Source organism: Canis aureus, chromosome 12 (assembly GCF_053574225.1).
Source record: "Canis aureus isolate CA01 chromosome 12, VMU_Caureus_v.1.0, whole genome shotgun sequence".
In the NCBI taxonomy this organism is placed as follows: domain Eukaryota; kingdom Metazoa; phylum Chordata; class Mammalia; order Carnivora; family Canidae; genus Canis; species Canis aureus.
In genome coordinates, this window is record NC_135622.1 from 19872175 (window position 1) to 19944263 (window position 72089).

Below are 72089 nucleotides of genomic sequence, written 5' to 3' on the forward strand. Positions count from 1 at the left end.
TAGGGAGTATGGTCAAACCATGACAATGGGATACCTCAGTTAGGTGGTGGTACGAAAACAATTAGAGATCATTCTCAATGGCTATGGAGCTTGGGGTTCTGTAGCGTGGCAGTGAGGGGTCAATGGTTGTGGTTTACATGAAGTTTCATAATGAAATTGCTCTAACTACATGGTCTTGCTTGTAGTTTTCGTTGCCATACTTCTCTGGTTCTTTCTTATTGCCCAGATCCAGGGCTCCAGCCTCCCAGTGAATCTTTGATCTAATGAAAAATCTTTATATTTTGTTTGTTTTGATCTTACAGCTTCACTGAGGTATATTTGTGGTGTAGTAAACTGTACATATTTAAAGTATAATTGGTGTTTTGACATACATATAGACCCATTAAGTCATCAAAATAATGTAATAACAAACATACCTATCACCACTAAAGATGTCCTTCCCCAATCTCATATCTTACTCTCCACTTCTCCAGTCTCTCCAATGCAAGGCACCCACTGATCTGTTTTCTAACACTGCAGATAAGTTTAATTTGCATTTCTAGAATTTTATATTCATGGAAAGATACATTATATACTTTTCTCTCAGGTTTCTTATATTCAGTATAAACATTTTGAGATTCATTTATATTACTGCATGTATCCATACTTCATTTAATTTCATTAAGTGATATTCTATTGTGTAGATATGACACAACTTGTCTCTTCTGTTGTTGAACTTTTTAGTGGTTTTCAGTTTTTCCCATTGTAAATAAAACTGCTGTGAATGTTAGTGTACAAGTTTATGTAGAGACAAACCCTTTTCACTTATCTTGAGTAAATATCTAGACATGGGATAGCTACATTGCACACAAGGTATGTATTTAATTTTTCAAAAACTGCCACACATTTTCTAAAGTGATTGTATCATTTACATCAACACCAGTAGTACATAAGATTCCTAGTTGTTTTGCATTCTCTATATGATCAGTCTTTCTGGTTTTAGTTATTTAGATAGGTGCATAGTGACATCTTATTGTGATTTTAATCTATCTTTTTCTCGTAGTGAAGTTGATAAATTTTTTATGTGCTACTTTACCAATCTTATAGTGCAGCTAAGATTGGGGTGATGGTTACAAAAAGAAACACGTGATAAAATTGCATACAACTACATACATGCACACACACTTAAGTGTATATATAAATGGTGAAATTTGAGTAAGTTCTCTGGATTGTACCGTCAGTTTCCTGGTAACAATATTACTGTTATGCAAGATTTAACATTGAGGGAGGCAGGTGCAAACATTCTTTGCACATTCTTATGAATCTGTAATTATTTCAAACTAAAAAAAATTTTTTTGCTTAACCCTTTCTTAAATATTTTATCTCCCCAAGCTCCTTTATACTTAATTCCTCACCCTCTCATCTAATTTTGGGGTGTTGCCTATACTCCCCATGTGCTACTTCATATCTACATTTTACTCCTTATGTATTGCAAATTCACTACTCTTGAACTGTGCTGTGTTCTGGACTCTCATGATACCACTAAGGTAATCAATGAACCACCATTTGTCTAATTATGTTTCTACCTCTCAAACTAGACTTACTCTGTGGTACTGCTAATCACTTTTTCATTCCAGAAGATCTCTAACTTCCTTGACTTTCTTAACACCACACTTTTCTGGATCTCTTCAAATCAGTAAGTCTTCAATTCCTACCTAAACACTTATCTTTTGCCTAATCCTTAAATGTATATGTGTCCATTGAGATGCCAAAATATAGATACAAAATATTAAGTGCAACATAAGTTTATTTGCCTTTCATATCAGATTTTGCACCCAAGGCTTTTCACCTTGTTGCTGAGGCATCTCTAATTGAATTGTACTTGTCTGCTTGACTGTAGCAGAGACAGAACCCTCTTTGTATTTCAGCCAGTGGGAGGGAAAAGAGCGGCATCCTGAGCCAATCACTTTATCTATAAGGTAGAAATGACCCAGCAGTTGCACACATCACCTCCTCTCCTATTTGAGGGACAAAACTCAGTCAACCAGCCATGTAGCTACAAGAGATGCTGGAAACGGTGGTCTCTGGTATGATGAGCATGAGAAAGCTAAAATCTCATTTCTTTGGAACAGTGGAAGAATGGATTAGGAGAGACCTCTAGCAATTTTTTATTGGCAGTATTCCTCAGGGTTTGTCCATAGTTAGCTTATTCTTTTATTTTTACATTTTCAAAAGATAATTTCATCTGTTTTCCTGATTTTCACTCACTTTATTTTAGTCCCAATCTCCTTCTCATCACTTTACCTACATTTTGAAATCAACTATCTCCTTGCCTGCCTGACTTCTGTAGGTGCCTTAATCCATTTTTCTATCCCATCTAGAATGGTGATTTTCAAAGGTAGCCAATTTGCAATTCTGGAGACATTTGACAGTCTCAAGAGAGATTTTTCATTGCTACAATTTAAGGGCAGGGGTCATCCTACTGACATCTAGTTGGTCAAATTCCAGGATGTTGCTAAACGTACTGCCATTGCAAAGTATAGCCCTCTACAATAAAGATTTATGTGCCTCAAAATGTCAACAGTGCTATTGTTGAGAAGCCTTAACCTAGAATATTGCTAAATCACCTAGTAGAAGTCAATACATTTTGAAAGAAAGAATGAATTAATAATTCAGTAGAACATGTAGAAAAAATTCAGTGATCTTCATGACATAAACAGTAAACATGAGGATGTCACATGCTCTCACTCATAACCAACTCCTCAATAATGCTTACAATTTATTGAGCTTTGTATATCTCATCCCATTTAAAATGAACAACAAGTCTGTGGGATCTTATAATGTTGCACAGATGAGCAAAACAAGACTTAAAGAGCTTAACTAATTTGCCTAATATCAAAAAGCTGATCTTATATTCATGATTTCCATGGCTATTAAAGCACCCCTTGACCTCCAGGATTCATCATCATTCCTCTACACACTCAGTCCTTTAACCTTGAATGGTTGAACAGTTAGGAGATGCATTGGACCTTTTATTCCTTTCTACTCGTGGCCACTGCAGGCAAGGACAAGCTCCTGCCTCAGAATTTATATTCCTTCCCTTGATATATCTGTAATAACATTTTAACCTAAAATTTTCAGAAGAGGGAAAACTAAGAATACCCTTACTTGTAGCTCTGACCGTAATAATGTTTTGAGCTAGCCAGAAAATTCCTGAAGATCCAGGTCACCGCACCACAGCTCAGTCTCGTTAGGAAACCCCAACTACTTGCTCTGCTTGCTTCTAGGATTCTCCATTCATCAAGCCAGTGAAAGGGAAGCATCATTAAAGTACTTTTTTGGTACATAAAGACTTGCCATCTATCTTATTCAAATTCATACTCTGCTCCTCAGGAACTATTAAAAAAGTTTTTCCACTTGAAGAAAGATGGGAAGATATTTTCTATGAGATATCTTTAAAGAACAATATGGCATAAATACACAAAAACAATATGGCATAAATAGACATAATAGTCTGACCTGGGATATGCACATCCTGAGCAAAGGAAAGAAATAGAACTGCTTTTTTTTCTTAAGATTTTATTTATTTATTCATGAGACACACACACACACACACACACACACACACACACACAGAGGCAGAGACACAGGCAGAGCAGGCTCCATGCAGGGAGCCGGATGCGGGACTGGATCCCAGGTCTCCAGGATCACACCCTGTGTTGAAAGCAGGCACTAAACCACTGAGCCACCCAGGGATCCCCTAGAACTACCTTTCTAAAGTTCTCTTCTTCTGCCTTCCAAATGCCATCACTTATTCACTGAAGAGGCTGAATGGAAGAAAAGGAAAGATTCTATAGGAAGACATGCTGAAGTATTAGAAAAGAACACATAGACAGTACATGACAAAGGGATTTTTGTTCATTAGCAATTTTAACTATGTCAAGTGACAATTACCAGAGAAAGGCAGTACAGATTATAGGGGAGAAATGCCATTACATTAAAATCGACAAATATTAAATCATTTTATATTCTTTTTTTTCTTTTAAAATGAGTGAATTTTATTTTTAATTTTTAGGCATACAACATGACACACACACACATATATATGTATATACACACACATACATATATATATCACAAAATGATCAAGTTAATACTGTTTTTACTCTTATCTTGTCAACATGTTGTCTTTAACATTCTCAACTGGGTGGCTCGGCAGTTGAGCATCTGCCTTTGGCTCAGGCATGATCCTGCAGGCCCGGGGTCGAGTACCACACAGGGCCCTGCATGGAGCCTGTTTATCCCTGTCTCTCTCTGTGTCTGTCATGAATAAATAAATAAAATCTTAAAAAAAAAAAAAAAAGAAAAATACCTTAGAATGCTAATGTTGGAAGGCACCTGTGACTGTTTCTATACTTTTACAACTGTCCCTTAGAGTTCTGCCCTGAAGGGAAGTAGCATGTAAGGGAGCAGTTACAGATAAATATGGCTAATGTTAGGTGTTTTTTGGTAATGATAAGATGAAGAAATCAGTTGAAATTAATGACTTCTGATTTCTATTTTTTATTTGATTAATAGTCAGAATACAGGGGATCCTTGGGTGGCTCGGTGGTTTGGCGCCTGCCTTTGGCCCAGGACGTGGTCTTGAGTCCCGGGATCGAGTCCTGCGATGGGCTCCCGGCATGGAGCCTGCTTCTCCCTCCTCCTGTGTCTCTGCCTCTCTCTCTCTCTCTCTGTCTGTCATAAAGAAAGAAAGAAAGAAAGAAAGAAAGAAAGAAAGAAAGAGAATCAGAAAACATATTTTCAAAGCTTTAGTTAATATGAGTAGTGTCCACTGAGATGTCCTCCAATGATCCCTGCTTCCTGGTATTGACACCTTTTGTGTAACCTCATCTTCTCATGTGGGATGGCCCCTGCTTTTTACCAGCAGAATATGCCAAAAATGGTGGGATAAAGGTCCAATCAAGTAACAAATAACTGTGACTTCTGTCTTACTTGCATTCTTTCTGTCTTGCACGTTCAGTTAACCACTCTGATGAAGAAAGCTGCCATATTTTGAACTGCCTACATGGAGAGAAACTTGGAACCTTCATGGTGATAAACTAAGGGAAGCACACAGCTTGCAACTAGCAAGGAACTAGTCCAGAGGCCCATGAGGAAATGAATCCTTCCAATAATCATGTGAGTTCGAAATCTAATCTTTCTCCTGTCAAGTCATCCATGGAGTCTGCAACCCTGAATGACATCTTGATGTTGGCTTGTGAAAAACTCAAACACTTATTATTAATAGTTTCTATAGGCCAGAAATCTGGGCCTGATTTACAGAAAGGATGAAATAATAAATATTTGCTTTTAGGTCACTGTATTTGGGGTAATTATGTTGCAATAGCTAACACAGTTTCCTAGTATGATAAAAGGGCAAACGTGCCTATAGCTTTAAGGTATGTGGTTATTTCTAGAAGAAGTACCAAATTGAGTATATTATTTTTTTAGAAGATTTTATTTATTTATTCATGAAAGACACAGAGAGAGAAAGAGAGACAGGCAGAGACACAGGCAGAGGGAGAAGCAGGCTGCATGCAGGGAGCCCGATGTGGGACTCGATCCCAGGACTCCAGGATCACGCCCTAGGCCGAAGGCAGGCGCTAAACCGCTGAGCCACCCAGGGATTCCCCAAATTAAGTATATTCTTTATGCAAATTAAAGCAGCTAGTCATTGTTGAACTCGAATTCAAATATTTTAAACAGGAACTGAGGGGATCCCTGGGTGGCTCAGCGGTTTGGCGCCTGCCTTTGGCCCAGAGCACAATCCTGGAGTCCTGGGATCCAGTCCCGCATCGGGCTCCCGGCATGGAGCCTGCTTCTCCCTCTGCCTGTGTCTCTGCCTCTCTCTTTCTCTCTATGTCTATCATGAATAAATAAATAAATCTTTAAAATAATTAATTAATTAATTAATTGATTAATAAATAAATAAATAAAATAAACAGGAAGTGAGTTTTCTGTTTGTCCATGCAAACTGAGTATATGTCATAGTGGCTGTACATTTCTGGGTGTTTAAAACATTTTTTTTAGTGGAAATGTATATCTGTTTTGGGTGGTTGGTTTGATTATCCTAAGCCCATTTATTAGTCTTCTCCAAATGTAAAGGTGTGGGGGTGGGAGGGATTTTGTTCAACAAGTTTGTCCAAGAATGTCATGAGCTGATCTTCATTTTAAGTTAGAAGTGAAAAGACTAGCTTGATCTTAGCTAAGCACAGTCCAAATCTAGGAATGGATGTCTCATATCTGGGTAAGTTAATGAATAACGCTGGGATATGTCACAATTTTGTACATTATTCTACTGTAAATCTCCTTAAGGTAGGGATAGAACAGCTATTGTCAACTGTCTCAGGTTAAGGCTGGACCTAATAAAGGAAATAAGTAGTCAGGAACAGACCTTAGCCTTAAGGGAGATTTTCTTCTCCTTCCAAGGTGTCTTACCTTAAATTTAAGCAAGAAGGGTATGCTTCAGGCCTTGCTGTTCTAAATATGGTCTTCAGCATGATCTTGGAGCTCAGGAGAAATGTAGAACTTTAGGCCCCGCCTCCAACCAGTTGAATTATAATGTGCATTTAAACATGGTTCCCAGGTGACTTAAATGCACATTAAAATTTTGGAAGCAGGGAATCCCTGGGTGGCTCAGTGGTTTAACACCTGCCTTCAGCCCAGGGCGTGATCCTGGGGTCCCAGAATCCAGTCCTGCATCAGGCTCCTTGCATGGAGCCTGCTTCTCCCTCTGCCTGTGTCTCTGCTTCTCTCTCTCTCTCTCTCTCTCTCTCTCACTCTCTCTCTTTCATGAATAAATGGATAAAATCTTTAAAAAAAATTTTTGGAAGCATTGTTCTAAAGTACATTTGGGTGAAATAAACTGGTTTCTAGCTCAGAGCATCAGATTCCAGACCAGGCAAGGAAGCATCCTCTGGGGATGATGATTTGGGCTTGTGGGATACAACCTTCAGTTGTCAATTTTACTCATCTGCTAACACAGTCTTTTAAACATAGCCTGGTCCCAGCTACTACTGAGGGCATTGAAAACAAGTTCTCTGCCTATGATTGCCATAAAGCCACATAGTAGTTTATAGTAACAACCTGAGAGAGTGGGGTCCAGAAATTTGCTAGAGGTGGCCCAAGGTAGAATAAACAGAAAATGTAAGTGATCCAGATGAAAATGGTCGGCTGAGGAGGCAAGCAATGCCAGTAGAGTTCTGTGAAACATGCACGTGTCCCCTGAGAATTCCAAGTGACACAGAGAAGGAACATTAGAAAAACTTGGGTTCCACGGAGTCAAGCAGGATGAGAGCTTCAGTATCAGTGAAGTAGGCAGTGTTACCTCATTTGGTAGTCACATTTTGGTGAGATCCTGACAGTCTGGGAACACAGACAAGGAACCCCTATTTCAGAAACTTTTCAATTCAGCCTCAGGTTCCAGTATTGCTAGTTGCACCCTTGATGTGCTGTTCTCTGTCTCTGTGTGGATTCAGCCTCCAGATTTTTCTAAGTCTTTGCTACCCACTCCCTTGTGAGCATCTGGCCTCCACTGCCTTTCTAATTGGAATGTAACAGGACATGTCCCTGATTCTGGATATGCATTTGATTCTTTTGGTTCCAGAGCCTTCTCTGGCTCATTTCCCTACTCCATTTCCATAACAGAGCTCACAGTAGATCTGCATTCTACCCTTACTTTGTGTCTCCTCACAATGCCCGTTTGTAGGATAGTGAGAGGCAGGGTGGTAGAGGGAGGATGGTTAGGGCATGTACAGGAAGGTCTGGGTATGACATATGGTGCTGAGTTTCTGATCATAAGCAAAACTCACTCAGAAGACATAAGATTTCACTAAAGAACATAATAGCTTACCATTAAAACAACAAGAAGTGACAAAGCATATGCTTGTGACTTACAAAAACTGCTAATTAAACAAAATATGCACATGCTGGCAGCTTACTAAATGTGGTATGTCACCACTTAGATTCCTGGCACCCTCAACACCCCTCTACCCCCATCTGCCAACATAATCTGAGTTCTGCAGACCATATATTCCATCTGTTTTTCCATTTCTGTAGTGCCAGATCCCGCTTGAGAAAAACTCAGGAATGCTCACCAAGAAAGACAAGTGGGAGATCTCTTCAGGAGATCCTAGCCACTTGCTGGATCTTGGTATGAAGTGAGAACAGCCGGTATCCAAATCTTGCGAGCTTCAAGCTGACAGCTCTCAACACCATTGGGCTCCAAATAAGCTTCCTCTGACAGGAAAGAAGCAATAATTGGAAATGTTCCAAATATGATGCAGGCTATTTATTCACTCCCAGAATTAAAAGCATTCACATCCAACTGCTAAGTTTCTAAGATGTATGTAAACCTACAGATTCTCTCAGGTAGAAAACTGGTTCCCTACTGAACAAAAGCCATTGGGTTCTTTGCTTCTTCATATTTCTCTAAAGTTTCTAGTGTCTTCATGACATTCTTCTCTTTCCTCTACCTCACTCTGCTCCCCGCCCCAATCAAAACCTTCAGTTTAAACTTCCTCTTGTGATAAAAATCAAAAGATACCATTTCTGGCAAAAAGAATACAGGCATGAGGGAATAAGCCTCATGGAAGGAAGGAGATGGTGAGTGGGTCAGGGTTAGGGAAAGCATCCTAAAGAAAATTCCAGTAAATCCAGAGGATTCAAAGCACTGAGATCCAAAGGTAGCACTGTAACCCATATTTTAGGAAAATAGCAGTATCCAAAGATAAAGTTTTAATCTGAGTGACCCTCTAGCATATCCTTCCCTTCAGACCTTTCAGAAACTATTTTTTTATTGACTCTTAAGGGAAAAGAATCTAGGATCTTAAACTCTCTTCCAGAAGATCCCATAATCCCACATTAACATTGGTCCTCCTCTAAATTCTGCTTTTTAGGACCAGAGTATGTTAAATCATAGGAAGGACAAAGCCTTATAATATTGTAATATTAGTATATTGTCTCTTCCCTCACCCTCCACATCTTCCTTCCTCCCCCTGTGTCACTACAGTTATTAAATTAATATTCTTAAAGGAAGCCACTCAAGCAATTATTCTCTCTCTCTCTCTCTCTCTCTCTCTCTCTCTCACACACACACACACACACACACACACACATACACAAATATTCTGAAGCCTTCTATTCTATAGACAGAGAACAACTGGCATAATTTTTAAAGTTCTGCCCCAGTAGTCATCCTTATACAAATGATGTGCTTAACCTCAGAACTGATTGTCTCACAGATTGTTTTAGGCTTTGGACACACAAGACTTACCTTATATGAAAAAGGATTCATTTGGATATTCAGAATGGACATTGCTCTTATCCAAGTAATAACCAACATTTATTAATGGTGTCCAAGAACAAGGTATTTTATATAGTTTCTACATATATTAACTTATTTAATCATCAAACCAACCCTATGAAGCAAGTACTGTTACTTTCCCAATATTGAATATAATATGCAGGAAGGTAATCCACTAGAGCATCTGGAGTGATCACAGCCTTGCCAGCATCTTGATTTTTCCTGGTGATATTAGTATCAGATTTCTGGACTCCAGAACTGTAAGAAAATAAATTTCTGTTGTTTTAGGCCACCAATTTCTGGAAATTTTCACAGCTGACATAAGACACTAATACAATATACAACAAGTGAAGAGGCAGAAGAAATTTTCCTCAGTCCAAAGTTCTAGCTGGACTAAGCATTAAACTGACAAAACACTGATTAACAAAAGAAAGAAGTTTTTATGATGTGTGAACAGAGGCCCAATAATGAAAATGAGACCTAAAGAAATGAAAAAGACAGGCAGTTTTTATACTCTAAATTTAGACAACGAGACAATAAATCTGGAGGAATTGACAGGACAAAGAAAGCTTAAATTTAGGACCTTCAGTAAGTAAGAATTCTAAACAGAATTTGGGCTGGGATAGTAAATTAGTAAAAAGTAACAAGGATTGTTTATGCAGGCTTCTTGGTTTAGAATTTCCCATCTCTGGTGATGAGAATGTCTCTTTACCTCTTTCTGCAGAGAGGGTACCTTTCACAGGAAAGATTTATTTCCTGCTTTCAGGGGACAGAAGAGGTTCTGAATATCCTTCTTTCATGAGTTTTCTCCTAAGTAACTTTTATTTAAAATATTAAATATGCCAAGATGGCACATTTGGGGGAGGCCTGCCCTTGGCACCTACACTGGCTGAATAGAATCATAGAAGACCCTCAGTATATGCCAGTTCTCTCCAAGATGTTGGACAGAATATAGAAGATTAAGAAAACCTGAGGATTTCAGTTATAAAATTCACCATCTCCTTAGTTAGCTACATCAGGCTTTTCTCTGCTTGAACTGCAGATATTTTGTATCCAAAATGCTTGAGGCATGGACACATGGAATTTCTGTACCAATGAACTTATCCATTCTTCTACAAAGATCATTTCACAGATACCATTCTGAAAGGTAACACATCTTTAGAAAGTAGCTATGAGAAAAAAGATGGCTTTCAAGCTGATGAGTGAATTTTCAAGGGGATCTTTAGAAAACCTTTACCGCTAACAGCATTTTCCAGTATAAGCCATGCCCAGCTGGCTGGCATAGTTTGAAAAAAAAGTGGCTGAATCTTCATAAGGTGAGTCTATTGGAGATTAGTTTCTCATGATTTAGTGCATTGCTAACGACACAGTGCATAGCTCCCTAGACCCAGATGATGCTAATATTTCAAAGATTCAAAGATGTCTTCCTCCTTAATTCATCCTACTTATTCCAAAAACAGATTGGTAGATTTCCTTCTACTCCCTGTAACTGTGGGGTCCTTTGTTAGTGCTAAGCATGGGTAGAAGTGGGAAAGGAGTTGGGTGAATCCAAATGTCTAAGCATAATTTCAGGTGGCTTTAGGTGGTTTCTGCATTCCTTTTCTAGGTCAGAAACCTCTCAAGACCTATTTCAGGAGGCAAGAGTTAGGAGTTCCATACATTTAAAGATGGCCACTAAGTATTTGAGCATAAGTAGCTAGCATGATACAGATGTTCTCAAAGTATCAAGCAGGTGAGGACTCTAGGGAGCTGATGCCTAAGGAAAAGCAGTAGAGCTGGATATGAGGCTGGGCTTCTAGGTTCATCAGAGCTGTGGGTGTGAATCACTGCCTCTGAGATGGTGCAGTGAAATGGAATACTTACAGGAATCACCAAGGAATATACATTTGAAATCTAGGCAACCTAAGCCAATACAGAATGAAAGTTTAGGGGGAAAAACTACTAATTATCCATAGAAGAAATGATGAGTATATTGATATAAATGGATAAATAAAATATAATGGAATACTAAGTAAAAGTTAGTCAAATAAGCTAAATCTTGACTTAACATTAAATGAAAAAAAGTTGCAAGAAGTTAAAAATACTTGATAAAATTTATGTATGCTTTTGAAGGACATGGATTTATAGTATATATTATTTATTGATTAGTTCACATGTAGTTTTAAAAAATTAAAAAGTAGAAGAGTATCCAGAAAAATGTATCATGGTATTTACCTGGAGAATTCAAAATAAGGGTTTTTTTCTTCTTATAAAAATTAAAGATTTTAAACAAAGGAGATATTTTTGTTCTGATTGATAGGTTCATAAGTGTTTGTTTAATTAATCTCCGTTTACTAAAAATAGTTATACTTTTTAAAGAGTGTATAAAAAAGAAAAAATAACTTTTTTTTCCTATTATGAATGGAGTTAGTGTAATTTCTTCAGAGTTTTGGAAGAATGCAGGTAAGAAGAGTCCAGTGTGCTTGGTCCCATGATAGGTTTCCCTTGCTAAAAATGAATGATCAATTAATTAAAAAAAAATAAAACATAGTACTTTGTGGCATATTTCTTTTCATTGTGAGAGTTTTGATTACTTCAAGAAAACTTCAAACAAGCAGTGAATTTCCAGGTATAAAAGACCTAATTCTTTAAAATGCATGATAAAATATATCATAGCTGGCATGACATAAAGAGGGAACAGCTGCAAGATAAAAAAAAAAAAAAGATTTAAAACAAATAACAATTCACAAAGATCTCTCATGAAAATCTTTATTGCCCTCAATAGCTGTTTACTTATTGAGATAGTTATCCTTATTGCTTACATATATGGCTGGCCAAATTCCTCATGCAAAGCAATAAAAATTGAGGACTTTTCGTATGTCCTGAGAAATGCCTTTTTCAGGAAACCTTATTTCCCAGACCTTTAGTATTATCAAAAGCCTCAAAGTTCTGCCCTCTGACCTCACTTCACCAAGTTTACAGGAATTCATTGTAGGCCTTCCGCATCAGATATCCTTTGGCAGGGGATCCCTGGATGGCTCAGCGGTTTGGTGCCTGCCTTCAGCCCAGGGTGTGGTCCTGGAGTCCCGGGATAGAGTCCCACATCGGGGTCCCTGCATAGAGTCTGCTTCTTTCTCTGCCTATGTCTCTGCCTCTCTCTCTCTGTGTGTCTCTCATGAATAAATAAATAAAATCTTTTTTTTTTTAAAGATATCATTTGGCAATCTCTGATAGCTGGAGAGCTATCTAGTATTAATGTGTCCCCAAGTAGAGTGATATCTTAATAAGCCTCCAATAAGGCTTGGAAAGTGTCAAGGCTGTGACTAATATGTGGTGCTGCTGGCCTCTTCCAGTACCTATATACTACTTTTTACCCTTGTCCCAGGTATTTTTAGAGGCATCATTTCCCTCTTGCTTTAATTCTTGACAGTCATATGAATAAGAGCCTGTCTAGCAAATATGAGAGTGGGGGGAAAAGGGGCTAAGGAAGTATGGGCTAGAGTGAGGTCTTTCTGTGGGCTGCTGTGTTCTGTAGGTATAAGGAAACCTACTTATAATTTAGTCTTTTCTACCTTAAAGGAAAACTCTAATTGATATAGCACATAATTTGTGGGACTTTTTGAGGGAGGCATTTTTATTTTTCTTCTGCCTAGAACTCTAACTTTTAAAAAATAGTTTATTTAACATATGCTTTTATTGCATGTTCTATGTGCCAGGTACAATCCTAAATTCTTTACAAATAGCAACCTACTTAATTCCCATAACAATCTGCTAATATAGGTGCTATTATTGAATGTACTTAAAAGATGAAGGAACTGAAGATCAGAGGAGAGAAGTCATTTAAGATCAAATAGCTACTAAGTATTGGGTACTTAGGATTTATTTGAACTCAGAAAGTTTTACTTCCAGGTCACTTTTTTTTTATACTAACAAAGCTTGCTGATTTCCCTCACTTTAGTGTCTTTATAATCAACATATCCAGCTCTTTGAGGCTTGACTGATTTCAGTAAATAACCACTCTTCATTGATCACGGCCATAGCCATAGAGACCCCACAAGAAGACCTCAGAAAGTGAATAAATGTAAAAAACAAATGCCTAATACTTTTTTTAAGTTGAAGTGTAACTGATACACTGTGTTACATCAGCTTCAGGTATACAATTTAGTAATTCCACAGTCCGAATGTTATACTCTGCTCACCACAAGTATAGCTACATCTGTCACTATATAATGCTATTACGGTGTCACTGAATATATTCCTTATGCTATATCTTTCATCCCCATGACTTATTCATTCCATAACTGGAAGCCTGTATACCCCACTCCCCTTCATCCATTTGTTTCTGCCCCCCTACCGCCCTCTCCTCTGGCAACCATTGGTTTGTTCTCTGTATTTATGGGTTTGTTTCTGATTTTTGTTTGCTTATTCATTTGTTTTTTTTAGATTCCACATATAAGTGAAATTGGATGGTCCTGTCTTTCTTTTTCTGACATATTTCACTTAGCATATTATCCTCTAGCTTAATCTATGTCATCACAAATGGGAAGATCTCATAAAGGTGGCTTAGAAGGGATGTAAAATATTACATTGCATATATATATATATATATATATATATATATATATATATATTTACATCTTCTTTATCCACCCATCTAAGGATGGAAAGTATCCAGTACTTTAACCAACAATGTGTCTTTCATATACAAAAGCATCACCACCTTATGTGTATGTGTGTGTATTTGTGTCTATGTGTGTATGTTTGGGAGGGGCATATTGTTCTTCCCCATCTCAGCATAAGTATGAGCAAGTTCCACTCATGGTCACAAACACATGGGATCAGATAAATTGAAATCAGGATGGAGGCTTAGAAAGACAGAGAATAAGTCAGAACCCCTACCTCTCCTTTTCTCATGTCTCAGCTTGGGTCCAAGGAAATAAAGGACACAAAAGCATTAGGGAAAGAACTAGCTGTTACAGAAAAACATCCATGATCTTTCCCTCCTCTAAAGCTCAGATCCCTGAATAGTCAGAAGTGCATACTCTATCAAGCTAAAGGTATCTTATTTATTAAGTTTGCGTATGGGGTCTCCAGAAAATTTATAAATTCCTCAAATCCAGAAGCAGCAGCTATTTTCCTCTAGATTCCTCTTCTATATAACTTCGAATTTGAATTATGAAGGGATGGCAAGGGTAGAAGCTCAGAGCCCTACAGAGGGATGATATAAGGAAATTGTTGCACCAGGAAGAGCCTCTTTCTGGTACACCCTGGGAATTGTCACAGATGAGGTGCGGTTGCCCTTCCCACAGGTAGGTTGGCAAACTATGCAAGTCAAAGGTGGCTTTGCCCTTCTCCAGAAGTCACCAGATGCTCAGTTCTCATGACCCCGAGCAGTCCAGGAAGGAGCAGAGACCTTCAAGGAATAGTGATGGCTAGGGTTGGCGGGTGGCATGAGGAAGCAGGCAGAGATTTTGTGAGCCTGTAATAGGACAATCTGTGAGACACATGGACAAGGAAGGCAGAGAGAAAAGATGAGCAGTGTCTCTGTTTGGAACAATGGAGAAAGCAGTTTGAAATTCATGTAACTGACTTGTTCAACATCATACTGTGGAAGAAAAAGCAGTTAAAATTCAACTCTTCTTTCTTCCAGTCTGTTTTTTTTCCCCCTCATCTTTTTAAGATCCTGCTGTTCTTTCGTCAAGGTCCCTGCACACTCCCCGCAGAGTCCTGCTGGATCCTTGTTTCCTTGGCCTTCCCTTGCCATCTGTTTCCTGATCTGTCCTCTGCCTGCACCACTCTAGCATATCTGTATTTACCAAATGGCTCCCTTACTTTTACCATCTCACAGGTAGCCTGGAAGCCCATGCTGCTCATCATCTCCTGAGCACACTTTCAGATCAATCAAGATCACGCACTATCTTGTGCAATAAGACCTCCCAGAACATTCTGAATATCTCCCTGATGGGATCCTGCTGGACTGACCTCAGATTCTGACATCTAGTGGAATTTTCTATTGGTTCTTTCGACATGGGTGTTTTCCTTATTTTCCCAGTTAGAGAATGCAACGGGGTTAGATAGAGAATTCTCTTTCATAATATTTTTCCTTAAGCAAGGCCTGATTTAGGCTCAGGGGATACCAAAAAATAAGTTAAGATCTCTTCATTATGATCTAGGAGGCACAAGGTCCTTGATTCTCAGAGAAGGTGATTATGACTTAAAAGATGGATTCCAGCCTACCCCTACATATTTCATCCCATGGAAACTCTGTGTGTTAATTCACTTTCCTTAGCCCCATTTCCTTACTGGCTGCCAGCTGAGGACCTACTCTAAGTCTAAGCTCCATTTCTTAGCACAAGGCCACCTCCATCTTCTAAGCCAGCAATGACACAATGAATCTTTTTGATGCTTTGAATTTCTTGACTTGCCCTGATGCTGCCAATCAGAGAAATCTGCTTTTAAATGGCTCCTGTAATTAGAAAGGACCCACCTCAATAATCTCCCAGAATTCTCCTTTTTTAATTGATTTACAGTCAACTGATTAGTGACCCTAATTGCCACTTCAAGACTTTTTTTGCCACGTAAGGTAATATGACTCAGGAGTTGAGACTGTATTTACAAGCTCTGCTCACACTGAAGGGGGGATATTATAATAAGATCAAGGGTCGATGGGGGGTCATTAGAATTCTGCCAGAGTTTTCTGCCATTCTTGCTTTCTTGAGATGGACCTCACTCAAACTTGTAATGGGAATAATTCCCCTATTTCTCTTATGAAAGCACCTGAAGGACATGAGACCTGAGAAATTTCCTCTCTGACTTTGCATATACTTAACCCCCTGTGGCCTTTCTTCCAGCCAGCTCCTACTTGTGCAGAACATCAACTCGTAATTGCTTCTCTCCATTCCTTTAGAGAAAATTTAAATTACTCAAGCTATGGCTACTAATCCTCAAGAACAATTCCTTTATTAGTTTTTAAACAATATTCTATTCATTCATTCATGACAGACATACAGAGAGAGGCAGAGATTTAGGCAGAGGGAGAGGCAGGCTCCCTACAGGGAGCCAGATGCAGGACTCAATCCCAGGACCCCAGGATCATGCCCTAGGTAAAGGCAGCCACTCAACCGCTGAGCCACCCAGGTGTTCCCCTTTATTCTTGATAGTAGCTGAACTTCAATTCACCTTCCATAGTAAAGTTCCATTAAACATTCTACCCCCTTAGGATACCCTGAAGGGAGCCTGCTTCTCCCTCTCCCTCTGCCTGTGTCTGCCTCTCTGTGTCTCTCATGAATAAATAAATAAAATCTTACAAAAAATTCCACCCTCTTGCCCCAAGTGAGAATGTTCCTTAGAGTCTTATCAGGCCAGGCATTCTTTAACAAAAGTGTTTAGTTTGATTTTCTTCCCGTATTTGGTTCATTGTCTTGGAGAGCCATTTCCAGAAACCCCTTCAGGTGTCCCTACCCTTGAGTCTCACAGAAGGGACAGCTGAGGAAGGCCCCTTCTGAGCAGCACTGTACTCTTTACATTGAATGAAACATGATCTTTATCTTTATTCTATTTCTTCTTTGCCCTTAGTATAATCCTCTTTTTTTTTTAAAAAAAAAAAGATTGTATTTATTTAGTTATGAGAGACACAGAAAGAGAGGCAGAGACATAGCAGAGGGAGAAGCAGGCTCCCTGCGGGAAGCTGGATGTGGGACTCCATCCCAGGACCCCAGAATCATGACCAGAGCCACCCAGGTGCCACCACTTAGTATAAACCTCTTGATTTGATTTGTTTCACTACTCAGTGTTGTCAGGACAAAGCGGATTACAGGACTGAGATGTTTTTTCTTTGTTTCTTATACATTTTTATCATTTGAATATAAATAGCTATATTCATATAATGAACATCAGAGTCATAGTCTGCCTTTTAATATGATAAGGATTGTGGTGCCAAGAGCACTAAACATTTGAAATTCTGGTAGGATTTTATGAAAGACAAATTAGAATGTCAGTGGCCATTCAGGGGAATTTGTGGTATGAATAAGACAAATCTATTTGTGTGGTACTTTATAATCAAAAGGTTCAAACATTCCAAACGTTTTATCATTAGTATCTTGAAAACTGTTGTACAAATAGCTTTAGAAACAGAAAAACTCTAAAAGGAGGAAAATTATAAAATTCCTTCCATTAAGTAGTCCTGAGAATAGGCTAATAAAAACATAGACAATCTAACTCCCAAACTCCAATGGTGCTCTAGCTGACTTTCTTCCTACTTGTTTTCTTACAAAATTCCCCAGTCTATGACCCATTTGAAGTCCATCATATTTGATATTAGCAGATATTTCAGAAGATTTGACTAAGATTCAGTCTTCCTCTGCAGAGTGGTTATTGAAAAGCTCAGCTGTCCCTAAGGGAAGAATGACAGGACAATCCTTAGTACTATGCAGGACTAGACACTGTGACAGGATGAGGTTGGTAGTACTTTACATCTATGAAGGGAGGGAAAGAGAAATATTCATGGTAGGTTGTGGAGGGAAGATGGGAGGGCAGGACAGCCAGAGGAGAAGGCCAGGATAGAAAGGCTGATGGGTGTAATTAAAAAAACAAAAACAAAACAAAACAAAACAAAAAAACAAGGGACCTGCATTTTTCTGAAATCAAAATGCAAGGAAACAGTGATCGAAATTAAGTGAAACTCAGGGGGGTCCCTGGGTGGCTCTGCGGTTTGGCACCTGCCTTTGGCCCAGGGTGCGATCCTGGGGTCCTGCGTCAGGCTCCCGGCATGGGGCCTGCTTCTCCCTCTGCCTGTGTCTCTGCCTCTCTCTCTCTCTCTATCATGAATCAATCAATGAATCAATCAATCTTTAAAAAAAAGAAATTAAGTGAAACTCAAGACCCTTCAGTTAATTTTCTTCCAATATATATAAAAGTTACTTAATTTCATGTCAAGAACTATGAAGTCTCTGAAATATCGCCCTGCTTGCAAGGTAAGTTGGACAATATCAATTTCACTGATAATAGCAGAAGGCAAAAGACTTGATGACTTGAGCAGCATGAGCCCTACATACTCACCGTACTTTACCTTACCTCCAAGTCCCAAGTCCCATGGGTGGGGGGACATAGATGGGCTGATGCAGATGCCTTCATATGCATTGGGTTATATTATAAGGGAAAATTTTTTGAAAGGTCATATTCATTTATTAATGAGAGACACAGAGAAAGAGGCAGAGACATAGACAGAGGAAGAAGCAGGCTCCTCACAGGAAGCCTGATGTGGGATTCAATCCCTGGACCCAGGATCACTTCCTGAGCCAAAGGTAGATGCTCAAGCTCTGAGCAACTCAGGTGCCCCTAGTTTCAGGTATACAGTATAGTGATTATATATTTATATATATTCCATATATCACCTGGTGCTCATCATGATAAATGTACTACTCTTCATCCCCCTCACCTATTTCACCCATTCCCCCACCTGCCTTCCCTCTGGTAACTACCCGCTCATTATTTGAATCTGTTTTTTTGTTTGTCTCCTTTTTCTTTGTTCATTAGTTTTGTTTCTTAAATTCCACATGAGCGAAATCATATGGTATTTGCCTCTCTGATTGACTTACTTCCCTTAGCATTTTACTCTAGGTCTATACATATTGTTGCATTAAATGGCAAGATGCCATTCTCTTTTTATGGTTGAGTAACATTACATTATAGATATAGATATCTATCTATATCTATATCTATCTATATCTATATCTATCTATATCTATATATCTCCCACCTCTTCTTTATATATTCATCTATCAGTGAACACTGGGTTGCATCCATATTTTGGCTATTGTAAATAATGCTGCATTAAAATTAGCGGTGCATATATCTTTCTGAATTAGTGTTTTTGTATTCTTTAGGTAAATACCCAATAGTGTAATTAGTGGATCATGTGGTAATTCCATTTTTAATTTTTTGAGGAACCTCCATACTGTCTACCATAGTATCTGCACCAGTTTGCATTTCCACAAATAGTGTGCAGGTGTTCATTTTTCTTGACATCATCATCAACACTTGTGGTTTCTTGTGTTTTTGATTTAGCCATTCTGACAGATGTGTGGTATCCATTTTCTATTTTCAAAGGTATTTCTTTATTTATTTATTTATTTATTCATTCATTCATTCATTCATTCATTCATTCATTTGGAGAGAGAGAGAGGGAGTATTACAGAGAGGGGAACAACAGAGGGAGAGGGAGAGAGGAAACCTTAAGCAGATAGATACCCAGTACAAAGCCTAATGCAGTGCCCAATGCATGGCTTGATCTTATGACTCTGAGATCATGACCTGAGCTGAAATCAAGAGTCAGCTGCTTAACCAACTGAGTCACGCAGGCACTCCTTTTCTGTTTTTAAAGATTTTTCACTACACAGACATCCTTGACAAGACAGTTCAGAACTAAGTATGGGTGAAAAAAAAGACACAAGTCACAGATGTTGCTGGTGCAGAGAGGCATTGTATGTCATCTCATATAAATAACAAAAAAAGTTTTAAACAAATACATTTCTTGTCCACCAATCAGGAAGTCAAGTTTCAAAGACTTTTCTATTTAACATAATAGTTTGCTACTCATATATGGGTGTTTGTTCTTTAGAGAATTGGTTTGGAGGTTAGGGTAGACATTTACTGTATTATTATTATTTTTTAAATTTAAAATACTAAAATGTAATCTCGAAGGTAGAATTTTTACACTGAAGTCAGGTTTGCAGAAAATATTTACAGTTGGACTCAATTGGAAGAATTGTCATCTTTTAAAAAATCATCCTCATTTGCCTATCAGATTCTACATAGGCAAATAGTGGTCACTTTATGGGTGTGGGGGAAAAGACAATGAGGATACGAGATAGGCTGGTAGTAGGAGGAATAGTGTGTCTATTCTTCCCTGCTTCTCTGTCTCTCATGAATCTCTCCCCAGGTATCTCCATTATTCCCAGGCCTGACCTCTTGCATCTGCTTCTGGACCACTTTATTTCTTCCATTTTGTAGTCTTTCCTGGAAGACTTTTTCCTCTTCCCTCTGCCTCTCAGTGACCTGAGAACTATGCATCTGTGAGTCCTCAGAGAACAATAACATTCCACCTTTGCCTAAAGGGAAATCCATCCTGACTGTGGAGAGGATACCTTGGGCACTTCCAGCCTCTCCATTGGAAGAGCCTCTCCCCATGCTGGGAATCTCTCTGAGCCCTTATCACCTATGTCTCTTTGTAGTGTCTTGGGTTTGCTCTGCTCATTTGCTAGGCTTTGATTTTGGTTCTGCTTCTCTCTCAGATCCTGTTATGACAAATCTTTCCCCTCTACTCCAGTAAAACCATTCAAACTGGACAGTGAAGGGGAGACTGTAAAAGGAGAATGTACAAAGGGGGAATATGAAAAGGTTCTTTATTACCTCCACCTCCTCCTACTACTACATGTACATTTTTATAATTTAACAAACATGAAACACTTCAGCGTAGTTTATAGTGGTTAATATCAATTGAATAGTACAACATTTTCTAAAACTTACTTGGTTTGTTGAATGTTATATTATTTTTAATTTTATGTTAGAGAAGATAGACTAAATACTTCATGACTATTTGCAATGATGTTATATATATAAATAATAAAATTATATAAAATTATATAGTTATATATAATATATAATATAATTAATATATAATATAAAATATAATAATCTGTAATATAATTAATACATAATCTATAATTATATATAATTATATAAAATTATATAAAATTATATATATATAATTATACATATAATTATATATATATAATTTTAAGAGTCAGAAAGTACTTGTTTCTGGGAAAATAGTTGGCAGCAAAGAACTGGTTATGAATTTCCTGCAAGGCTAAGGAATCACTAGGTAGCCACTTGGTTTATAGAGCCAGAATATGGATACCAAGTGGCTTTGTTGGAGTTCCAGATAAATATTATAATATTTAACACATCCTTAGGAGAGTAGCGATGTCCAGTCTAAACCCAGTTTGAGAGAAAAGTTTTCAAAATATTTAATAAGTTCCAATATCACAGATTTTTCCAAGTGTCCTCTTAATTATCTATTTTTACATTGCTCTGAGGAGAGGGCAGTATTTTGATCATATCTTTACCAAATGACTAATTACTTCTCTAAAATATATAGTATCACCAGCCTAGATTTGAAAAATCATGTTATCTAAACTTTAAGTGCCAGTGGGTCAAAGGGAGGCTAAAATTAGACATGACATATTTACATAATTATTTGGGCAAAGGGAAAATACAAAGATATATTCACAATGTAAGCTGACAAGAGAACTAAAAGTACAACCAAAGATATGATAAAAATTGGAAGAGTGATATTTTGTGACAAGATAGAAATGCCCAGAGAAATAACTGCTGTCCCTGAATGAACTGAACTCAGAACCTACCTTACTTTTAGATATTTCAGTTAGGTGATGCAATACATATACTTATTTTTTGAGCCATATTATGCTGGGATCTTTCTTACCTGCAACTACAAATGTCCTGTCTTATACTATGGTATCCTCCAACTGAAAGAACAGAATGTGGTCCTTACAACTCCTTTCTGAAGGAGGAACTCAAATTAAATAGGAATTGGCACAAGCACTGTCATTGTGAATTTTTCTGATTTTTATTACTTCAACCAGGGCAAAAACTCAAGACCCATGGTGTTACACATCATTTAAACTGATGGAAAAGTGTTTCCACCAAAAATGCTTTAATCAAGGCAGTCTATCTTAGAAAGAGCAAAAGAAATTTAACAAATATTCATTTTTAAAAAGTGATAAAGTGCATTCATCTCAACTATTTATTCAAAAAGTGATAACCTCACCTAGCAATGTTGTAGTATTCTTTGCTTATATGGAAAATTTTGTCAGTGGTCTCATATGAGATTCTTTTCATAGAAAAGAATTCTTTTTCAGATTAGGAAACTAGCCAAATACACTTTTTTTCTATAATAGAAACATGTGATTAGGGAGAGGTGGTGATAAGATGGAAGGCAGATCAGTGGTCTTGATATATAGATAGTTCCATGAAAAGTCTGGGTCTTGTCTGTAGTCAGTTAAAGGGAATTTATTCAAAAGAGCATCATTCTTTTTTCACTGAAAAAAAATAGTAACAAAAATCCTATCAGATGTTAAAGCCATCCCAAATCCAGTCCTGACTAGATAAGGATGTTTTAGGGCAAAAGAAAGAGGACCTAGTTGAGTCTGTTCTCACAAGTGCCTGCTAGGGACAGGGGAATGCATAGTTCGGTGGAGCAATGCCCTCTGACCATGGCAAGGAAAGTAACAGAATTCGAATGATATTAGGAAATTGTACAGTAATTTGACATATCACTTATATGCCTGTCAAAGATAATAAAAAATAGGTCCATATATTATTTGTTTTATCCATCTAATTATTTTGATTTATTTATTCATAGTCTGTTTTACAAATATAGATGAAACCTATTAATTGTCCTTCAGTCTGATACTTTAGGAAGTACTGTTCTAAACATCGTCTGAAACTTTAAACTGGTAGTGTTATACCATCAGACCTAGGGGAATATGCAGCAGAATGTGTGGGGGAGCAATGTGCACACCCCAAACCTACACGAGCTGTATTGAAATACCTCCCATTACAAACAGGCTAGTAACAATGCATATTTAGGAACTTTTCCAGAAACCAGGATGAAATTGGGCAAAAGGAAGACCCCCAAGGACTTCCTACTCAACCACTTCTTCCAACTAAAGTTTTCTCTATGAGACAGAAGTGCACAAGACAGACAATTGAGACAAAACATTTATTTTTAATTTTCTCACTTGAACTCAAGTTATGGAAGACACAGCGGTATTTTAGATAAGGCTGAGAAGTAGGGAAGGTCATAATGATGTGGTCAGTTTGGAGGTATGGGAGGATATTTATTTGAAGACTCTAGGGTGAGTATTCATGTTTGGTCCCATGTCCATGATGAGCTGCATGTAAAACTCAGGTTCCTGAGGTCTCCCCAGACCTAGTCCTTGAACTTGCAGATATAGGGTAGCTTCGTAGCACAGTTATAATCTTTCCATTTCAGGTATCCTAGAGAAACAGAGGAGCTCAGGTAAGTGTGGCTGGTAGAGCTCATGAACCCAAGAGAGAGGCATCCTAGTTTCTGGCCTAGGATTCAAAGCCTCCTTCTCACCCTCACCAGTGTCCTACTCCAGAGAAACGAGACTCAAAAAAGGAGAGATGAGAGGGGATGGTGGAGACAAATCAACACTACATTTTCTAGCTCAGGGGGATTCTTTGAGGGTCATGCTGAGAAATGGGGAAATAGAGGATGAAAAAGCCTGGGCAGAAAGTAGCTTCTCTGTTACTTACCTGTGCTTCTTGACAGGCTCCCACAATAGCCAGGGTTTGCGATGGTGGAGGGGTTTTTCTCCCAGGCAGAGTAATTCAGAATATCAGCACTACTCCACTCCCAACCATCTGCATTGGGCTCATAGCCCTGTAGAGGATGGAGGGTGGTGAGGTTGAATTCTCACCACCCTCCATCCATTAGAACTCTCCATTAGAGTTCTTGCATGAACCCTTCCCCAACATCACCAAATTTGCTCCGCTCATCCAGATGCTGCCCTGGAGCCAGAGCTCTCCTCTGGAAAGGAAACTCTTCCTAATTCCTTGCTTTGATTGGCAGATTCCAAAATCAGTAATCACAAAGACCAACAGAACCATTCAGAGTAACACATTCCTGACTGAACAGCAATCAGTGGTACATTTGTGATTACCCTCTGAACCTCAAAGACAATGTCTGATTTACAGAGCAAAAATGGATCCTATGTTCATTTAGGATTCCCTCAGCACAGTAAGTGCCGACTCTGTGAAGCTCAGAGAACTGAATTACAAGGCCTCACATGGAAATTGTGCAAAAGCATGACAGGAGGCAGATTCACTTCAGCTGGAGACAAGGGACTTCCACAGAACTCAGCTGTTCAGCTGGCTGCAAGACCCTTCCCTTCTCCCTAATGTCCTCCTAGATCTCTGAGCTCCAGGGCTCTCTAGGGCATTTGCTGGGCAGGCACTGGGGACAGGGAGTGGGCTGGGGGGCAATAGCAGCTTGGGAGGTTATGAAGAGAAATGAGTGCATACCTCTGTGGGGTCATGGAGCCCCATCCAGACATATGAGTAGCTGTTCACACTGTTCTTGACCAGGGAGGCCACGAAGGATGCCTCACTCCCACTGAGCACAGACACAAGGTGTCCCGAGGGCCTCTTCTGGCAGGCCATCTGGGTGGGGAAAGGAGAGACTCAGGGGGAGCCTGAGACATAACTCGGGGGAGGGCAGGGCAGAGGTAGGAGAGAAGGGGTATATATGCAAGAGATGAGGGTGTTCAATCTCGCCCCTTCTGGAGAAACTCTGGAGAATGGAACCCACCCCCTCAGGTCTCTAATGTACTTTCCCCTTAAAACCCCTAACTGAAAACCCAAGTACTCACATCAGCATCCATCCAGGATTTGGGGGTCATAAACAAGGCATAGCAGTGGGAGGCATAGGCCTTGGAGCCTTTGGGACACGTGATCCGTGGGGCAGGCACGTCCTTCTGGGAGTCTTCACCTATGGTGGAAGGGAGTCAAAGAGAAGGAAGAAGTGAAGAGGAGAGTAGGCATCAGGGTAGGGAGGTGATCTAGGGGAATATCTATGAGGCCGGTGCGTGGGGAAGTGATGTCAAAGCCCTGACTGTCTCTCACCATTGCCTACCCTTTCAGGATTTCTGGGTCTTGAACCAACTGCACTAAGTGAGGAAACTTCTCTCCTCTTTTCCTCCTTCACCTTCAAAGCCCAACCCTTCCACACACTAGGCCGACCATTCTTGCACTGGATCCTCATTTTCCTTCCCTATATCTCATTATTGACCCTTCATGCTTTTCCTCCTTCACCTTCCAACATAAATTAGACTGCACTGACAAAATGAATGACCTCCTTGTGGTGCTAGTGGACCACTGCGACACCTGTCACCCCTGGTTACTCTGAAGGAAGGAGTGAGTTGGGCAAGTTATAGGCAGTTTCATTGTGTGGGGAGATATGTCACCATTACCACAGGAGCCTTTTTTCTTCCTCTTGGCCCTGAGCATTCACAAGGACCCAGTGCTACAGACAGGGCAAGCTCACCTCGGACCTGAGACAGGACCATCAGGCAGGAGAGCAGCATCCAGGACATGCTGGGGAGGGCCATGGGAGGCAGCATCATGTCTGTGATCCTAGGAAGCAATCAGAGATCACTAAGGAAAGAGTAATTAGAGAGAGGGCAATTAGGGAGGGCGACTCCTCTTCCTTGTCTTTGTTTAGTCCCCTAGGAACAAATTGATCTCAGTGACATCTATCCCCTTGTATAGCTCTGGAAAGAATCAGATGATCAGTACACCCTCCCACCCCATGAGACCTGCCAGCCAGCCTGTGCTGAAATCACAGATGCTGTGTCTCTGTCTCACAGAGGGATCCTCCTGTACCTTCCCCCAAATATGTACAGTATAACTCCTGCCACTCTCAGCTTCCACTCACCTGTCTTGCAGGGATTTGCAATGGTCTGTCAGTCAGGCTGCGATTTTATAAGAAAAATTGAAGGGCAGGCACTGAAATCAATAACAGGAATGTGGAGGTGTCAGGGGTCATGGGAAGGGCTTGGCATTGGTTCAAGGAGATTGCTACCGTAAGGAGGAGTCTCTTCCCAGCATAGGCTGGGAATTGCCACAGATTTTGCCTCTTTCCCGTTAGCAGGTCAGCTCTTTCCCCAGGAACAGGTGAAATTTGTTCTTTCGCTGGCTCTTCTTCTGTATTAGGGGCTGTTAGCAGGAATTGTAGTATTAAAAAAGGGGAACATCTAATGGAGTAATTCTTTTAGTTGATATTCAAGAACTCCCTTTTGTAAGCATACATGTATATTTCTTTCTATTTTGTGTAGTTAAATTAAATGATCTTGGATGATAAGTGGAGGTGAGTATGGCAATTACAAGTATCACAGTTATCATCAGTGAGAGTACAGAAGGAACTGAAGTCAAAAATGGGGATGATTATTTCATGGCTGCATCTTAAACATGGTGGCTAATTTTAAGGAAAATCCAGAATCTCTCGATGATTCAATAGGTGAGCCAGGATATTAAGGAAAATCAGATGCTAAACTTGCCTTACCAGTCTCTTGAGAGATGGAGCTTACCTGTGGTAAAATAAGAGACAATGTAAATTCATGCATAAGAAGATTAGAGTCAAATGATGCAGAGGCAAAGGAAGTAAAAAGAGGGTTAGAGTCAGAGCAGTGATTGGATGAATTGTAGACATTGTTCTATCTTGCATGTAAGTTGGAGATGTGACATCAAGATGTTCACTACCCTGGGCTGCTAAGAACCTCCTCTGCAAGACTATCATTTGGCTCTAAATGAAAAGATGTTTATATCTGATACATTCTTACTGGGAGAGGAGCCAGTTTCATGTAAAGGTACTGAGAAAAGTTCCTCAGTCAGGTTTACTTCTGAGTTAGCAATTTTGGCAACAGAAGGAAACATGTGGCTCATACCATGTGTTTCAGGTGTGGTTTAGCCAGTCCTGGACATCGTTAAGCTGGGATTTTCTACAGATCTTGTCTCTCACACTATTGTGTGTACATGTTTACAGTAAGGATTTGTGATGAAGTCACGCAGTTATGCTCATAACTGATTCATGTCATCAGATTCCAAAGTCGGTAGAACCTACAAATAATCTAATAAGAAATATAGCCAACATATTCTTTTGTTAAAAAGGAAAAAGGAAGTATTATATCAAAATATATACAAAATATGTAAATACAAGGCCATAAATATAGTGAGTGCTCAGTGGAAATTAAAGTTTAAAAGTATAAGAATAATACACCACACAAATATGATAATTAAAATGATTGAGAAAAATCTTGCTACGTTAAAAAAATTACTTGAGAAGTGAATAATAGCAATTAGAAATCTAGAATGGAGTATGTTCTCAAATTCTTGAAAAGCTCAGTGTAATTGACCGAAGTATCTATTTCAGGTTAAAAGAACCTAAAGAGATATAGTAATTTAATCACATAAGCAAATTTTAAATGGATCTTGATTAATAAAGTAAGTCATTTCAGGGACAACCGTGATATATGAATATGGGCTGATATTTGATAATCCCAGATACTTAAATTTTCTCTCTTGTGATGATGGTATTATAGTTAGTGAATTTCCTTCTACTTCTGATATTTACAGTGAAGTATTTAGAGGTGAAATATCATGCTATCTATGACTTATTTTCAAATTATGTAAGAAAATGTCTGTGTTTGACATGAGGAGAGGCTGAGGAATGGGAAATAAAGCAAATACATTACAATCTGGTAATAATTACTGAATCTAAGTGTAAGATACAAGAGCATTATACAATTCTTTCAATTTCAGATAACTGAATTGAATTCAATTTTCAAATATTCTTTCAAATTTCAAAATATGTTTCAAATTTTCCAGATAGAAAGTTATACTTTAACTTACATGTTCACTATCAATTATAATACATAGGTATTTTTCCCATCATTACTATAAACTAGAAATAGCTTAATATAGAGCAATATTCATGTGGAATCATATACAGCATATGCATTAAAAATAACTTTTACAAATTCAAGTGAAATATTAAAGTATTATAAACAAATAATATTTAACATTTAGCTATGTAAACAGTTTACAAATAAAAACAGGAAAAAAAAATGAGGAAATTGATCTTCTGTGTCCAACCAGAAAAAAATTACATCTTCAGAATTAAAAAGAGTAATCATCAGACTCCACCTGTCAAAGCAGAGCTTAAATAGTTTTGAAGATGGAAAACCTCTAAGTCTTGCATTTATCTTAAGAAGTAGAATTACAGGCATTCTCCAAAATTTCTCTTTTCCTTTTTAAAACTGTACGTATTTTTCTTTGCTCCAGAATCTTCCCTATTGCTAGGTTAAACTCAAATCCTCCTATGAAAAGTTACTAAAACTCGGTTTTGTTTCTACTTTAATTGAAACAAAGTTATAATATATCTTAAGGTTATAGTATCTCTAACTGCAATGTAAGACTTGTTTCACATGACAGCTCACCAAACTCAGTAAAATTTAACTGTTATTGTTTTATTTGTAGTTATTCTCCTTAGCAATCCTCATTAACCAGGCACTGAAAAGTTTGATTAAATTCTATCTTTAAAAAGTTAATTTTAGGTTAGTTACACTGTACTTCTTGGTGGTGAGTAAGGAATCCTTACTCTTGGTTTGAGCTTTACAAAGTTTTCTTTGCCAAAAGATATAATGTCCAACTTGTACTTTTTATACATATTAACTTCCAAGTCAAACAATATTTGCAGATAAACCTTAGTATGATCATTCCTAGAATTAATTCAAGGGGGTAAATGATCACATTGCGGGAATCTGGGATATATCTTACAAGAATGGTGAAATATGAAAAGTTCCTGGAAGATGGTTCAGCAGTGCTCATATCAAAAAATAGCCTTGAACATGTTTTATTGGAGATTTATCACTAAAGCACAGCCCGTTGGGATATATTAACCAAATACTCAGGATGCTACTTTGGTCCTTTCACCTTATCCTAAACCTGTCAGAAGAAATGGGAAAGGAATAAAATGAGGTCCCATATACTTTGTGAACCAAGGCTGACTGGCCAAACCTCAAAGTCCCTGAGGCCAATAAGGGAAGTTATCAGAGCACTGTAGAGTTGATACCATTGGGTTAATCATATGTAAGTAATAAACAGTAACTATTTTATCACTTGTGCAGTTATTGAGGGCAATTAGGTTTTTATCAGGAAACTGTCAATTTTTATTTGGTTTCAATGCCTCGCATTGGTCTTGGAACAGTTCCCTGTTGTATATCATGTTAGTTCTAGTATACTTATTGTGTATTTTATAAAGGCTATTGTTTGTTATTTATTTTCTTTTAGGATGAACTAGTCATAATACAAAGCATTCTTCATTTGGGAGAAAAAATTAAGATTGTGTTTCCAACTGATTACCATCAATTACAATCACTTCGTTAATGGCAACTCTTCAGACCTGAAATGCATTTCCAGAGCACATAGTTCTTTTGACAGCAAATAAAAATCAGAAATGCTTTCATAGCTATGTTGCTTTTATTTTTATTATGAATTACTTTATGATAGAGAACACACTTAGTAAGCATCTATGTATTTACCATCTAGAATGAAGAGCAATGATATCTTGCCATCTTCATATCTTTTTTTTTTTTTTTTTTTTTTTTTTTTAAGAAATAAAGCTGGGATCCCTGGGTGGCTCAGTGGTTGAGAGTCTGCCTTTGGCTCAGGTGATCCCAGGGTCCTGGGATTAAGTCCCACATCAGGCTTCCTGTAGGGAGCCTCCTTCTCCCTCTGCCTCTCTCTGTGTCTCTCATGAATAAATAAATAAAATTTTAAAATGAAAGACAGAAAGAAAGAAAGAAAGAAAGAAAGAAAGAAAGAAAGAAAGAAAGAAAGAAAGAAAGAAGTAATAAAGAAATATCATAGCAGTTACTTCTTACTTCTTATGTAATTCTCACTTCTTACTTCTCCATTAGGAATTTTCTAATCCTTCCAACTTACTTTTTGAGCATTTATTGCTTATAGATATATCAACCCTATATAGTATTATTCCATCTTGCTAGATTAACATACCTGTGTCATATTTTATATAACATTTTAGATTTTTTTTTATTTTATTTTTTATTTTTATTTATTTATTTTTTAATAAATTAATTTTTTATTGGTGTTCAATTTCCCAACATACAGAATAACACCCAGTACTCATCCCGTCAAGTGTCCCCCTCAGTGCCCGTCACCCATTCACCCCCACCCCCTGCCCTCCTCCCCTTCCACCACCCCTAGTTCATTTCCCAGAGTTAGGAGTCTATGTTCTGTCTCTCTTTCTGATATTTCTCACACATTTCTTCTCAACATTTTAGATTTTTTTGTTGTTGTTGATTTGGCCTTAGGTTTTAAAATTTACTCTGAGATAAATAGTTCTAATTCTTTGAATTACTGCAGTGTAGTATTTACTAATCTAAGTATCTTAAAACTATGCAGTGGAAATTTACCACATTAAATTGATTTTAAGATGTGAAATTTGTCATATTTTAAAATCTCTAAAATCTAGGGGTGCCTGGGTGGCTCAGCTGCTTAGGCATCTGCCTTCAGCTCAGGTCACCATCCCAGGGTCCTAGGATGGAGCCCTGAGTTGGGTTTCCTGCTCAGTTGGGAACCTGCTATGCTGCTTCTCTCTCTCTTCCTCTGCCCCCAACAGCACTCATGCTCTCTTTCTTTTAAAACAAATAAATAATATCTTTAAAATAAATAAATAAATAAAATCTCTACAATCTAAATACAGCCCTAATAATGACAAACATGGTCTTCATATTTGCTGTGTAGGACAAGAGTCAGGAAACTTTTGTAAAGGGCAGGATGGTAAATAGTTGGGGCTCTGTGAGGCATACTGTCTCTCAGCTCTTCCACTGTAGTATGAAAGCAGTCAAAAACAATATGCAAATGATGGACACATTTATGTTGTACTTGAGCATTAATTTTGAACACTGAAATTTGAATTTCATATCATTTTACGTGTCACAGAATATACTTTCTTACTGAAATATAAGTAAATGCAATGTTATTAACCTCAGGTATACAGCATATTTATTCAATAGTTGTATACATTACTTATTGTTCACCATAAGTGTAGTTACCACTTGTCACCATATAGAATTATTACAATATCAAAATATTCTTCTTTTGATCATTTTCTAACCATTTAAAAATGTAAAAACCAATTCTTAGCTTACAGGCCATATAAAACAAGCAGCAAACCAGATTTGGACCACTGAGTGTAGATTGCAGAAAATTGGTATACAAACAATTAGAAAGAAATTAATCAAACAATAATGTAATTCATTTTTAATTATAATATGGTAAGAGCCCTGAAGAACAAGTATAAGGATTTTGAGAGCATAAAATAGGAGGGATGTGACTGGATCTTAGCACAGTTAATAAGTTGGTCTGATTCCAAAGGGCACTGATTTTGATAATTTTTGTTCCAATTAAAAATAAGAAATAGATGTTTAGTAGTGAGCCCAGACTAACCAAAAGAGCTCAGAAAAACACATTCATTTTAAAAATACTTTTTGCAAATTGATATGGCAAGTTAAAATGAATCAAAGCATCATTACTGGAAAAAAAAAAACAGTATAAGAAGAAAGAAGGTCAGTCTCAGACACTCTTCTCCAAAGTAACTTATTGACTGCTTCAAAAAAAAAATGTAAATTCCAACTGAATGTTGTGCTCAAGAAACTAGAATATGCAGGTCCAAATTCTCTGTCCAAAGTCCACTTTCAGATCAGAGGTCCACAGTCCACAGTCAGCATCTTTGACCAAAGTGAAATCTAGGACCAAGTCCAAAGCTGGTCCAAAGTCCATATCTATATGCACTGATTCTAGATCTTGTCCAGATTCAAGATCTAGGTCTATTATCAGGTCTTAGGTCAAATTTATTTCTGATTAACAGATTCAATGTCCAAGTCAAGGTAAAGTTCCAAGATCATGGTAAAGTTCTAAAGTCCAATTTCATATCTATGTTTAGAACTGAAGTCCAAGTCCAAGTTCTATGTCCGGCTCCAGACTTAGTCCCAAGTCTAAGATTACATTTCTAGGTCAATGTCATGGGAAATTGCCCAAGTCCATGACCATGGACTATGATTAAGGTCAGATTCCATGTTCTGGACAAACTCTGATCCAAGTTTTAGGTCTTCTATCCATTCCAATGTCCAAGTATAGATGATAGGTTCATATTAAGATCCTATATGGTGAGATCCAAGTCTTGATCTAAAGTCTAAGTTTGAAATTATGGAAAGTTCAGGTAAAAGGTCCAATGTCCACTTCCAGTGTCCATATTTAGTATAGATTTATGGTCCATGTCTGTAGTCCAGATCCAATGTATATATCCTAAGTCAGTCCCATGTTCATGACTGGAGTCTTGGGCCAAGGTCCAAGGCTATGTGCACATTAAATGTCAATCTAAAATTCCAGGCTTTCCAGGTTCCAAGATTTTCCTTCCTCTCCTCCCTCAGAGTTTTTTGTTTGTTTGTTTGTTTTTGTTTTGTTTTGCTTTTTTTTTTAACTGCAGCACTTTATTTTCCTCACACAATGATGCGTTGCTGGGGCCTAATGTTCTCACATGACAGTAGAAAACCAGAATTTGTTGTCATCTCTTAAAGAATTGAGAATTGTGTACAAAAACCTTACATAAATTAAAAGGATGAATAAATTTACAGTTGTAAAGGCAAACCGTTTTCCAACTCAAGGCAAGGGAACAGTTAACTTGGATACAAGGTCAAGATTAGCACCAAGTTCTACAATCAGTGCTGATATCAGATACAAGCTTCAAGGACAAATTTCTTTTCAAAGGCTTATTCCAGTTTCATGAGGCTAGCATGAGGTGTACATATTCGCCAGGGCAAATTTATACTTCGAAATTCACTCATGCAGTAAATGCCTCTGTGAAATTTCTGTTCATGTCTTTTGCCCATTTCATGATTGGATTGTTTGTTTCTTTGCTGTTGAGTTTAATAAGTTATTTATAGATCTTGGATACTAGCCCTTTATCAGGTCATTTGCAAATACCTTCTCCCATTCTGTAGACTGTCCTTTAATTTTGTTGACTGTTTCTTTTGCTGTGCAGAAGCTCTTTATCTTGACTAAGTCCCAATAATTCATTTTTGCTTTTGTTTCCCTTGCCTTCATAGATGTATCTTGCAAGAAGTTGTTGTGGCCAAGTTCAAAAACGGTGTTGCCTGTGTTCTCCTCTAGGATTTTGATGGAATCTTGTCTCACATTTAGATCTCTCATCCATTTTGAGTGTATCTTTGTGTCTGGTGCAAGAGAATGGTCTAGTTTCATTCTTCTGCATGTGGATGTCCAATTTTCCCATCACATCACCATTTATTGAAGACTCTTTTTTCCAGTGGATAGTCTTTCCTGCTTTGTCGAATATAGTTGACCACAGAGTTGAGGGCCCATTTCTGGATTCTCTATTCTGTTCCACTGATTTATGTGTCTGTTTTTGTGCCAGTACCACACTGTCTTGATGACCACAGCTTTCTAGTACAATGTGAAATCTGGCATTGTGATGCCCCCAGCTCTGGTTTTCTTTTTTAATATTCCTCTAGCTATTCGGGGCCTTTTCTGATTCCACACAAATCTTGAGATGATTTGTTCCAACTCTCTGAAGAAAGTCCATGGTATTTTAATAGGGATTGCATTAAATGTGTAAATTGCCCTGGTTAGCATTGACATTTTCACAATATTAATTCTCCCAATCCATGTGCATGGAATGTTTTTCCCTCTCTTTGTGTCTTCCTCAATTTCTTTCAGAAGTGTTCTATAGTTTTGAGGGTAGAGATCCTTTACCTCTTTGGTTAGGTTTATTCCTAGGTATCTTATGCTTTTGGGTGCAATTGTAAATGGGATTGACTCCTTAATTTCTCTTTCTTCAGTCTCATTGTTAGTGTATAGAAATGCCACTGTTTTCTGGGCATTGATTTTGTATCCTGCCACACTGCTGAATTGCTGTATGAGTTCTAGCAATCTTGCAGTGGAGTCTTTTGGGTTTTCTATGTACAGTATCATGTCATCAGCGAAGAGGGAGAGTTTGACTTCTTCTTTGCCAATTTGAATGCCTTTAATGTCTTTTTGTTGTCTGATTGCTGAGGCTAGGACTTCCAGTACTATGTTGAATAGCAGTGGTGAGAGTGGACATCCCTGTCTTGTTCCTGATCTTAGGGGAAATGCTCCCAGTGTTTCCCCATTAAGAATGATATTTGCTGTGGGCTTTTCGTAGATGGCTTTTAAGATGCTGAGGAATGTTCCCTCTATCCCTACACTCTGAAGAGTTTTATCAGGAATGGATGCTGTATTTTGTGAAATGCTTTTTCTGCATCTATTGAGAAGATCATAGGGTTCTTGCTTTTTCTCTTGTTGATATGATGTATCACATTGATTGCTTCACGAGTGTTGAAGAATGCTTGCATCCTGGAGATAAATCCCACTTGGTCCTGGTGAATAATTTCTTAATGTACTGTTGGATCCTATTGACTAGTATCTTGTTGAGAATTTTTGCATCCATGTTTATCAGGAATATTGGTCTATAATTCTCCTTTTTGGTGGGGTCTTCATCTGGTTTTGGAATTAAGGTGATGCTGGCCTCATAGAATGAGTTTGGAAGTACTCCATATCTTTCTATCATTCAGAACAGCTTTAGTAGAATAGGTATGGTTTCTTCTTTAAACGTTTGAAAGAATTCCCCGGGGAAGCCATCTGGCCCTGGACTTTTGTGTCTTGGGAGGTTTTTGATGACTGCTTCAGTTTCCTCCCCGGTTATTGGCCTGTTCAGGTTTTCTGTTTCTTCCTGTTCCAGTCTTGGTAGTTTACGGTTTTCCAGAAATGCGTCCATTTCTTCTAGATTGCCTAATTTATTGGTGTATAGCTGCTTATAATGTTTTTAAAATCATTTGTATTTCTTTGGTATCAGTGGTGATCTCTCCTTTTTCATGTGTGATTTTATTAATTGGAGTCTTTTCTCTTTTGTTTTCAATAAAGCTGGCTAATGGTTTATCTATCTTATTAATTCTTTCAAAGAACCAACTCCTGGTTTTGTTGATCTGTTCCACAGTTCTTCTGGTCTCGATTTCGTTGAGTTCTGCTTGAATCTTTATTAACTCTCTTCTTCTGCTGGGTGTAGGTTTTATTTGCTGTTCTTTCTCCAGTTCCTTTAGGCGCAAGGTTAGCTTTTGTATTTGAGTTTTTTTTTTTTTTTCAGTTTTTTGAGAGATGCTTTTATTGCGATGTATTTCCCTCCTTCTTTTCTTTTATTCCCTTCTTCTGACATCTATTAATTCTCCCCCAGTATTTTCCTCCATTCTTTTCCTTCTCCTATCTTGTGATACTTACTGATTCTCCAATATTTTCATAATCTTTATAAGAATAAGAAAGCTAAAAAAAAAAAAAAAAGAAAGCTCAAATACACATTCCTCTCAATTTCAATTTCCTCTCATGGGTATTTTTGTCTCTCTATGCTGGCTGCTTAGGATAAGATTAAAAATGGTACCTGGAACAAAATATCTTAAATGACCAAGGTCCCTGCATTCTGACAGGCTCATACATTAAGTGAAGAGAACAGTGTCAGTTACATACCTATAATGTAAACAAATACCATCTTATGTTCAGGACTTTAATACTTAATGAAGCCTCATATGTTGGTCCTATATATAATTAGTGAACATGTTTCCCTTGCTATTCTCATCTGTCCCGTTATAGGGTTTATGAATATGCAAATCACAAAATCTTAGTATATTAATGCATGTAGTATATAAAGGCCTTTACTGGAATGTAGCCAGCTTTGGTATGGTGTTTTTGATAAAGTGTTATGCTCAGAATGAGAACTTGGATTCGTCATTCATATATAGGCAATCTCCAGAAGGTAGTTCTTAGTATGATTAAAAATAAATAAACTAAAGAAGGATAAATTAATAGCATTTTACATAAAAGTAAAACACTTCTGTAATGCAAACTATCTAATAAAGTAAGCAGTCAAAAGACAAATCTGAGAACAACCATTTTTAACTTATGTCAAAAATATACTCAATATATAATCATTTTCTATAAATACATTTTAAAATATCAATAATTTAATAGAAAAAAATGTAGGGATATAAACAAATATTTCAGTTTTCTTCATACTACAGTATGATCAATCTGTTAAAAGTATGCTCACATAATAAAATAATTGCATATTAAAACTGCACTGAATCATACAGGAATTTCATATATTCTGCTTAGTTTTCCTGTGAGATTAAAACTTCTCAAAAAGTAAAGCCCATTAATTAAAGTAAAAGTGTACTAAATCTATCTTTGTGGCAAATCTATAAATTTGATTATAAACTCTATGAGCAGGACTGTGAAGAAGCAGAATCTTCATACATGATGTGAAGGAAGATAAATTAATGTGGTGCCTACTTTTCCATAGGGCAATTTGGCCATATATATCAAAATTAAAAATGTATATATCCTTTGATCGTAAAGTTTTACTTATTGATATTTATTATACTAAATATTTATGTACAATGCAAAATTAGCTATGTTCAAGTTTGTTTGCTACAAGACAAGTAGTTAACGGGAGAAGAATAGAAATAACCTAAATATACCTCAGGAGATCAGAACAAACAATGGTGCCTCCATTCAATGAAAGACCAGTTCACAGTCCCTGAATCAGATATGTTACAGAATTCAGAATTTTTGGATGAAAAATATGATAATTGCATGTTACATGACACTCCCAGGAAAGACTAGGACAGCACCTCTTTATTGACCACATTAACATTCTGCAGCAATGTGTTTGAAAAATCACATTTAATGGTATATAAAGACTATAAGTTTTGAAATATCTTCTCTTTAGGTCAGTTCGGACAGAGTGAGATTGCATCACTGGATTGGGCAGATTAATGGTCTGTCACAGAGGTCCATGCCCTAATCCCAGGAATCTATGAGTTCCAGAATTACATGACATTATATTAGGTTACATGCATTTGGTTCCATGACAAAAGGAACTTTACAAGTGTAATTAATATTAAGGACCGTGAGATGGGGAGATTAGCATGTACATTCTGGGTGAAGCCCATGTAATTACATGAGACATTAAAAATAGCTGACCAAACACTCTGGCTGGAAGAAGAGGAAGCCAAACAGAAGAGGAAGAGAGATGTGATAGAAAGGAAAGTCACAGAGAAGGACTGAATGCATCACTGCTGGTTTAAGGTGAAGAGGGCAAAAGGAATACAGATATCAACCTAGAGCCAACAAAGAAATGGAAACTTCAGGCTGACAGATGTAAGGAACTGAATTCTGCTAACAATCTGAGTGAATATGAAAGCAGACTGTCCCCTAGGGCCTCCACAAAGGAAGACACTTAGATTTTATCCTTGTGAAACCTGGAGCAGAGAACCAGAGCCCATGCTGTAACTTTGACTTCCAAAGTACAGACTTTCAGATAATAAATTTTTGCTATTTATTTAGAGAGTCTAAGTTTGTGGTAATCTACACAAGCAACAATAGAAAACTAAAATAACCATCAAGTGAATGATAAAAATACTTTTTTTTTTTAATTTTATTTACTTATGAGAAAGAGAGAGAGGACAGGAGGAAGAGCAGAGGGAGAGAAACAGACTCCATGCTGAACATGGAGCCCGATGTAGGGCTCTATCCCAGGATCCCAAGATCATGACCCAAGCCAAAACCAAGAGTCGGGAACTTAACTGAACCACCCAAGCAACCCCAAAATACTTTAAAAAAATATTTAATTATTTATTCATGAGACACAGAGAGAGGCAGAGACATAGGCAGAGGGAGAAGCAGGCTCCCTGAGGGGACCCTCATGAAGGACTCCATCCCAGACCCCGGGATCATGATCTGAGCCAAAGGCAAGCATTCAACCATTGAGCCACCCAGGTACCCCCCGAAATATTTGTTTTTTAATGCATTTTTCCTCTTCCTTTTTCTTTAATCAAAGTATAATATATATCAGGAAAAGTCCACAAATGGTAAATGCATAGTTTAATGAGTTTTCAATAACTGAATCCATCAGTGTATCCAGAGCCCAGATTAGAAAATAGTAATTACCAGCATCCCTGGAGATCCACCTCTGCTTTATTCCACATAGCCCTGGCTTCAAATAAATAAATGAGTATGGCACCTTTCTGTTCTTGACATAAATTGAATCATAAAATATGTACTGTCTAGTGTCTGACTTCTTTTAGTCAACTTTCTGTTTGTGAGATACATTCAAATTATTTTGTGTAATTATAGACGTTTATTCTAATTTCTGTGTGGTCATGCATTACATGGTTATATTGTAATTTATTTATCTTTTCTTCTGTTGATGGACATTTGGGTAATTTTCACTGTTTGGCTTTAAGAATAGTGCTGCTAAATGCACAGCCAATGAGTAAGCAATTTCACTTCTAAATATATATGTAACAGATATATGGCCAATAGAAAGTCATGTTTATGAATATGCACATTCCTAAGCAACTGGGAACAATTCAAATATCTATAAACACAAAATGGATAAATAAATTGTGTTTTATTCATTCACTGACATACTCGTCAGCAATGAACAGAAATAAACAATTGCTGCCTGCAACAATATAGGTAAGAGCTCATAAACATAATGTCCAGCAAAAGAAGTCAGACACAAGGAAGTACATATTGTATGATTCTGTTTATAGAAAGGTCAAAAACAGGCAGAGCAGAACTGATATATAGTGTTAGAGGTCAGGATAGATACTTTTGAGGGGAGGGAGAAGCAACTGGCAGGGGCATAAGGATGATTTCCAGAGTCCTGTAAATGTACTATTTCTTGACCTGGTGATAGTAACCTATGTGTGTTCATTTTATGAAAATGCACTGGAGATGTATATTTGTGTATATGTAGGCTAATGCATATACTTTACTATATGTGTGTTACTTTTACATAAGAAGTAAAAGATATGAAGGAGTAAAATTTAAAAAAAAGAATAGTGCTGCTAGAAACATTACATGTCTTGTAGTATATCCATGTACATTCTATTCTTAGATATATTTCTAGGAATGAAATACTGAGCAATTTAGTTTTATTTTGTTTTTCTAAGATGAGGAATTAAGGACCCATACTATGCAGCCATAAAACAGAATGTAGAAGATCTTCATGTACTGCTCTCAGAAAGATTTCTAAGGTATTACTATAAGTGAAAAAGGCTACAGACCAGAGTGTATTGTGTTTTGTGTAAAAAGGAGATAAAATATATTAATACTTGCTTTTATATGCATGAAAAAATTCTTAAAGGATAAAGAGGACAGTAATATAGATAGCTCCTTTCAAAAACAAGAGGTGAGGCAGCTCTGGTGGTGCAGCAGTTTAGCACTGCCTGCAGCCCAGGGTGTGATCCTGGAGACTCGGGATTGAGTCCCACGTCGGGGTCCCTGCATGGAGCCTGCTTCTCCCTCTGCCTGTGCCTCTGCCTCGGTGTGTGTGTGTCTCATGAATAACTAAACAAAATCTTAAAAACAAAAACAAAAACAAAAACAAGGAGTGGTGGTATGAATTCAAAAAGGTGGGGCCAGAAGTAGGAGAAAAACTCATTCACACATGTACACACATGCATGTATGTATACACACATATAAAAAAGGGGTTTTTTTAAACGATGGCAAAGTACTCCTACTCAAAAATGAAAATAAAATTACTGTCTCACCTTTGTAGATGTGATATTCCCTTTTTTAGACATGGTTGCATTTGGCCATAGGGTTTCTCAGGATATTACCCACTTTCTAGCCAGTTTCGTAGACAGTAGTTATCAGCTCCAGGTTTTAGCAGTGCAGTCCTCTCCCTGGGGCAACTGCTGCCTTCCCTGGTGCTATTCCAATACTCTCTTTAGAATGAAGGTGGCTATAGGCATTGATTGCCCTGTTTTATAGCAAAAACAAACAAGCAAACCAAAACATTTTAAATTATTAAATTAAATAATTATATTTTAAAATAAAATATCTTCATTTTGTTTAAGACTCTGAACGGGAGATCCTGCACCCAATTTTCCCTGATTTAAAACCATAGCGTGTGTTCCCAAGTGAAATTTTGTAAAAGAGAAGTTAGCAAGCTATCCCTTCACCCTAACAAAGACCTGCTACATATTATCCAAATAGGAAAAAAATATACACCTGAGAAACCAGAAATGTTTTTCAGATGGCCAAAATTATGAGCACCTTTGTTTCTTCTATCTATAATATATATTCCCATAGCAGCCTGGCCTCCTTAAATGAGCAACCTCTTGGCAAGCCTTGGTTAGCTGAGCCTCTTGGGCCTCCTTACCTCCTCAATACCATTGGCTTGGCCCTGTGGAAAACACAGGAAGGTAGAGAGACACCTACTCTGCCCACACATAAAGCCAAAAGATATGATTATAATAATGCCTCACCAATTTCTAGCCCCAAGTCAAAACTCAGTAAAGATTTATGCCCCTCCTTCTCTAAATAGTCATAAATATGGCTTCTTCTACATAAGAGGCCATTGTAATTGATGGCTACATTTCAAAGACAAAATAGTCAATACACTGGGCAAGTCTCCCTTCCCATTTCTTGTAAGCCATACATGCAATTTATAACCCTCCTAACTGATTGTCACTCCAGGAATGTATTGATTTTTTTAAACCACATAGTCGACATCTGTGATTGCTGGCTCCAAATAGAACTGATATTTAAACAGCAAAATCATTCTAGTCTTTACATTTGTAAGGGATTAACAGTTCCCATCATTTTACCCCATTTTCTGCAAGCTTCCAGTCCTGGGAGAATCTGTGATTTAAGGTTTTTGTGTTGAAAGAACAAAGCAGCATTTTTTTTTTTTTTTTTTTTTTTTTGTGCAGGAGCCCTGTTGAGAATTGTGGTTGGCAAAATTTTAAAGATGGTCCCCCCACCCACAATACCTAGCTTAGTGTTTGAATAAGCTAGGTATTACGGAAAGGATCATTGCACATACCATTAAAGTTACTAAGAAGCTAACTTTGAAATAGGAAGATAATCTTGGATTATCTGGTTGGGTATAATCTAATCACATACACCTTTAAAAGGAGAGAAGAAGGCAGAAAGAAAGTCAGAGAGATGAGGCAGGGAGGGAGGACAGAGAGATCTTAAGTGTGAGAAGAACTTGACTGATCACTGCTGTCTTTGACAATGGAAGAAGGGCATGAGCTAAGGAATACAGTTACTCTCTAGAATCTGAAAGCAGCCCCTAGCTGACAGCCTGCATGACAACAGGGACCTGAGTTCCACACTACAAGGAACTGACCTTTTGACAACACACTGAATGAGTGAGAAGCACATTCATCCCAGAGCCTCTTGAAAAGGAATACAGCCTTACTGCCATGTTGGTTTCAGTCTTGTGAAACCTGTAAGAGAAAAACAGTTGAGCCAGGCTACACCCGGACTTCTCACGGGCAGAACTAAGAGCTGATAAAAGGTATTAAGTTGCCAAATTTGTGGTTGTTTTTTGTGGAAACCCTAAAAAACTCCAAACATTAGCTTTTATATAAGAAGTAAAATTTTCCTATAATACATGACATGGTATAGGCCTCACACAAAACTTACTATCCACCTGCCAGCATAGTCATCAACATTCTGACTTGCCTGTGCCTCATCGTGTCATCTTTCCACTGTGCTCTTTTTGTGAGGAAAAATTGTGACTCTATGACTCATGAGTAAATGTGTTTCAAAGGTTTTTGGCAAGAACTGAGACTTAGTCATTGTTTTAATTTTCATAGTACCTGGGGTAGAACCTGGCACTATAATAAGTCTTCAATAATCACTTGTTGCTTTGAGATGCATGATTTATTTTTTCCCCATTAAAAACCATCAGAACACAGTTTATTTTCTGAGTGGCACTTTTCCACCTCTATACCAACTGAGTAACCCTAACCCTAACTGAATTGTAGTGCCTAGAAATGGGACTAGGCAATCTTGACACCACCACAACTCCCAACACCCTATACTTGTGAAACTGGTTACAGTGTTCAGCTTCAGTCTGTGACAGGCTAGAGGTCAGAAGAAACACAAAATGAGGGGTCAGCTGCAGTTATATCTAGGAGTAAGTCTGAGAAGAGGGGTCAAGTGTTGGTCAAGAAATGCTTGTGGATCAGCTTGTGACCAACTCTGATAGCAGTTTCTGCTTATGTTAAGAGTAGAGTCTAATTTTCCTTTGACAATTCACCCTACTCTTCAAATTATTTTCAAGACTTCTTCAGCATATTTGCTTTGTGTAAAAATGATGAAATCTTCCTAACCAGCTGTCTACCTTCAGGAAAACTATTTAAACATCCTTAGACCCTAGAATTGGGAGGGAGACTTTGTGAGAATTGTGGCAGCCACCATTGGTAATACTGTTATTGCCCTGGGACATTGCCTTGATACAATGGTAACCTCTAAGTCAGAGATCACAACAGAAAGGCTAACTAACAAAATTAAAATGCTCAAACTATGCAGTTTATTGAATCACACAAAACATTAGCTGAAAATACAAGGGGAGTAGGTACAGTAAATTAATACTTAGGAAAAGTGCAAGCAGGAGAAAAACCACACTACCTCGGGGTTAGTAGTTGTAGTTGGGGTTACACAATTGTAATTAATAGTTACTTATTGCTATGTAACAAGTTGCCCCAAAGCTAGCAGCTTAAAGCAACAAATACTTATTATATTATAGTTTTGTGAGTCAGGGAGGCAGGAGAATCTTGAAATAGAAAAAAAAAATCATTAGGAAAAAAACTGAAGAAATTTAAATAGAATATGAACTTTAGTTAATGAAAGAAAAAGTAAACTGCCTTATTGATTTAAATGGATCTTTGAATTTGTGGGTGCTAAAAATATTGAGTCTTTCCTATTATTTTAATCTAAAAATGATATCTTGGCTGGTTATGAAATTCTGTTAGAATAGAATTTTCCTTTAGCTTTTTATGCAAGTGGTCTCTTTTCTTCTGAAATCTAGTGTTTTGTGTAGAAGAGTGAGACTAATATAATCCCCCCCTTTGTAGAACATAAAGTCTTTCTAGCTGGGTTCAGATATTTATTTGTTTGTTTGTTTATACTAAATTATTTACTTTTTAAGTCCTCCATTACATTTTGACCATTTCTCAAGCTTATCCTGAGGTTACTGATATGCTTCTTTTTCATCTCAGCTCTATTCTTTAATGCTTCTTTAGTTTCAGATCTATGATAAATTTTGTCTTTTGCTTTTCTTCTAAATCTTAATAAAAAGATGATATATATGGAATACAGGCCATAGAGACCAGAAGACTTATAATTTATCCAATCGAAGAAGAAAAACAGAACAAAAAGAACAGAAAAGTTAGTCAAGGGAAAAATAAAACTTAATAAAGGGCTCTCTGAGTTGAGAAACTTCTGAGTTCCAGAAAAAAGAAGAAAAAACACTTACTGTCAAGATGCCTTGGAGCTAGATGAAGGAACTTCAAGAAGAAAGATATCACCATCATAATTTTTTCTCCATGTCATTCTATCTTCCATCTTCAGTGCTCTCTTCATTGATAGCTTCTTGTTCTTTTGAGAATACCAAGACACTTTTTCAAATGTCTTCTTCTGTTTTTTTTTTAACTTTACCATTTATTCTATATTTTAACTTCATTTCTAATGCCTGTGTCCTTTTGTTTGACACAGCGTGTTTACAGAGATCCAAGGCCAAATTGTCTTTTTACATATCTTTGAATAGAAGTTCTATCTGTGTCATTATTTTGCCTTAGAAAAAAAACACTGGAGGATTCCACTCAACTCCTTCCTTTGCTTCTCTGGATACTTTTCATTTTTCACTTAGTGCCTGAATTGGAAGGCTATGTATTGGTGGTTTGTAATCTCTGTTAGATCTTGTGTGTTTCGAGCGTGGGTGGTGGCAGCGGTATCTGGAGTGACAAAAGGAGCAGTTGGCAGCTGGTAATTTTAATTCGGGTAAGCTCTCTCTTAGCACTTGCCAAAGTTTGCAATACCATCTGCCAGAGGGCTGTATGTGCTCCCTTGATTAGAAGTGTGAGGCTACCTCAGAGATATCCTTTCCCTTGCTTTGAGGAGAGCAAATCCCATGTTGGCAAATGAGTGACTGTGAAATCCCTTTGGCCCCCAAACTTTTTGTTGCATGTTTGTTAACTTATCTCAGTTGACTTTTATCTGAAACTGCAAACCTGAATCTCAGCTCATTGTTGTCCAATATTCTCTGCCCTGCTTCATCTTGTGTCATTTAGGACTCTGCATGAGTGAAGAAACCCAATGGCTTTAGCAGTAGGGTTTTTGTTTGATTGTATCAGTAAAAATATAGAAGCTGAGCTAATTTTATCCACCACCAGAGACCAAGTGTATCTCCAAATCTGTTCTGTCTGTTCTATTTATAGTTGAATATTTTTAAAGCTGAGTAATGGACACATGTGGTTTATTATTTTTTCTGCCTTTGTATGTACTTGAAAATTTCAATATAAAGAGTTAAATGAAATTACCAAAATGGGGGAACTCCCTGTCTCTCCTTCTGTTTTCATCGTTTCAAAAAACGGTTGTTTTCAAGGCCTTTTCTTGCCTTTCATCCATATTCACACCTCTGTACTGTGCTCAACATGTAAAGTATTCTCTCTAGCTATCTTTCTTTTATTTGATCCAGATTTCATGTTTCTCGTAAGTCTGTCATGTGGACTTGTGGCAGGTTAATTGAAGATGTATCTTACTGCACTATTTTAGATTTGTATTCATTCAAGCAAGTTCTTTGGAAAAGGGAGTTAAAAATAACTTTTTCTAAGATAATAAATGATAATAAAAGAACTTTTAAGATAATAAAAGTACTTTTCCTTGACAAGAGAGTCTATTGAGAAGGATATTTATTATTTTTTTGAGCAGAGATGTCAATATTGCTTTTAAAAACACAAAATACAAAACACAAAATTGTAGTGCTGTAAATAATACAAAAAAAAATCATGACCAGGTATAATACTTTGTTGCCAGAAAGGAGGGCTCAAAGAAATATTTACCAACTTTTTAGATTTATGGTTTTAGCATAGCCCTAACTCCTCCTCTGTTGAAGTTACAACAATTTTGTTTTGAGGCCACTGTACCTAGTCCTGGGAACAATGCCATCTCAGTCCAAGGAACTAGTAAGCCTTCTTCTAGTCTATAAAATAAGTTTTAAAATATTATTTCCTCGGTGTCCTGGTGCCATCTATAAAAAGCGATTGACAATATGGTGTATTGTTGAATTAATGATTTTTCTATAAAAGGGTACATAATGATTTAAAGACTCTTTCTGACTTCAGAAATGTGAATATGACAAATGCATCTGCTAGAATTGCAGAAATCTGTAAGTCTTCTGTTTCCTTAGGCACAAACAACCTGAGGTTTCTTAGAACCCCAGGTATCAGTAGTCAAACCAAGTTACTTAGCTTCTGCAGCCCTGCTGGAGGGCAGTATGGCAAGGGGAGGAGCAGGTTATCTCAGTCTGACATTTCCTCTGTGAGTTGAGGCTTTGCAGGAGTTCCTTGTGGCCCAACATCTGGTTTACCAACTTTCTACATATGCTATCTTGCCCATCTTATCACTTTTTCCTTTCAACTCTGTTTTTTGGCAAACTCTTGAATTTTAAATCTCCTTCACTTTTACCTTGGAATGAATTTACTAGTTCCAACTCAGTTCTGCAACTTTTACCATCATTTTCTCATCTCTGAAATTATAAAGCTGCCCAATCCTTTCACTCAGATTCAAGGAGAGTGAGTGATGACACTTAGAACTGTCTTGTGTTTCTGCCATACTCTTGTTTGGCCATGAGAGCTGCCTCACAAATAGTCTACACTATTGTAGGTATTTTCATATCCTACTGTTTTCTTGTCCCTTGTTTAGCATAACATGCTACTGTGGTTTTTATCAACTGCAAGGAGTCAGTGGTGACTGTAGTGTTAAAACCAAGAATTACCAGCCTAAATACAGTGGTCCTTGAGAGAACATTTAATTAAGGGCCACTTCATGGCTAACATAGTAGGATCTGCTTTTGAAAGAGAAGAAGTGAAACTGATACGAAGGAAAAAATTTGTGAGAGAGTCCCTGGAGAACATAATAAGCATCTGTTTTGTCTGGAACATGTGGAGCCTTCTCCCCAAATGAACACACAGCCTGCAGATGTCACTGCCATATCTTCATTATGGGCAGTTTTTTTCAGTGTAAAAGAAATTCAGCATAACAGCTGTCATATCATGTCTTTTAACATCTCATCCTTTTATGATGAAGGAAGTCGGAACCAACAATGTGAGAAAGAAGTGACTGCTGATGTTCTGATTTAAATCAGTGAAGGTCTTCTTTCCCCTTTGCAAATCTTGAGTGTTCTATAACAGCAGCTCTGAACTGATTGTACTGTGTTCTTCAGAGAAAAATAAAGAATTTCATGAGATAAAGCTAGCACAATTCAAACATTCCCCATGATTATGTTTTTCATGTATTTAGAGGTATTTGAATATCTTCTATTTATAAATAATGATAAGGATAGACGGTAAGTTGTTTTATTTTTTTAAGATTTATTTATTTATTTGAAAGAGAGAAAGTGGTGGGGGGAAGGGGACAGGGAGAGAATTTAAGCAGACTCCCCACTGAGGATGGAACCAAAGCAGGACTCCATCCTACTATCCATGAGATCATGACCTGAGCTGAAACAGTCAGAATCTTAACTGACTGAGCCACCCAGTGCTCCTGTTTTACTCTGTTTTTAATAAAATGCAGGGCAGCCCCAGTGGCGCAGCGGTTTGGAGCCTCCTGCAGCCTGGGGTGTGATCCTGGAGACCCGGGATCGAGTCCCACGTCGGGCTCCCTGCATGGAGCCTGCTTCTCGCTCTGCCTGTGTCTCTGCCTCTCTCTCTCTCTCTCTCTCAATAAATAAATAAATCTTAAAATAATAAAATAAAATAATAAAATGCAGAATTAGTAACCCTACTATACCTTCCCATATCTATTCATGAAATTTAAAACCTTGATAAGTACTTCTATAATACCGAGTACTCCAAATACTAGATAATATCTATGATGGCACAATATCTGACACAGAAGAGCACTTAATAAAATGTTTGTTACCTTATATCTCTTTATACTTTTAAGACCGAAAGTTGACCCTTAACCAGTACAGGTTTGTATAGATCCAATTATACACAAATGTTTTGTAGTGCAGTATTCTAAATGTATTTTCTCTTATGGTTTTATTAATATTTTCTTTTCTCTAGTTTACGTTATTGTAAAAATACAGTATATAATATGTATAACATAAAAATTGTGTTAATAGGGATGCCTGAGTGGCTCACTGGTTGAGCATCTGCCTTTGGATCTAGGGCATGTTCCCAGGGTCCTGGGATTCAGTCCCATATCAGGCTCCCCACAAAGAGCCTGCTTCTCCCTCTGCCTATGTCTCTGCCTCTCTCTCTGTGTCTCTCATGAATAAATAAATAAAATCTTCTAAAAAATGTGTTAATAGACTATTCATGTTATTGGTAAGGCTTCCAGTAAACATTAAGCTATTAGTAGTTTTTAGGGAGTCGAAAGTTAACATGCAAATTTCCTACTGTGCAAGGAGTCAGTGCACCTAATACTCATTGTTCAAGGGTCAGCTGAGTACCTGTATTCCTAAGCACCATTAGGTACTAATTGGTACAATTTTATATTACATATAAACATTATCATCTTTTCTTCTGCAACTTAGGTTTTTTTTTTCCTTTCAGTATTATTTTTGTGATATTTATCCATCTATATGATAGTCTCTCAGTTACACATCAAGTTATTCATTCCTCTTTAGGTACGAATTTCAGTGTTTTTTTTTTTTTTTCCAGTCTGCTATTAGACAGTGCTTTTTACAGTTGTCCTTTACCTTCCATTTTAAGGCTCTCATTTCCAATAGGGCATCGCTAGTCACTCTTGAGGAGACTAATCGGTTAAATGTAGCCTTAGGAGACAAAGAGATTTCACTCAAAAAATCAATGTGATCATACACTAAGCATGAGATACGGCCTATTGGCAGGAGTTTTCTACTCTTCCACTAAAAGGTATGTCACACATTGATGGAAATTGTATTATATTCCTCAATTTTTTTATCTGTTAAGAGGAATAATAATGGTATTCACTTTACACGGTGGTTGTGAGGTTTAAATGAGTAAATACACATAAATGGTTGCAATAACATCTAGTCCATAGTACATGCTATCTGAATGTTAACAGCTGTCATTATCAGGGTAATACCATGAGTAATACCTTGTTATTTTCATATGTGTTAAATTGACTTTATAGGTATTGCTTTTCTACATCAAGTATACTGTTCCTCGGCCTGAGCTTGGATGTTACATAATCAGAGACAAGCCTACCTTCATAACAGGACTTGATATCTTTGATTGTTTGTTCAGTTGGTATTTCTAAGTACAGGTGCAAGAAGAAGGAAAGGACCTTTGAGCTGCTGTGGGGAAAACCTATTGGTGAAGAGCAATCTAGGTTTGTAGGAGAGCTGGAATGTGGGAATGCAGCAGAGTTAAGGGACTGCACGAAGGTGACTCCAGTTCAAGCCTCTTCATATCCTAAGAAGGCAGGGGACTGGAAGAATCTTGGTAATGTCATATCATGTCATCTCTCTTCAGGCTCCCTTAGATGAATACAGCTTTTGGTGGTCCCTGCGGACCTAGATCCAATAGGCTTATCCTGGGCTTTCAGTCTTTTCTCTGACTGACATATCCAATCCTCTACATGGGATAGGGGACTGTCAGTAGGCTTCAGGATACTTTACTGTAAATGGTGGTTCCTAGAGCAAATCTGTAGTCATAGTGATATGACATTAGTGTCTTCTCTGCAGTTCAGTGCTAATCTCTAGACAAGTGTCCAACTTTTCAGGTCAATAGGACTTAATATCCAGCACCAGTAGAGGGGCTTGCTCTGTATAGGCAAGTTTTATCTCCTTCAGCCATCGCTAAGTCCCCATGCTGCCTCTACTTACCACCTCAGAGAAATTAAAGGTGTCTGAAAAAAAATGTCCAATTTACTTATAAGATCAAAACCATTTTAGAGACACTCAAGGATCACATTTTGCAGTAGAATCTGAAAGTTATTTTTTCTGTTATTTCATGATTTCTTAGAAGATATAGTTGCCATTCTACAAACCAAATGCCAACAACATTTTATGAACTTTCTGTTCTTTAGGATTCTTTCAACAGCCCTGCTTAGAGAGTAAGGCTAACATGGCCCTTTGGAATTCCCACATGAGGAAGGAACAATGAGTTAGTAGGCGTGAGAATTCAGACAGCTCTATTCAAAGCACTCACAATGTGCTTCTGAGAAGTCTTTAATGCCCAGTGACCCCCTCTTTGAGTGACTACTGCTTTCTTACCAGTGATATGTCTAGATTCATTTGCTATTCCTATCCATCACCAGGGCTATGCAACTGGTAATCCTCCCTTACATCATGATAGCACTGAATCCCTATTTAATTGCCACTTCTCCTAATCCTACCTCAGAAATAACACCCAATACAGAAATGGGACCCTTCTCAGAATCCTTCACCAGGAACCTGAATCTTACAACAGATGCATTTCTCCTCCCATTTAGACAGCTGCAAATAATAGTTCCTTTGGGAATCCCTCCCTCACTGACTTGGGTTATTATATCTGATTTTGCCCAGGTAAAACCTTGTCTTTGGTGGTCTTTGGTGGATTGGGCTTTAGCAGAAACAAAGCTTTTATGATCTATATCCCTCACCCTCCACCACAGGTAGTACCAACTCCTCTCAGTTTTGTCCTGCTAATCCGAAGAGCTTTCATTTTACCCATCCTTATGTGCTGCTTGCTTCAGAAACAAGGAAACAAACACTGTTACATCCACAGAGTCAGAAGAACGAAAATCTGACTTTATAATGCCAGCAGGACTCTGCAGCACTTTCCCAGCCCAGGGATTTCAATGTTTATAACTGTCAAGTGTTTTAGAGAAGTGGGTAATATCATCTGAGGAAGAAGCAAGTTTTGTCATCTCTGAATCCATGGCAGAGAGCAAGGCCCTGCATATGGAGGTGATAGATAATAAATTTGAAATAGGGATGCCAGGGTGGGGTGGGAGTGAGTGAGTGAACTCTGTTTTATTTATCTAGAGGTCAGAATGTAGCCCTTTCAGGCCCTTTAAGTGATGTATAAGAATCTTTAGTCCTTAGATAGTTCCAACTATTTTCATACAGTCACTCCAAATTGAGCAGCTCTGAATTAGACTGAAGCCAACTTCTTGTTACTCAGTGAGTGCCTTTTCAGGAGTGACTGAATTTCTGCCTCAATTAACCCTGTGAATTTCATTCTGGTAGAGTTATGTACCATAGAACATGTTTTTTTCTTTCAAAAAAAAATTTGCACCATCTACAGCATACCCTTTGGATTATCAAATTCTAGCCCTGCTCATTGTCATTGTCTTTGAGCTATTTTGAACTCTTTATATAGATTGTAGGTAATGTATATGTTCCAGTCTAGTAGTGATTTTATTTCCTCTCTATCCTACACCCACCCTGCCTGTGGGAAAAATAGTCCCATTTGCAACTCATTTTGTTCCATTTGCAATTCATTTTGACATTTCTTTTACCTATATAAATAAATCTGTGTTGTTTGACTTTTCTTTTGAACTACTGATAATTTCTGCCTGGTTCCCTCATATGAGTAAAATAAAATTTCTAACATGTGTTCAATCATTATGAGAATCTGATTTTACTTTTATCTGAAAATTATTTTTGAATAGTATCTATTTCACAGGATCTCCTGTGAATGCTTCATGCTTAATTATCACTTTGCTTTGGTCCATGAGTAAAGAATTGAATAACATTAGAGACTTTTGAGGTTTCTCTGAAATTTTTCAAAGTGTTCACTTTGGTTAATAACTTATTTCACAAAGGAAATTCATTACTCTTTAGGAAAGTGGAAATTATGCCATCTCAGCAAAAAACATAGTGCATTTTACTTGTAGAGATGGCTCGGGGTCAGGGGTTTGTATGATCAGCTATTTTTGTTGTTGTTTTTGTTGTTATTAAAAGATTCTTGTTTAGGGGTGCATACTCTTTATCTCTTCTCAGTATCTCTATGATTCTAATTTATATTTTTATTTTTTACTTTTTTAAAGATTTTATTCGTTTATGAAAGAGAGAGAGAGAGAGAGTAGTGTGCACGTGCGTGTGTGAGAGGTAGGGGAGGGGTAGACGGAGAGGAAGAAGTAGACTCCCCACTAAGCTAGGAGCCAGACTTGGGGACTTAATCCCAGGACCCTGAGATCATGACCTGAGCTGAAGTCAGATGTTCAAAGAACTGAGCCACACAGGTGCCACAAGTTCTAATTTATACTTTTAGAACAAGAGAGGTTCAATTTACTTTGGTGCTGTGAGCATCCTTCTTCTCCAGATTCTTTCCCACATCATTGCAAGGTTTGCTTCCTTCTCTGGATCTGTTTCTTCATCCATTTGTGAATACCAAACCCCAAGAAAAACTTTGTGGTCATTTTTCCATACCTCGAAGCATGCTAAATGCTAGAAATTGCACTTTGCTTCCTGTGTGTTTTCACCCAGAGATATGCATTGTGTGGAAATAAACAGAGACCACCACATTAGAACAAATAGACTATTAATTCATGCTATATAGTGTAACTTCATGATATATAGCTATATAGCATATAGCTAACTTCTTGCTATATATGCTATATATATAGCTGCTATCATTTGCATTTAGCTGAGACTCAAAGGCAGCTAGGGGAATAGGAAAGCTTTACAGTAAAAAGCAGAGAGACTCAGGTATGCCCTGATTAGAAGTTGCTTACATGGCAAAGCTGGAAGGGGATAAACAAGAAATGGTTCATCTTATGTGATTGGTTTGGAGAACATATTTGGCTTTCTCTGGTTGGTCCTCAACTGGAAGCCAAAGCAAAAATTAGGAAAGGTGGCAGCCATTGATCAAGTCCTAACTGTTCTGGGCTGATTGCTGCAAAGGCAGTGCTTTGGCTTTCTGGGCTGGTTGCTATAGAAGTTGTGGGTAAAGTTCTGTTGTGATGTATGGTCTGGCCCTGGTCCATTTGAATATTCAATCTTCACTGTCTTCACTGTCTAACTTCTTTTTGTAGTGTAAAATGATAACCTAAAGAAATCCAAAGAAGGGGTGCATGAGCCACTTAACTCTTGATTTTGGCTCTGATCGTGATCTCAGAGTCCTGAGATCATGTTCCCATGTCAGTGTCTTCACTGAATGTGGACCCTGCTTGAAATTCCCTCTCTCTCCCTCTGGCCTTCCCCCCACACTCTAAGTAAATAAATAGAAATCCAAACAAAAAAGGCTTTTTGTTACCAAGATTTTTGGGTCTCATCCTCTATTATTTGATGCTGAAGATTAATTTTTGTTGGGAGTCCTTTGTAAACAGATACTGCATTGTGGATTTTATTCACGGCATTTCAAGTGGTCCTTGCATAACCTTTGCCAGGTAGGGCTTTATCTTCTTTTTACAGACATGGAAAGTGAAGTTCAGATATGTTAACAATTCTGGTGAAGGCTACACAACTAGAAGATGGGGGGTGGGGGCCAAAAATTTTAATCCAAATCCTAGAACCATTATCTAGGAAAAGGAATGGAATAATATACACAAAACTTTTAACTTTAACTTCCCCCTAGGAATTCAATTCACAAGCTATTTTTGTAAGTTTAAGTCACACACACATTAAAAATTAGTTTATCTCAGATAACAAACTCATATTAGTTATTTGAAGGGTGTTCCCCCCCAGGAGGTTTATATAATGGAATATTATTTGTGGATTAAAAAATCAACAGGAGCAAAGAAATTGCATATTCTGAGGAGATATTCCTATCAAGCACAGTAGTTTAATGAATAGTTATAATAACTATTTCATAATAGAACTTTGTTGCTTCTGAATAATTGATGCTACTTTTTCATCTATCCATTCATCCATCCATCAAATATTTAGTTCCTATTATGTTTTAGATATGGTGTTGATAATTGAGATTAAAAGCAAATAAGCAAAGTATGGCATGTAAGAGGTTTATATTTTTCAGGCTATTAAAATAGAATTTTCAAGAAAGAAGTATAATCATGAGCCATACAGATATGAAAAGATTATGGCATTAAAGATGTTATTTAATTTCTTAATGAGGAAACTCGTAATATGGTACAACCAGTTCAAAGGTGAAGCTAGAGAACAGACAAATTTATGTCTCAGAAATACTGAAATGAATATGCAAATGTGAAACAGAACTGATTTTCCTTGAGAGAAAATCTGCCAAGGTACAGAATTCATTTACTCTATAGACAAGAATTATTTTGAATTATCAGTTATCTACAATTTACAGAATTGTAAAATAGCTCCCAGAGAATCAGAATCAGATAAACACTAAAAGGATGCTCTAGGTAGTGCATAGTTTTCAAGATAAACAACAAACAAACAAACAAATAATGCATGGTTTTCTACTAAAGCATAATTTTGTCTGCAGAGCAAAGAGAAACATATAGCTTATATGGAAGATATTGCTATCTGGCCCTTCAGTGTTCTTCTCCTCTACCAACCCTCCCTGCTAAAAAAACCTGGACCTAGGCAAATGAAGATTTCCCTACTTCTGCTCCCATGAGCTAATGATACTTCATCATTTATCATTCATCTTGACCACTCATTACTTTAGGGATGCCTTCAGTTTTATACAACATGTAAGGAAAGCTTTCTGTGTGAGATTTCTAGGACTGTGTTTGCTTTCTTGATAAAAATATTTAGTGGCAGCTAGCATAGCCCTTCCTCTTTCCCTTTCCTCTTTTTTTTGTAGCTGGAATATAAATGTAATTACTAGAATTCAGCAGCCATCTTGTGCCATAAAGTACTAACATTAAAAAAACAACAATAATAATAGATGTATTAGAGTCCTTGAAATGCTATAACTAAATATCATTGACTGAGTGGCTTGATCAACAGATATTTATTTCTCACAGTGTGTAGGTTTGGAAATCCAAGATCAAGGTGCCAGCTGTTATAGTTCCTGGTGAGAGTTCTCTTTCTGGCTTGCAGACAGCTACTTTCTCACTGTATTCTCATTTAGTGGAGAAAGAGAGCAAGCTCTCCTCTTATAAGGACACTAATCTCATCATGAAAGCCCTATCCTTTTAACCTCACCCAAGCCTAATTACCTTCCAAAGTCCCCATCCCCAAATACTATCACATAGTATGTTGGAGCTTCAATATGTTAATTTCTGGGGAAAACAATTCAGTCCAAAATAATACCTAATGCTTACATAGCACTTACTATGTGCCAGGTATTCTAAATACATTTCACGTATCAGCCCCTTTAATTTTTGTGGTTACCTTGAGAACAGGTATTATTTCATTATTTTATTTTAAAAAAGACAGATGAGGGGCACCTGAGTGGCTCAGTGATTGAGTGTTTGCCTTTGGCCCAAGTCGTGATCCCAGGGTATTGGGATTGAGTCCAGCATCGGGCTTCCTGCAGAACATACTTCTCTGCCTGGTTCTTTGCCTCTCTATGTGTCTCTCATGAATAAATAAATAAAATCTTAAAAAAAAAAAAAAAAAGAAGACTGTTGACAGGGCTTGTCCAAGAACACATGGCTAGGAAATAGTGGAGTCAAGATGTGAACCAAAGCTGTCTGGTGGCAGAAGCTGTGGTCCTAACCATTATGTGATCCTGCTTTCTTACAAAAATCAGAGACACTGGCCCCAACGTCTTTGAGCTACTGAACCAGTGCTACCAGTCATCTACTTCCAGACTTGTGATTGTGTAAGACAAAGAAACCTCTATCAATTTAGGGTGTAAATATTTAAATTCATAACTAATACAACATTTCATCATTTAATATAAATTTGTGGTAATTTTTTGGGATTTGTTTAGGTTTTGTGTAGATACCATTTATCAGATTGAGGAAGTCTCCTTTACCTAACTTGCTAAAAAATTATATCATAAAAATTATCTATAGAAAAAAAAAATGAATTTAGGATGATTAACTTCCTTCAGAGAGGATTTTGCTTTCTTTTGCCAGATTTCTGGAGCCACCAACAATATGACCACTTTAATCCAACCTCAAATATTGATCTTTTCTGGGCCTCCAAGAAAATAGGGCTGCCTAATTTCGGTTTACTCTGAGTCCTGGGGTATAACCTTTAGGGTTAAAACTAAAGCATGAGGTTGGTTTTACTCCAACTTTTGGCACCCCGGTCCTGGGAGGTTATCACATCTGCTGCCCTTATCTCTTTTCTGGAATTATCTGGTGCCCCCAGGGCCAAGAAGTCTCAATACCACACTCATCTCTCTGCATTTCAACATCTCCTGGGTCTTGGCTCAGTTATTCTTCACAATTCTTTACTCTTCATTTCCCTCAGGTAGATTTTATTTAAAAGTTCCCACACTTCCTAATTGACCTAAAAGGAAAGGTTGTCTGAAGAACCATTATTGGAAACATAAATTCTCTCTTAATCTAATTTTTAGCTGTCTTGATGTCAGCAGATCTTCCTTACTTCTGAGGTCATCAATTTCTTTTATATTATAGTAACAGAGCTGAAATTTACATCCCCTGTACAAGGCAAAATCGCTATCAGTATTTCTATAAGTTTTGGAGGTGGGTGGGCTTCTGATTCTCTGTTTTTCTAGCAACTGTTCTCACATTGTTTCTGGCATGGAATGTAACATCTTATTTCATCCCCCAGCATTCTATGATACAAAGTTTTCGGTGCTATCATTTACTACCAAAACTTTGATATAATGAAAAAGGTCCACTGAAGCATGGCAAACACAGACCAACATGGTTTATCGGCAGCCTTGAGCATCTTTAAAATTTTTTTGATTCCCTTTCCCATGTGTAATTTCTCCTTTGTCTTTCTCCTCAGCCATCTTTTCCTGCCCCACTCTACTCTCCACTTCCCACCTCTCTCCAGCCTCGTAGGTTGCCACATTAGTTAGCTCTTGTACTTCTTCCAACAGCTCTGTGGTTGTTTGCTTGTTTTCTCCTTTTCTAAAACTACCAGTCCCCAGACTCCAAATTCAGTTAATTGCTAATGGGGAATAATTTCAGTCTCTCTTCAATCACTATTTTAAACTAAGTTCAGGCTCAACCTTACGTTAAAAGCTAATTTCAAAAAAAAAAAAAAAAAGCTAATTTCAGAAAATTACAGTCATGACTCTCCTACAGATACAAAAAAAACCCCACATATTTTAAAGATTTTAGTTAATTCATGTAATATAGAAACTAGTTCGGCAGAAATGTCAAAAAGCACAAATGCATAAAGGAATTGAATTGCAAATAGAGGCAAAATGGATTTTACCTGCAATTTAAAAAGAGATACAAAATAGTTCAAAGATAATGAAAAGACTTGGAACCAGACTGCCCAGAAGGATGTATTATGGACAGTGTGCTTCAACTACATATCATTTTTTTTCTATATTTAGCATGTCTAAAAATGCATTAAGGGACATGCACTGCTGAACAAAATGTCACCAAGGCTTGGAATCCTCCCTTTGAGAATCAAAGCTCTCACCAGTGCTCTTAAAATTACACTAATGAGTGCTCTTTAATTATACTTTCTTCTTTACTATGATCAAACTGGGAAGTAGTATCTGAGCATCAAAGAAAGCAATATGTTTTTGGCTACTTATCTCCAGTAAAGCTTTGCAGAGGTTATTTCTTCTTTTATGTCTCATTGGAATTGTATAAAATATGGCAGTTATCTCTTCTCATTGTCACCTGAGTGAGTTGTCTGTTGATATCCTGGCTATGGTGTCTTTCACCATCTTAAATGTCTTTCATCTCAACTTATTAAGTGTTGACACCGATAATATTAATAGCCAGGGGTCAAGACTTAATTTCTGTCCTATTAAGAGGATGTTTCAGCATCTAGAGCAATAATAATTGGATTGCATAATGTCAGAACCAGACAGAATGGTAGAAATTATTTGATTCAATATTGTATTTTACAGATGAAGAAGGGGGCTCCAAAAGGGAAATGACTTTCCAATCAAGGTTACATGAAAGGCCAGTGACACAATGGGAGCTGGGACCCAGGAATACTACGTTGATATTCAGTTTGTTCTTTGGCAGCTGCATCTGAACAAGCCACTTTCATTTCTTTGGTATCCTCCCAAAGTCCTCTGTTTCCTCCACCACAGAGACATTTTCCCTACTCTTAATGTTCCTGATGCTTAATTCTCATGGATTTGTATGCTAATTCCTAGTGAAATAAGGAATTGATAATGGATGATGCTCTAATTCCAGAGACTATTTTGACTTGGATATGAGACTCTTGAAAAGCCCATCAGAATTAAAAATAATAATAACGAATGTCTTATGGTGAAATGACAGTCTCTGTGGAGAATTTAAAACATGTCTGCAGTTCTTTGATATTCCAGTCACCAAAGGGTGGAGTTTAATTTCCCTTTCTTGAATATACTTTCAATAACTCAAATTTTCTGAATATTAGAATGTACTCAAGCAACTCTGCTGACTTCTGCTGGGTCCTCAAAAGTCATAAAATTTCTACCTGGTTCTCTCTTGGGACACATGCTTGATCAGGTCAGAGCTTCCATGGAAGAAGTCAGCTATCCTGATTGCCATACTGGAAAGACCATGTGGAGAGACTACACAGAGAGCTTTTTCTAAGGCACCCTAGCTCTTCTTGCCTGCAGACATTTGAATCTTCCAGAGGACATGAGAAAAAAAATCTTCAAAATGACACAGATTCCAAGCAAGAACTGCCTGACTAAGCCTGGTTAATACCCAGTACTGTGAAAGGTAGCAATAATAAATGGCCATTGTAGTTTCAGTTTGTGATTGTTTGTTACACATCATTTAGATCACCAGAGCAGCCCATTTGAGAAGCAGTTGAATATTTGGGTTCTGAAAATTTCAGTCTAGTCATAAATAAGACTGTTAAGGTACAGAGGAGTCTCTAGTTAACCACCATGCTGTTCCCATTTCTTCAGCTTGACTGTTATATATATATAAGCTCATTACAGTAATTTCCTTTTTAACAGAAAGATTGAAGTGATGGTAAGACCCAGACACTCACTAAACCTAGGTCCCTATTTCCCATGGCAGCCTTTTTTGACAATGAAGCCGTTTTCTCCATTGCTTGGTGGAACACCAGACAGGAGCAGCATAATGAAATACAGCATATTTGCCCATGAAACCTCTACCCAACACAATCCCATGCACCTTGTAAAGCCAAAGATGAACTAGTTTTTGAAATAAAAACACATTGATCATTTTGCAGATGGAAACTGATTCAAGGAGATGAAATTGTTTTTCTGAGGTCTCCTGATATTTCTGCTGCATATGGTTTTGAATGCCTGGACTTTTCTTGTTTTTCTCCCATTGGACTTCAAAGATTCAGTTCCTTCCTTTTAAGGCTTCCAAAAAGCTAAAACCAACAGAAAGCTTCATCTGTCCTTTTAAAAATGGATTTTAGATTGTAAAAACAGCAATGACAAAGAAGAGTTCCCTCTATCGATGTTTCTTTGTTCATTCGTTGAATTTATCTAATTTATAAATAATTTATAAATATTTCCAAGAAAACACTTCAGTATTGGATCTCTTTCCTACAGAAAGTACTTAGACTTGTGTTAGTACCTGAAGAGCACCCAGTGCTGAGTGAGAATTCAGCAATTAAGGGAAAATTTTCCTTCTAGTAATGTTTAAAAAAAAAAACAAAAAAAAACCTGGCAGGTACCTTAAAGTATAAGTAGGACTCTGATTTGGAGCAACATGACCAATATATTTCATTGGAATTACGTCTTTATAACCAGATGAAGATAAAGAGTGCCAGTCCTCAGCAAAATTGTGAGTCATCTTTGTCAATCTCGATACCCTCTTTATGCACCCTCTTGTTCTTTCAGCTCTCTTCTCTTAAACTTCAAGCCTCCAAAGCTTTCCTATTCTTCTTGCCTATCTTCTCTGCCATGCTCAATGTCTCCTGAAAATCCATTTCTTCCTCTTGTTTATATAGGGATTTTGTTATATGAATGATAATGATATATCCTCAGCTTCAGGAAGACCCTATTTGCTACAGTTAATCAGCTCAGGATGACCTTAAACTAGCTAACACCACTGATAGCTTCAACGTTTGTTGGTAGAAACCCTCCTTTCTTCATAACTCTAAGCAAGGAAGATATAATACAGTTACTTTTAGTACTCCTTTCATAAAGCTAGCTGGTAGATGAGGCCTCCATGCTGAAAAGAACAGTCAAGAAAAATATGGAGAGACCAAGATAGAGCCCTGATCATACAACTCCTGAAGGCCACCTTAATTTCAGTTATATGATCAGTTTTCGCATAAGCTATTATGAGTTGTGTTTTCTCTTCCTAGCAACTGAACCTATCCTTAAAATCAATGATAGTATCACATATCTTCCCTTAGAAGGTCCAGTGGAGCTTCCATTTTTGATAATATGGCAGAGTGCATTGTTTGGACCAACCCTTTGAGGGAAGTCAACTAAAAATGCTAAATAATCTATTAGAGACATCTTCTTAAAAACATCAAATGGACGATAAAGTAGTAAGAAATTGTTAGGACAAAATCTCAGTGAAATCTGAAACCTGTGCATTTTAAGCTGCTTTTGTCCTAAGGACAATGCAAAAAAAGGCAAAACTGAGCATGCATTTTTAAATGCTTCTTTGGCAAGGACTACAGAATTCATGAAGGCTGCATATATATTTCAAGGTCCAGGTCTCACTTGAGGTGAATGTCTAAAAGGAGACTCTACTTCTTTAAACATGGAACCCCCTCAGCCTACCCCTTAAAATAAGGGAGAACCAGAAGTAAACTCCCATCCCCTTTCTGTCTTGAAGAAATTGTAAGAAAATTTGCCTTGGCATTAGACAGAATGGGAATAGGAGAGTCACTGAAAAGTTGGGACCACAGCAGGGCCTCCTTCATACCTGCAGCCCGAATTACCATCATTTGGATTATCCTTTCGCAAAACAAAAAGACATTTTTGCAGATTTCTAGAATAGAATGGAACAATAAGACAGACAGCATGAACATTTGTGAAGACAGTGGTTTCTGACCTGAACATAAAGACCAGGTTGTGGCAATTGAGGGCTTTTTATAGAGAAGTAGCTCCATACAGGTTGATCTGCTATGGCCAATCAGCAGATGTATCTAGTCTGATTAAAATCTTCTTTGTCAAATTTGCTGGCCATTGCCTATTTCTTATGATTCAATGAGGATGAATGAGAAAATAAACAGAGGTTGGGGAAGGCATATTAAGAACATGATGTCTCCAGTAGGGTACAACTACAGTGTTTTGAGAGCTTTTCTTTTGGAGTTTTAGATAGGAAAAAGATTTGAGTAGGGATAGTGTTGAAATTTACGTCAACCTTGTGCTCCCAGACACAGTGATAGTTAAGAAATTCTCCTACCCTTCTCTGTTCTGGAAAATGTTTAATAAAAAAAAAAAAAATAGCTTGCCTTCACATATTTTAAGATAAGACCAGTCTCCATTCTCCCTCCCAACTCCCATAGACTTGCAGATTACATGGATGACTCTTGTCTACCTGCCTCTGGAAATCTTCAGGGCCCTTCCTTGTATTTAAAATGTACACCATTTAAATGTCCATTAATGATTAACATTTCTCCTATTGCAATAGCCTGAACAAAATCATCTTTTTAATTATCTGGTTAATTTTGTCTTTCACAAGTAGTACATAGACTGGTTCTACAATTGATGTGAATACGTAATATTTGGAGTTAGAAACATTTCAAGGTTTTCCAAGAGTAGGCTCAAGGCTAGGAACAAAGTATATCTCACCTAAATGAGAAAGGATATGTTTGTTAGAAGTAGACTGATCTAATCAGGAGGGCAAATCTTTCATTGAAACCTATATTTCTGTTAGTATGGAGGGTCTTAAGAAAAACAGGAGGAAAAAGAATATAAGAGATAAATTAGAAAGTGCATGCACTTGGAATGAGGCCAGCATTTGAGGGCCAGTCTCTGTGGCTAACTAGCTGTGTGATTTGGGGTGAGCTTGGCATAATTGCCATTCCCAGTGGATACTTCTTTTACTCTTCCAACTAAATCTTGGATGTCACCCAAGCCACACATCTTATTTTAGGTTTTTTCTTTGTTAGCGGGTGTATCTAGTTCTAGTCCAGGACCCTCTCCATTTCTCCCTCTCAGTGATCACTGTAAGTGTCATGATTTGCCATTGAAACCTGTGCTATGACAAGAAATTATTTCAAGTTTAATTTGTGAATGCAGATAAATGGAAACAGGTATTTATCAGAAATGACCTTATATTAACTTCGTTTTTTTCTTTGACAGAGACTAGATGGGTAGGTCAGAGATACGTGGTAGAAAAGGCTCCCCCCTCGTCAATGCATTTGGCAATGATACTCATTGTGGATGAGAGAAAGATGTGAGGATGAATCCTAATAAACTCAAGTAGATGTGACCTAATAATAAATATCCTGAAAGAACACCAATGTAGAAAAAAACCCGTTTCACTGGAAAATCATGTATTGTCCACATATAGCACATCTGTATTCTCTACAAATGGCAGCCCTTCTGAGTTATCAGATTCTAATCTTTTATTGTCTTTCAGCTATTTTATGACTCTTTAATTTGTTAGACATGCAAATTGTTTTGTCCAAGAGAGTTTTGAGTGACCTCCTTCTGGTGGAAACATCAGAAGTTTTGCTTCCATGTACAATTCAGTTCCTTTACTCAATATATATTTGTCCTCCTATTTTTTTCCTTTGAGTTGTTTATAACATCTGCCCAATTCATTAAAGGAGTAAAATATAGGGATCCCTGGGTGGCGCAGCGGTTTGGCGCCTGCCTTTGGCCCAGGGCGCGATCCTGGAGACCCGGGATCGAATCCCACGTTGGGCTCCCGGTGCATGGAGCCTGCTTCTCCCTCTGCCTGTGTCTCTGCCTCTCTCTCTCTGTGACTATCATAAATAAATAAAAAAAAATAAAAAAAAAAATAAAAAATAAAAAAAAGGAGTAAAATATAATCTTTTAATACATGTTCATTTTTTTATCACTTTGAGAGCTATGATTTTTCCTTTTTCTGAAAATTACCTTTTCATATTAATGAGATCTGAGAGCATTGGTACTATATTATACAATACTGGGACCAGGCATACTTTCTTGTGTCTAGTCAACTAGGTATGCCAGAAAACAACCTGCTCCTGGAAGATAATTAAAATTGTTTAATTAGTCAGGTGAACAGGTTTGCTTTTCAAGGCTCCCTTGAAGACCCTTAACCTACTCTCCCACCAGTCGAAAACTATTAACATCACAAACTACCCAACTACATCTGTTCCCAGCCATGGTAGACTTCAAATAATCTAGCTCAGGCACTAAAAATCCCATAATCACCCTTCCCTACGTTCCTCTTGACCAACCACTGGTTCTGTTACAAAGATGCTTATCCTTGGTGTGGTAAATTTAAAATCTCTCTTTTGCCTAATTAACAGATATTCTTGACAGTCTGTGTGGTTGTGTATGGTAAAGTGATTGACAATGGGAATTATAATGATCAGTTGCTTCTACCAGATGACATATATTAGGTGCTTAATTTGGGATTATGAAATCAAATTACTTTTTTTTTAAAGCAAAAGTCAGATCAAGTCTGCACTCTATGCTAGAGATTCAGCAGGATCTGTCAACATGTAGTGAAGTGTTACATATATACATATATTAGGTACCAAAAAAAGTATTTGCAAATGATAAAAGATAATTTTTTCCTAAAAATCTAAGAATTTGAGAAAAAAGTTTAAATAAAAGAAAACATCAGATGTAGTTACAGGTCTGTATGAATTAAAAGAAAGGTAGGTATTGCATCTGCAAATATTTATTACATGTAAATGTGCAGAGGAAATACAGTATAGTTCATTTATTTTTTTTCTAAATAAAATGATCTGATCTTTCTCTTGATTGCCCCCCAATTATCTTCCCTTCAATATTAATCCCAGTATTTCTATGTCCCTCTTCTCCCCTCTAAAGGTCTCAGCTACAGAGGAGGGAAACTGAGGCATCTGTGGCTTTACCTCCTCAATCTCTATTTTCTTTCCACAGTTACTAGAGCTCTGAAGTCTTTACTCTACTTCTTATCTATCCAGTACTTCCCTAATGTAAAATCTAAAAACAAATTCAAAACAAGGGGTGTGCCAGAACTTTTCAAGAGTACACATGTAAAATATGAGAAAATAAATTTCCAGGTCCTCCATTTATTTTAGGTACTCTTTTCAAATTTGGTCTGAGGAAGCTCCATGATATTTTTTCCATCTCCTCTCTCATAGTCTCCCCTCTCATTTTAGCAAAGCAAACTATTCATTTCCCTACCAGTAAATCTCTCCATAGCCTCTGGGTGTGAAACACTGCAGCACACTGAACCAAGAGAGGATTACAACTGATTGAAGCAAGACAAACGCTGATACCTACAGCTACACAGAGATTAAACATAGCCTATCTCCTAACCAGATAATAGAAAGTCTTCCACCAGCTCGAAATATTTGATAAAAGGAGGAGAAAAGAGGATTATTTGTTGATTAATGAACATCTGCATAATAACAACTAAAGAATCTAAATTCCTTCTGTAATTCAGGCACTTTTATTATAATTACACAAGAATTCTCCATGTAGCCCTCATTTTAGAAATTAGAAAAATGAAGCCGAAAGGGGAAGGCATAGGGCCAGAGAGATTGGTAGGGCTCCGAGCCCAGACAGGCCAGCCAGTCTGACCAGAGCAAGCTGCCTCCAGGGTCCAGGGCTTTCCAAATTCTTCCTGAAGGTAGGAAGTGGAGGGACAGAAGCAAATGAATCCCGGATAGTCTGAGCTTCCTTTCATAAGACAGATACTGGAGTCTTCATGAATTTCAATCAGTTTCTGAAAGAGCCAGTGAGAAAAGAGTGTATATAGGTAAGGAATAGCAGTAGAGACACAGAAGAGACCCTCTTTCAGAAAATTTCTAAACATGTAAAATGTTTTACTGATTTGCTTCCTAATGAAGAAATGAATGCAACACTGGGCTCAGGTGTTTAACAGGTGCAGCACTAGAAGAAGAATCTGGAGACCACTCAATTGCCTTAGTAGGCATCAGTGATACAGTATAAATTATAAATTTACAAACTGCCTTGGTGACAAAAAGTATGCAGATGGCCTATGCATATGATTATTTCTAGACATATACAATATTTTATAGGAGTAAAAAAACTTTTTTTTTAAAGAGTGAAGTACCAGAATCTTCCAAAACTCATTTTAGCTTTTGCTCAAGTCCTAAAAGTACTACATTATTTTTATAGTTTCTTCTGTTATTAATATTTTTTTCTTGATCTTGGAAAAAGGTGGAAAATAAGGTAAAGTTCAAAAAAGAAAATAAGATCCTTGATAATTTCATTACCCACAGTTAATCACTGGTAATATTATACTCTCTCTTTCTTTCTATGGAAGTGTGTATATGTATATATAGTATAAAATTGCCAAATTTAGAATTATATCATGTATTCGTATATGTGGATACATGTATTTATAAATATGTATGTATATATATACATACATATTTATACACTCTTCCTCTTTTTTGTCCTTAAAATTATATCATAAACATTCCCCATATTCTAAGAAGATGCTATTTTTAATGGCTATGTAATATTCTAGAAGGCATTTATATCACATTTCAGATGACCAAAATTCTATTGCTGTATATTTAAAATTCTTCCATTTGTTACTGTTATAAGTAACGGCAAGAATCAGCACTCTTTAAAGCCTCCATTTTTTAATTGAAAAAAAAAAACACTGAAAAATCTATAGAAAATTTTGTAATTATGGAAATGTTTTTTCTGCATTGTCCAATAACCACTATCCAAATTTGGCTGTTGGGTTTACACTATGTGGTTAGTGCAACTGAGGAACTGAATTTTTCATTCATTTAATTTAAATACGTTTAAATTTAAGTACTCAACATACAACATTATTAGTCAAAGGCAAACGAGTTTAGTGTACTACCCTAGGTATTTGCTTGTATGCAGGAATACCCCCATCTTGTGGCCTTCTAGAATATTGCCTTTAAGATTGTTTGAAACCAAGGTGTATTTGCAACAATAAGCACAATTTGTAGTTGTAACTTCATGATGTTCCTAGATCACAAGAATAAACCTAATAGTTTATATAAAATAACTGCAGATTGACATTGCTAAAACACAGTAAGTTCTCAGGGTGAATAAAGTCACATCGGAAGAGTTACTGCTTTGACAAACCCTAAGAATAGGCATATTTTCTTTGCCATTGGGATAGTCACTCTTTTGTCTGATCTTTTAATGAACAGATAAAATCTCTAAGAGTTACTGACATGTAAAATTAGGCCCTTTATTTGTTTTGCTATTCGAAAGTCCTCTTTCTTTTAAAGTATTATTTAAAATTTTTATTCTCCTAGCAGCGTTTCCTGTTTTCACATGTCTACTAATATTCCTGTTCTACAGATCCACTCAGTATTTTTGTTATAGAGTCCATATTGCAAATCCTAATCTATTTGTCCTACATCTCAGGCTGATTCAACTTTTAATCCTTCCTCTAAATGTAGCACACAGTTTTCAAAACTGGCCTGATATATGTGTACATGTATGAATATATATATATATATATATATATACATATACATATACATGTGCATTTGTGTCTTTTGGATATATGAATTATTGGTGATTTAAAGAGGAGCAAAATTAAGATCCACCTTAACCCCAACTAAATTTCTCACTGATTGGACAATGGTGGAAAACAGGTGAAGACAAAAACATTGGCTTTATTACTGATGGAAGTATTTTTTGTTTTATATATATTCCAGTATCATTAACATACCATGTTATATTAATTTAAGGTGTACAATAATGTGATTCAACAATTCCATATAACATTGGGTGCTCATCACAGGTGTACTTCTTAATCCACACCACCTGTTTCACACATTCCCTCACCCACCTCTCCTCTAGTAACCATCAGTTTATTCTCTTAGTTAAGAGTATGTTTCTTAGTTGGTTGCTCTCTTTCTCTTTTTCTTCCCTTTGCTCATTTGTGTTATTTCTTAAACTCCACATATGAGTGAGATCATATGATATTTGTCTTTCTCTGATTGACTTACTTTGCTTAGCATTATACTGTCTAGCTCCATCCACCTCATTGCAAATGACAAGATTTCATTCTTTTTTATGGCTGAATAATATTCTAATAATATTCTTGTTTATCCATATCCAATCAATGAACATTGGTTCCATATCTTGGCTATTGTAAATAATGCTGCTGTAAACATAAATATGCATGTATCTCTTTGAATCAGTGTTTTTGTATTCTTTAGGTAAATATCCAGTAGTGTGATTGCTGTATTGTAGAATAGTTCTGTTTTTAACCTTCTGAGGAAACTCCATACTGTTTTCTACAATGGCTGTACAAGTTCACTGATAGAAGTTTTTGGGTTTTTTTTTAATACGTCTTTTGGTATGGCAATGATGAAAGTTCTAATATTGAACCTCAGAATTAGACTGTTCTATCTACTCACAAGCAGCTCTGGAAAACCATGGGCCTCTCCCTAATGGCAGGTCCCTGTAAAAATTATAGGAGATAGAGTCAGACTGGAGGGGCACATATTATGAGCAGCTGGCCCCAGAGAGAAGAGATAGATGGAGAATGGGGGGGGGGAAGGTGGGAAGAAGAGAGTCTGCTGTGAGCAGGGTAGGTACCTCATATTCTATAAGTTATAATTCTACTTTGGGAAAAATAATTAAAGGCTGGGCAGACTGTTTAGAGGAATTCTCTCCTCATAGCAACTGGAAGACTGAGAAAAAGTATTCACACTAATGGAAATACATAAATGATATTCTAACATGTTTGTTGGTGAAATCTTAGCTGTTTGGTAATTCAGCTTCCCCTGAGAGCTGTTGCAGAAAAAAATAGACATGTATCCATCTTTGCACAGCTCTGCACATCATTGTTCATCTTTTCCAAACTGAAGGGATCATAAATTAGGTGAATGTAATAAAAACTCTAAAAGGAAAACAAATACTGATTGTCAGACTCATTCCTCTCAAAATGCTGCTTCCGTTTGCCTGGGAAACTTAAAAACTCAGTTTGCCTGGGAGACTTCTAGCTCAAATACAAAAGAATTAGCTCAAAAGTCATTATATTATAAAACTGTTTAAAAACTATCATGTTATAAAGGGAAAAACTCAGTAACTGCATAACAGCACTATAGCAATAATAATAAGTACAACATAAAATAAAAATATTTTATTCACAACAGCAATGAAAGTATAAAATTCTAATTGTAGGAATTTACCCTAGGGATATAGGTGCCATTGTAATAACAGTTTATTATAGGAATATTCACCACAGAAGTGTTTATAATCATTCTCATAAAATTATGGTGATAGATGTATTTAAATGTGCTAACTTGGCAAAATTTTAAAACTCTCTGACAACTCTATATTGTCTTCAGCACTAAAGACTCACCAGTCCATGAAACAATAAATCTGAGAACAATTTTATTAGATCTACTAATATGTCATTCTAGGAATTGGTATTAAAGATAATAGTTGTATCTATGTAGATTGTAGGCAATTCATCCAGAGAGTATTCTCTAGTGAGAAGAGATGCCAGGAAATTCACCTTGATTTAAGTTATTGAAGGTGTGAGCTCCCCATTTGCCACCATCAAACATCCCTGAAAATATCTGTGATCACTGAGGATAATCACTCTTAGAAATGTAGGAGGTATAGGCTATTGTTCAAAAAAGGATTTAATCAGGGCTTTTCTGTGTCAAGAAACTAAATGGGAAAGCTGCCCAACTCCTGACATGGGTCTCTGAGGAGAGAAGAAAATGATGCACGATTCCAGGAGAGAGTTCTGAACAGGCTGCGTATCACCTGAAAATATCAAGTGCAGAGATCCATAATATGTGTCAAAGCACGGTTCTTCTTTGAGCAAGCCTAGCACCAGGATCAGGATCAGGAGTGCAAGTACAAATGCTGCCAGTAAGGCATTATAAGGATTTGTATCAGGCTGGTGTAAAACTGAAAGGCGATAATGTTTGCCATGAAATGTGTGCTACCAAATAAACCAATTCTGGCAGTTGAATTTGGCTCACGGGCAACCGGTTTGTGACCCTTGACTCAGATAGAGAGCTAATCCTCCTTCAAAGAATTGGAACTGACTGTGTAGTAATCTGGTTCAGACAGGCATTATCTATGCTGGGCATTCTGGTTCTTTTGTATAGAAAGGACCAGTGTCAACAGTGACACCATGTGGCAGTGAAGACCAGTGGCAATGTGACTCCATCCACCTCTCAGTAATACTGAATTTTCTAATAATAGAACAGGTGGGAGGAGGGGCTTAAAATTCAATCACGAAAATACTAGATAGAGTAATTAATGTACAGTGTAGTTTTAGAATATTCATATCATTTTCAGAGGTTCCTCTCACCTTTCCTTCCTATCTCTCTCCTTCCCTCCCTCTCTTCTTCCCTCCTTCCCTCTTTCCCTTCCTTCCTCCTCCTCCTTCCTCTGTCTCTCTCTCTATTCTTTTCTTCTCATTAGTTTGTGAACTATCTCAGGGTACATGAGATTGGAAGTTTAGCAGGGTGGATATTATGTCTTCCTAACTACATTAGGTAGTTATTAAGAGAGGGATTTCACTTCCCTCATGGGTCTAAACTACTTTCTGTGGGTACATGCTATTGGTATATCTGTCCATCAGAATGCACTCTTAAGGTAGAACTCTTTCTGCTAACTACCCCCATAGCCACTGATGGTTTCTCTCCTTTCTATTCCCATACCCTACTTTCCAACATCCAGAAATATGAATGCAAGATTGTTGACTGGTACATGAGCTAAACTGACAGTTGGTGGCACTGCTTCTCAACCAAAATTCCTAATGCATAAGAATAAGAAGTTTGGTCTCTTATTCACCACAAGACGTGATCTAAACTCTAAGAACATGAGAATTGCTAGGGGAACAGATTTCTGAACCCAGCCTCTTAGAACAAATAGAATAGGTCTTGAAATCTGCAGGTTTGGTGTTTCAAGTAATTCCAGTTCAGGTAGTACACAAATCACATTTTCTGAAGTAAAGACCTGGGATGACAGGGCTTCAAACTCAAGAATAGGATAAGATAAAAGTTTCCTTCAGGTATATATTTCTGATATGAGAAGTTTGCCAAAGTCTTCAGTGATATTGTGCTTCTATCATATATAGATATGGATATAGATCTAGATAGATACAGATATAGATCTGCATTGATCTGTATCTGTATAGATACAAATATAGATCCCTTCATGAGCAAGGTCATAATGAATGTTAATTCCACCAAACCAGTGAGTGAGTGGCTGAGATTGTTATATATGTGTTTATTGACTTTGTTTCTAATATTTAACATTCATCTATGAGCATTTTAAATCACACTGAAAACTAACAAAAAAGTAAATCACATTGAAAACCAAAACAGTTTAAGCATGAACACCCAAATACGTACCACCTAGATTCTGCAATAAATATTTTACTACCCTTGTTTCATCAATTATCTATATATATATGCATTCCTCTGTTATCCATCAATCTATCTTATTTTTTGACATCTTATTTTAATATAGGTTGGAGATATCAGTACAAATACTTCAGTATGCATCTTACTAACCAGAGTTCAAGATGTATTTATGCTTTTTAAAGTAAAATTTCTATACAAATGAAATGCTTACATCTTTTGGGTATCATTCAATGAGTTTAGACGATCATATTTACCTATGCAACCCAATTCCTTGTCAACATGCAGAACATACCATCATCCCAGAAGTTCCCTCAGATGCTTTCCTATAGAAGTAGATCCTCAACTCCATCTCCCAGAGGCAGCCAATATTTTAATTATTTTCCACCATAATCCGGATTTACTTGTTCTAAGATTAAACATAAATGGAATCATATATTAAGGTGTGTGTGTGTGTATCTATGTGTGTGCATAAAGCTTCTTTTATTTAGCATGGGTGGGGTTTTTTGAGAGCTATCCGCATTGTGAATAATGATAGTTTTTTTTTCTTTTGTATTACTGGACAGTATTACAATCCACAAATATACTAGTTTGTGTGTCTACTATATTTGATGGAAAACCAGGCTGTTTTCAACTTGGGGCTATTTTGAATAATCCTGCTACAAACATTCAGGTGTAAATATTTTGTGGAAATATATTTTTATTTCTCTTGGATTAGTACCTAGTAGTAGAATTGCTAGTCACAAAGGAGGACTATGTTGAGTTTTATTAAAAATTACCAAATTTTAAATAAAGTAGCTTTGTCCTTTTAACCATTTTGATTTCCCACCAACAAAATATGGGAGTTCTAGTTGCTCCATATACTCATGGCATTGCCAATCTTTTCATTTTAGTCATTTTGATATCTATCTAACAGTATTTTAGACTTTAACTGACCTAAATGTCAGCCTTTCTTTTTTTTAATGAATCATGTAGCTTGTTTTTTATACTTAGAGCCATCCGAAAATAACTTCTAAAAATTTGTTTGTATATCTGCTCTTATGTGTAGAATTACTAGGAGATGTGTGAAAGGTGAAAGAGAAAAATAGCCCCTGTCCTTAAAGACCTTACATTCTTAACCTCTACAACATGAGACAATAAAATACAAAGTCTCTGTGACTAAATTGAACTCAAGGTGCAAGATTAGAATAAAGATGGTCATTGCAAGAGTCAATTGCCAGAGAAGTCTTTAAGCTGAAGATTCAAAAATGAGTGCTATTTAGGTTATAAAATGAGAAACAATGGTAGCATACCACTGGGAAAAATAGCCAGAATGACTCCCTAAGCTCAGAATAAGCAAGCATTATGGGAAAAGAAATGGAGATGTCCCTGCAACTCCATGTGCAGACTTTTGCAGCATTCAATTAGGTTTTCATGAATATAACACCACCATTAGATCCAATGCCAAGATTTAGTTGTCTGGCCATTTTTCTTGCTGATTGTTTTCAGTTAGATAATTTTTTGTTTTACATCACAAAATTCAAACCCATATTTCAGTGTACTAGTGAGGTATAGAGGACTTGTCCTATGTGACAAATCAAATGAATGCCAAAGTCTTACATATGTTTTCTGTTATTTTGGACTTGGAAGCACCATGGATAGCTCCTCACATATAAGGAGGTGCGTTCTGAAATGAGTGCAATTTCATCTTTACTCTTTTTAAAATGGGCCTGAAACTTTTCTTCTTCATCTTTCATGAAATTTTCCTTGGGAATGTATATTACGTGAGAAAATAAACTTCGCTGTCAATCAGATATAGCTGAGATTATGGTCTGTCTCTTGAGCAAATTAATTAGACTCCATATATCTCAGCTTCCTCATCTCTAAAATCAAGTTGATGGTAGAGCCCACCTCATTGAGTTGTTGAGAGGATCACACAAGATAATGCATGTTAAATGCTTAACACAGTTCCTGACTCAATAAATGTCAGTTATTTTTATTACTCTCTTTGATCCTATTTCCAATTTTGCCTGATTCCTTACTCTGTTTATTTCTAGATCTCAAGTATTAAATTTGACAGCATACACAGTGAGTGTAACAGGCATTGTATTTAGATGCCTGAATTTACTGACAGATTTTTTTTTATATCTTCCAATGTAGCTCAATTAATATATGTTTCTCTGGATTTCTCTTTAAAAGAATAGTCCATTCTTGGTTTTGAATATTTTAATATGAAATAAATAAACAAATACAACTTTCTTTGTTATAAGTCTGAAATATAATCAAAAGTCATGCTTGAAAAGAACATTGAATATGAAATATTGGGTAGGAGATTCTCGTATCATATGATTATGGTGGCAGAGCTCGTGAGAATTTTTTTTTTTTTTGGATTAAGTAACTTCATCTCTAGCAACAGGATCTAATGCAATTTGTATTTCAAGATATTGCCATGGGCTTTATTTTATTAATTGCAAAAACAACCAGCTGCTCAGGTGGAATGATCTGAGGTACTCTGGGAAAACTCTTGGCTAAAAAATGTCAAGCCTCCACCCCATGGCTGGCACACTGCCTGAAATTGCTGAGGAACTCTCTGTTAAAATGAATATGTACCTGAGAAATTTAACACATTCAGCAGTCTCTTGAGC

General features: G+C 37.1%; 1 protein-coding gene and 1 long non-coding RNA gene across 2 annotated transcripts; both read right to left on the reverse strand.

The window, feature by feature from the left end:
- Window positions 1-23094: 23094 nt before the first annotated feature.
- On the reverse strand, window positions 23095-25613 carry LOC144280720 (regenerating islet-derived protein 3-gamma-like). Its single transcript, XM_077843055.1, has 5 exons — window positions 25458-25613; window positions 24784-24902; window positions 24437-24574; window positions 23669-23795; window positions 23095-23386 (listed from the first exon to the last, which is right to left on the reverse strand). The coding sequence occupies exons 1-5, from the start codon at window positions 25534-25536 to the stop codon at window positions 23319-23321; spliced, it is 531 nt and encodes a 176-aa protein (XP_077699181.1). The 5' UTR covers window positions 25537-25613; the 3' UTR covers window positions 23095-23318.
- An 8804-nt stretch (window positions 25614-34417) lies between these two features.
- Window positions 34418-43838, reverse strand: LOC144324636 (uncharacterized). Its single transcript, XR_013390067.1, has 4 exons — window positions 43363-43838; window positions 41227-41326; window positions 39638-39849; window positions 34418-35344 (listed from the first exon to the last, which is right to left on the reverse strand). It is a non-coding gene; the product is annotated as an uncharacterized LOC144324636 (long non-coding RNA).
- Window positions 43839-72089: the final 28251 nt, after the last annotated feature.

What these genes read in the sequence shown, in the direction of transcription:
- LOC144280720 (XM_077843055.1), bottom strand. Translation starts at nt 25,536, where the DNA reads ATGATGCTGCCTCCCATGGCCCTCCCCAGCATGTCCTGGATGCTGCTC. An exon ending in AATCCTGGATGGATGCTGAT is followed by an intron (nt 24,575 to 24,783) that starts GTGAGTACTTGG and finishes TTCCCCACCCAG; the next exon opens with ATGGCCTGCCAGAAGAGGCC. An exon ending in GGCTCCATGACCCCACAGAG is followed by an intron (nt 23,796 to 24,436) that starts GTATGCACTCAT and finishes CATCCTCTACAG; the next exon opens with GGCTATGAGCCCAATGCAGA.